This window comes from Leptosomus discolor, unplaced genomic scaffold, assembly GCF_034619465.1.
Source record: "Leptosomus discolor isolate bLepDis1 unplaced genomic scaffold, bLepDis1.hap2 HAP2_SCAFFOLD_148, whole genome shotgun sequence".
In the NCBI taxonomy this organism is placed as follows: Eukaryota; Metazoa; Chordata; class Aves; order Leptosomiformes; family Leptosomidae; genus Leptosomus; species Leptosomus discolor.
Window position 1 is genome coordinate 35,571 of NW_028237890.1, and position 70,154 is coordinate 105,724.

Consider the following 70,154-nt stretch of genomic DNA (forward strand, 5'->3'; position numbering starts at 1 on the left):
GGAGCATTCATTTTAGAACAGGACAGTGCAGAAACACCCCGGTGACACTGCTGAATGAGTTTCTGACCAAAGCCACGACAAAATAAATAGCCTGACCTGTGGTTTTAGATCTCAAGGTCTTCTGGTGGTTTCGATGGCAATTCTTTTCTGCTTTTCCTAGAAATAAAGGAATTCTTTGTCTCTTAAAGGGCTAGAGCCCCAGGGATTTGAATGGCCAGCTTCTCTGTAGAGTTGCACAAGCCTTAGTCTTACTTTCCTTCAATAGGAGGTTTTCAGGTGGTTGTCCCAGCCCCAGCCATCGCTATTAATACTATGCTGTGGCGGTCACCTGTGTGAGAAGTTCCCGTTGGTTTGTGCTTTGCTCTCAATGCACTTTGTGTTTATTTTACTTTTGATATACTCAAGTTAATTGGCCAGGACTTGCAATAATCAGTCAAGTGTTGGCCTTAACTATGCAAAATACTTTTAAAGCACAGATTTTTATTCCTGGTTACAGTCTGTTTATTTCAGTTGTCCCAAGTGTTGGAATGACCACTGGAAGAGTAAGTGTTGACTGAAGAGCAGTCTGATGGTTAGGGTGTGAGAGTTCAGATTTTGGTTTTTCCATCAATTTCTACTGAGGCTTTGGAAAATGCTTCTAATATCGATAAAAATGTCAAATGAAGTAAAGTCCTAATTTATAATTTGGCACAGTGCTGCACTGGTAATCTGATCTGAATGATTTGAATCTACTTTATAGCATTTTCCCTTCTTGGTCTAATTACAAATGAAAAATAGATCCTTTTCTTCATCGTCCTGAACTTTGCTCTCAATACTTCCAGGTTCTTTTGTTCTGGATGCCTGAACAAGTTTGTGTGTGTCAATTCTTTCTTAAACTCATTGTTAGTAACCTCATCGTTATTGTTCAAAGGACTGAATGAAACCTTTCTCTCAAAAGGACCGGGAGCCAGGACAGCAAAATAATAAAATTGTCTAGAACAAAAGTGATGCCATTAGTACTGGAAATAAAATGCAAATACTTCCAAATCTGAAACACGAGAACGGGAATAGTCGTGTTCTGTGATACTGGTGTTCACAGAGAGTTTTCCAGTCTCAAACTAGAGCCTCTAGTTAAGTAGTACTCTGACTGCTTTACAAAACTGAGTGCGTCCTAACAGTCTTTTTTTTTTTTTTTTTTTTTTGAGTGAGAGACAGTTGCAACTTTATAGTTCAACAACCCCGAAACATTTAAACATTTTACTAGTTAGTGATCTTTGTGGACTGTGAGTTCAGTGCAGCGATAACTCTCCAACCGACCTCGGGGACAAAAAACTTGGAGGTATGATTTGTCAGTGTACTTCTGAACTTCTGAACAAGTGCAACTGCTTGATCTGTCTCCTGACACTGGGTGATTAGCATGAAGTTGTTGCACGGCTTCAGAAAGACAGCCTGTCTTTTCAGTTCTTGGAAATGTCAGTGACAGTTTCTGAGGAAGACTTAAGTGCTCTTTTGAGGTGTGTCTTCACTAAGCAATGAGCAGTAGGGCTGTTGCAAAGTGTATCACACCGTTGACGTTAACACCCTGCGTGCTTTCGGATCTGGTCACGTCCAGTGACTTTAGGAAAAGTCATAGCTTGGCATTCAAGTGCATTCCTTACTCAAGCTTGTCATGACGGGGCACGTAAGCTGACATAATGTGCCGGTAAAAGCTCTTAGAGCATCTCACTACAAAAAGTAGAATATACCACTAGAGGCACATGGCTGAACAAAACCAGTGTGGAAGGTGCAGAATCACTGAATGGTGTTTTACAAGGTTCACCTGGGTCTTCAGATTTGGTTGTTAATCTTTGGAGTTCTCCATAGGGTAACCAGCTGCAAGGGTATCTAAACACACGGGCATAAAGCAAAGTCTGTTTTGAAAGAGATCGAGACAATCACTTCTCTGACAATGAACAGGAAAATATATTCAGTAGCTTCTAGTCCTCTCTTTTTTTCTTTTAGGGCTAGCTTCTACTATGCCAGTAGCTGTAGCATGGGAAAACAATGGTTTGGGCAGATTACCATGTGTGTATTCTGCCATCAGCGGAAAAAAAAAGACCTAATTAATGCTTATTTCTGTAAGCCCTTGGGTAAAAAGCAATAGAACCACTACAGAAAACCAACTAGTAGGGAATAAACTGGCTTCAAATGTTTACTTTGTAATAGCTTCATCAAAAGTTATATTCATATGCATAAAATGCATAAAACTACCTCTCATGGCTAATCTATAGTGTTATCCCCAAGTTTTACCTGCTGCTGTGATAAGGAGACTTTGTCCTGTTCACTTACAAAGTGTAGAGTGTCCTGGGAGTTAAACGGATTGTATTTTGTTTAGTTTTATCCCCTCTCCATTGCACCTTCCTTTGGCGACTATTTAGTCCAAAAAGTCTCCAGTGTGCTTTATGGTTTTTGTTTTTTTCCAGATCTGTACTACCCCGGCTTTTGTACAGAAACCCTTAGTCCCCATGGACCTTTGAGTAACGCAGTGAGATGTCTGTGTTTTGTTTGGATGTTGTTATTTCAGGTGTCAGGTTGTACTGAGGAGCTTAATGAAGTCCTGTGGGTATCTTAAATGTGGGAAGTCCTCTGTTCTTTATTAAAGCTCTGTTATTAAATATGGAGCCTTTAAACAGATAACAGCTAAAAAGCGAGGACTTACTTTGATCCGACTAAATGATGATGATGGTGGTTATTTTTTTTTTTTCTCAGTGCATTGGAAATGCAAGTTCTCTTCCATTCTTTAAGCAGTCCTGTTGCTTTTGATGATCCATTCCACTCAAAGGCTTAATACAGTAAGATTTGAAATATTTGTAGTGAACTTGTGTAGCTATTTGATTCCTTTTTCTGAACATGGTGATCAGTAGCCATAAATTTTCACAACCTGAATCAATGAAGTTCTGTTGGTGGAACTTTGTGTGCAGATTTGTGTAATACATGCTGTTCCTTGCCATCTTCAATTTAAGCAGGATTTTGTGTAAAGCCCAACTTCTTAGAATAATAGCAGCAATCCCAGGGGACATAAAAGAAAGTATCTTGGGAACAGAGGTAGACCTGTGTTTTTGATTTTGTTTTCAAATGAGAACCAGTTCTGTAGTTGTAGTTGCCAGGAAACATTCAACACCAAAACCAAGTCAATCCAGTAACACACTGTCTGCTTGAGCTGTCAGAGAGCTTAAAACAATAGCTCTGAGGTATGAACTGACCCATTCTTAAAACTGTGCCAGTAGTGATCATAGAATCATGGAATCATTAGGCTGGAGTAGACCTCTAAGATCATCAAGTCCAACCGTTGACCTAACACCACCATGCGCACTAAACCATGTCTAGAAGCACTACATCAACACGTTTTTGAACACCTCCAAGGCTGGTGACTCCACCACTTCCCTCGGCAGCCTGTCCCAATGCTGGATAACCCTTTCGGTAAAGAAATTTATCCTGATATCCAATCTAAACCTCCCTGGCTCAACATAGAAGAATCATTTTGGTTGGAAAAGACCTTTAAGATCATCAGGTCCAACCGTTATCCTAACACTACCAAGCCCACCACTAAACCAGGACCCTGAGCACCACGTGGGTACGTCTTTGAACACCTCCAGGGATGGTGACTCCACCACCTCCCTGGGCAGCCTGTTCCAATGTCTGACCACTCTTTCAGTAAAGAAAATTTTCCTCATGTCCAATCTAAACCTCCCCTGGCACAACTTGAGGACATTTCCTCTTGTCCTATGGCTTGTCACTTGGGACAAGAGACCGACCCCACCTCACTCCAACCTCCTTTCAGGCAGTTGCAGAGAGCAGTAAGGTCTCCCCTCAGCCTCCTCTTCTCCAGACTAAACCTCCCCAGCTCCCTCAGCTGCTCCCCATCAGACCTGCTCTCCAGAGCCCTCACCAGCTTCGCTGCCCTTCTCTGGACACGCTCCAGCACCTCCGTGTCTGTCTTGTCCTGAGGGGCCCAAAACCGCACCCAGCATTCGAGGGGCGGCCTCACCAGTGCCCAGTACAGGGGCACGATCACCTCCCTGCTCCTGCTGGCCACACCATGGCTGACACAGGCCAGGATGCTGTTGGCCGCCTTGCCCACGTGGGCACACTGCCGGCTCACGTTCAGCTGCCTGTCGACCAGCACCCCCAGGTCCCTCTCTGCCGGGCAGCTTCCCAGCCACTCCTCCCCAGCCTGTAGCGCTGCTGGGGGTTGTTGTGGCCGAAGTGCAGGACCCGGCGCTTGACCTTGTTGCAACTCGTGGAACTGGCCTTGGCCCAGCGATCCAGCCTGTCCAGATCCCTCTGTAGAGCTTCCCTGCCCTCGAGCAGATCGACGCTCCCACCCAACGTGGTGTCATCTGCAAGCTCCCTGCGGGAGCACTCGATCCCCTCATCCAGCTCATCCATCAAGATGTGACACCAGAGCGGTCCCAATGCTGAGCCCTGGGGGACACCCCTTGTGACCGGCCGCCAGCTGGATTGAACTCCCTTCACCACCACTCTCTGTGCTTGGCCATGCAGCCAGTTTTTAGCCCAGCTTGGAGTGATGATCGGAAATGTCCGAGTACTTTACTGTGTCACTGTTCATTGAGATAGAAGGTAGGACTATATCTATATACATCTTGCATTCTGAAAAATGTAGAGCCCAGACAGGCTGATAGAGTCAATAAAATGAGTAAAAGAACAGGTGTAGGTGGATATTAAACTAAACAGCTGCAAAGTCTTAGGTTTGGAATTGCTTTTTCTGAAGTAAGTATTGTAAAACTTTAGACTTACTGCTATAATTATTGTCAATTCAGGATGCTTCAGTTGCAGGGCGTACACATGTTAATTGGTGATGTTTAATAGTATTTATTGCCTTGAAGAAAAACTACCTTCACTTACCTTTTCTTTTGCTTCTTTGTTGTTGGGCTTAAAGTTCACTGTGATTGGATGGCTTGAACACTTGTCAGAATACCTTTGTGTAGAAACTGGAGTCAAATAAAAAAATCCAAAGCCAACTGAAAGACTAGACGAGGTCATAGGCTTTGAGCAGGGAGGTTGGACTAGATGGTCTCCAGAAGTTCCTTCCAACCTCGACTGTTCTGTCAATCTGTTCTGTGACAGAAGAACTGCATTTAATAAACCTGCCTTAACATAGGTTTATCCCAGTAATTTGTATTTCAGACTTTGTTCCTTGTTTTGTTGAAATTTTTTAACTCATTCTGTTTGTGATAAGTAGAGACACGGACAATTTAAAGTGTCAAAATCCAATGCGAATTTTATTATATTAGCAAGTGAACAAGAGCAAAGGCAGCGCTGGGCGGCCGGGGAGTCTGCGCTCCGCCAACGGCTCGCGCCTTCCCGCCTCGTGTAAGCACATTATATACAGTCTCATTTCCTGCATTCGCGATGTCGCAATCAGGGCGATACTCTGCGCATGTTCCTTCTGTTGCTGGGGGGTCTTTCTCTGCCTCCTGGTGGTCGTAAGGATGAAGGCTGAAGGTCTTCCTCGTTGCCCTGTGGGTGAACTTATGCAAGAATGTGATTACTCAACCCCCTCAGCTACGGGTCTTGTTTACTTTGCCGAATGTCCTTCGGTTGAGCTATCAAGCCTTGCGGGCGCATAAATCTTCCATCCATACCTTCCCATACAGGTTTAATGAACAAAACACAATATGCTACCTATTACAATCCCCCCTTTTTCTTTTGTCCATTATTTTGTTCATTGAGCCGTTGTAGCTCTTGAGCACTCAAAATAAGGGTTTCTGCCAAATCGGGCTCATCGGATACCGATTCGTACTTCGCTCGAACAAGCATCAGGTGAGCGGCTTCTAAACGGTTCTTAACTATCGCGATAACTTTATTAAAAATACAAGGTCCAAATGCAAGCGTTAAAGTGAGCAGTATTAATGGTCCCGCCAATGTTGACAATAAAGTAGTAAGCCAAGGAGAATGGTTAAACCATGATTCGTACCAACTTTGTTGGGATTCTCGCTCTCTCCTTTGTTGTTCCAACCCCTTTCTTAGCTCTGCCATTGTGTCCCGTACTATTCCGGTATGATCTGCATACACACAGCACTCTTCCTTTAAAGCTGCACACAATCCCCCTTGCTGCAAGAATAATAAATCCAAGCCGCGTCTATTCTGAAGCACCACTTCTGATAGTGATCTTAGTGATTTTTCCAATGCGTCTATCGATTTTTCTATTCTGCTCAAATCCTCATCCACTGCTACTCTAAGTGACTTAAATTCAGCTTGTTGATTAATAGAGAGGTTATCCCTGTGGTCGCTCCGGTTCCTCCAATTGTAAGGAGGGTGGCTATGGTCAGAGCTGTAAACGGTTCCCTCCTAGCAAGATGGTGCTCGGGGGTGGTTTGATAATTGTAGACAAACTCATTTGAGTGATATGCAATTTTTGGAATTATTGCTACTTGTATGCAATAATCTTTGCTTTTATTAACATTTCGGAGGCTCAAGCAAGGTGTTACTCCGATGCTTGAGCACACCCATTTTGTGTTTGCCGCTGGTATTAACCAATCCGCAGGAGCTTCCTTTGTGAGTGAAATACTTACATTACACAAATGTTGTTTTGTGGGTGGAATTGTCCCAACGCACCGTCCTTTTCCCGTTACTTGTTCCAAGGTGAGACCTTGGACCTGATCCTTTCCTTTTTCTCCATAAACATTGTGCAGGGTTTGTCCCATTTACCTGCCTAGCCTTGGATGTAATTCCTACAGCCTCGTAAAAGGGCGGTTTAATGCTATAACATAGCCAGCAGGAGCTGGTTATTTGCGGGTTAGTCTTATTTAGTATTCGGTAGCTAGCTTGCATCACTTTCCATAGGGTATTTCCTTCTAAGTTTTCTTCTTCTGAGATAGTTATACCAGAGTGAGTATTATTACCAGTAAACTAAGTATCATTGCTTATACCAGAGTGAGTACTATTACCAGTAAACTGGGTATCATTGCTAGTTTCAGTATCATTCGCGGGTCCCAGAGTTTGTTCATGTGTTAGCACGGGATTTGGTCCAATTGGTTCCGGATCATTTGGAATGGTCTCTTTTTTAATTAGTATCAGTCCTCCTCTATCAGTTCCCGGTTCCCAATAACGCATTCCCCAAGTTTTTCCCACAAACCATGTAGGGTTCTGGTCTTGAGAAATATTCATGTATACAAACTGGCAATTTCCAGACAATAGTATACCACCAGAACTATCACGCTGAGGGGGTGCACATCCCACTGGTCCCCATGTTACTGTAATAAACTTGTCATTCCCTCCCCCGGGAGCCCAGTCCGATGCTATGGTTTCACAACCCCAGTATGTGCAATAATAATGTCCTGGTGAATTACAATAGGTCCTTCCTGGATTTGAACTAGGGCAAAAATAAAACCCTTTCAGGTTTAAGCATGGTTGTATTGGCACGAGTTGGCACAATGTGGGAGTAAAACTGGGAGGTCCAGAGACTATTTTTGTCTGTACTACAGCTTGGTCTTCCCATCTAAACAGGGTCCATTTAAAAGGTTCATGCGCGTACGGCTCACAAACAGGGATGCATAATACTACCCAGATTGCCCCTATAAATACGTATCGGGAAAAGTGGTGGTTTTTGTAATATACCAATTGCTTATTCCTACCCCGATTTGATACCCGTCCCCGATTTTTGTCGTTTGCACTCCAGGGCTTCGCCTCTTCGCTACCATCCTTGAGGCAGGATCTCAAGCACTGCTTTACGGTCCCAATCGTTGGGTTCATTCCTCCATAGTCTTTTACTCCTCTGCCTCGCTCGTCGACTCGGTTGCTTCGAGCCACGAGGGGTACCATCTTCTCGGCAGCAGAGGAATTCTTCAGGAGGACTCGTGCTTACTTTAGCCACTTGCCTCAGGATGTATGAACTCCAGTTGGTATCTTTAACTTGGGGTGCGTTGCACTTCACCCCTTTCAGGAACTTCCGGCACTGCCCTCTTACTATTTCAGCGACAAAAGGAATTGGTTCATTCGAATGGTAACAATAATTTTCGGGCCGAATTCCTTTAGCAAATATCTCCCACCATTCCTCTGATTCAAGAATAATCTCTCCCTGTGATTCTTTTAATTTTAATGCCAATTCTGTGAGTTCCCTTTCCCACTCCCAGCAGATCCGGCAGACACTCTTTGGGGTCTTCCGTTTCGGCAATGGGCCCACCACCGTTCCCGACACACCTTACACACAAAGCACACGAATGGGTAACAGTTAATATACCACACTTGATTTCAGCATCTACATGCCCATCTTCAGTCAGAATTGGATTCTCACTATATTCAATTTTAAAGGTGTTCATTCAGGTCCTTTGAAATTTTATTTTTAGGTCCCCGGGTACACTGGTCACTTGCCACTGTTGATTCTTTACGGGTCCTTTGATTCGGCTGGCGTGAGTCCACCCTCTTTCAGCTGTTCGTATGGAGGTTTCTGTAGTAAGTAAAACAGGACAAGGCCCTTCCCACTATGGGGTTAGTAAGGTTTCTTTACTTTCAGGTCCCAGCTGGCTGAGTAAAATATACGGATTTGCCACAACTGGGAACCTTGCAAGTGTTCTTTTGTTAATTTCCCGTAGGTCATGGACTAATCTATAGGACCCATCAGTTTTCTTTACGGGTAAGATGGGTTTACTGAAGGGAGACATGCATGGTTCCAGTAGCCTTGGTTTAATTAATCTTTCAATCTCTGGTTTCAACCCCATCCTGCCTTCTCGTGAGATTGGGTATTGTTTTATTTTTATTGGAATTTCCGGATCCTTGATAGTTACAGTGAAGGGTGGGATATCTAATTTGCCCACTGTCTCCGGAGTGTACCAAACCTCGGGGTTAATTTTTACTTCATCCTCACTCCTAAGGGGACATAATTTTACTTGCAACTCATTATTTTTAACTTCCAAATTAATGCCCAGTGTGATGATCATATCTCGTCCCAATAGGTTATAATCTGCTTCTGGGACCAACAATAGGGATCCCACCCCAAATTTAGATTCCATTTCAAAGAACGTCTTTTATTACTGGAACCCCGAAAGGCTCTCCTTTTGCTCCAATGACTTGCATTGTCTCCGGGGACAAGTGACATCCCCGGGGTAATTCTTGTACTGTGGACCTTTCGGCCCCGGAGTCCACAAGGAACTCGATTTCCTGTTGCTGGGGACTTACTTTAATTTTTATCAAGGGCTCGGTCTTACGTCTAGCCCCCAGCAAATAGAGCCCCTGACACCCCTAATCCTCCTTGAATATTTTCTCATCCTGCAGCCGCTTTCTGCATTCCCTTCTCATATGACCCTTCCTCCCACAATAATAACACCCTACGTCCTTTCTCCTTGTTCCTTCCACCCCGGGTCTTGGGTCCGTTTTGTGAGTCGATCTAATCCCACCTCCACGTTGTCCTTCCCGAGCCACTGCTACCATCACCTTTGCCTGCTTCTTAAACCTCTCGTCTTTCCTTCTGACAAACACCTTCTGTGCCTCCCTCAACAGCCTGTCCAAACCTCTGTTCTGCCAATCATCTATCTTCTCAATTTTTCTTTTACTATCTTCCCATGCGTTTGCTACAAATTGCATTTTCAGCAGGGCCTGCCCCTCCTGAGTGTCTACATTCAGACTGGAATACATTTGGAGACTCTTTCGTAGTCTCTCTAACCATTTAGTGGGCGACTCATCTGCTTCTTGATATTCCTTGAAAGCTTTATTAATTCTTCCTCTCTATTCTTCCTCCCTCGGTAGCCACCCCCCTTTTCTTTTAAAGGGTATAAATTTACCCTAGTGTCGGCCACCATCCACAGACTGGCATATTCACTTTCTTCCAAATTAAATGGTTCCTTTGAGTTAACATAAATGTTTAGCGCCTGACATATCCAATCCTCAAATGATCCAAAACCAGGCCAATACAGATGGTCTCCTCGAATCTGTTTTCCGCCCCAGACCTCTATGCAATAATGGATCATTTTTACCTTATCCTTTCCCTGCCTAGAGGGAAAGTTATCCCAGTGTTTCAACATCAGCCCTAGGGGACTATCGGGCGGTATTTGGGGCAATTTCACATGGGGCCCCTCTCCCATGGGCTCAAAGGGCTTGCTTTTCCTTTGTCCCATCTTCTGAGGCACTCACACACACACACCAACCGCTCCCCTCGTTTGGGGCTCGCTCCCTCGCGGGCTACGAGAAACGCACTACTAGAGGGTCCGCACTCACTTCGCCCTGGCAGGACGTCTCATACACCGTGCCCCAGGATACCCAACCCAAACCGAACGGATTCCCGGCCTATACTCAGGCGTCCTGCGTCTTCGTTCGGAGCTTCGTGCACAAAGATTACAGGGTTACCGGTTCTCCTTTGCTCAGTGTTCAATTTAGGTTCGTCGGTCGAGACAGAAGCGACCTGAGGGCTGCAGGGGCCGCCGGCTGGCGGGGCGCCTCCCCAATGCAGCTGCAGGCCACAATCTAGTCGCGATCCGAGTCACGGCACCAAATTGTGATAGGTAGAGACACGGACAATTTAAAGTGTCAAAATCCAATGCGAATTTTATTATATTAGCAAGCGAACAAGAGCAAAGGCAGCGCTGGGCGGCCGGGGAGTCTGCGCTCCGCCAACGGCTCGCGCCTTCCCGCCTCGTGTAAGCACATTATATACAGTCTCATTTCCTGCATTCGCGATGTCGCAATCAGGGCGATACTCTGTGCATGTTCCTTCTGTTGCTGGGGGGTCTTTCTCTGCCTCCTGGTGGTCGTAAGGATGAAGGCTGAAGGTCTTCCTCGTTGCCCTGTGGGTGAACTTGTGCAAGAATGTGATTACTCAACCCCCTCAGCTGCGGGTCCTGTTTACTTTGCCAGATGTTCTTCGGTTGGGCTATCAAGCCTTGCGGGCACATAAATCTTCCATCCATACCTTCCCATACAGGTTTAATGAACAAAGCACAATATGTTACTTATTACACCGACCATCCACCTTCATGTCTCTGCTGATAACAGCAAAGGAAGAGGTAGATACTGGGGCAATTTGAGAGAGGACCCCCTCCCCAAAAGGAAGGCAATCCTAAATACACCCCAAGCTTTAGGGAGCCAGCCCAGAACAGCAGAAAATAAAGTTAAAATGAACTCTTTCGCATTCCGCCAGCCCCCAGCCGGCAGCACACCGAGCGCCTCGGGGCTCCGGTGGGAAGGGAAGACAAAGAGCGGGATAAAAGAAAATGGATGCGTCCCCGGGGTGCTGGGCAGCGTCCCGGGTGCCTCGTCCCCGCAGCTCCCCCCGCCCGGACTCCAGCCCTCGGCGCCGTTACCTGCTGCCCCGCACCGGGGCTGGCGCCGCCAGGGCGGCCGGGACGCCGCGGGCCCCCCCCGGGCCCGGCGGGCTGAGGTAGTGCGGGCCGAGCGCCCCCCCCACAGCCCCCCCCATCTCCACGAGCCGAGGTGGTGCGGCCCGCGTTCCCCCCCCTCCACGGGCTGAGGTGGTGCGGCCCGGAGCGCTCACGTGACCGGGTGTTGCTGCGTCGCCTGGCAACGGGAACACGGGAACATGGCGCAGACGGCGGCGGGTGAGTGCGGGGCTGGGCCGCGGCCGGGCCTTGAACCGCCCGGCCCTCGGCCGCCCGGCCTCCCCGGCCCCGCGGGTGCCCGTGCCCAGCCCCGCGGCGGCCTGCAGCTGGCGGGCCCCGGGGAGCCGGGCTGGTTCTCACTCTTCCCTCCGCTCTGGTTGCAGGCACAGGCCATCCCCAGCCCAGCAATACGGAGGAGGCCGCCGGTGCCGCAGCAGAGGGCTCTGGGGTGGAATCCGGCTCCGCTGCGCGGGATATCGTCCGAGTTCCGTCGCCTCTTGCTATGGAGGTGATTTCCTTCAGAACGTTCGCGGGGCAGCATGATGTTCCTACGCTCTCCTTGCAGAGTGATGGCTTCGTGGAAGCAGTTTCGATAGGGAGAAGTAAAACAAGGGAGCGGTTGTTGAAGTCTTGCCCTGCCTATTAAAAAAACCAAGTTAAATGTAGTTGTAGTTCTGTGTGTCAGCAGCGTCCTGAAGCATGTGCTTCTCACTCAGCTCCCAGATGGCTGTAGGCATGTTAAACGGGAGGTTGCCCCCATCTCACAGACACACGTACGGGGGCTGTGTTCGAGGTTGGTGGTGATAAGTTTTTTTGGTCTGTTGGTACTGCACGATATTTGAATTTGGCAAATGATGGTACGGGATAAAACGGTGTCTCTTTAAAAAGAAGATAATAGTTTGGCTACGTGTAGCACCAGCTGGAGGACTAAAATCCCTAAGGGCATTTTTTTTAAAAAATAGACGTGAGCCAGAGACACATCTGAAATTAAAAGTGGTGTGTAGAATTTTTGTCAGGATCTTTACCGTCTTCATGCTGCCTGGGTGACTGTTTTTGTGAACGAGATTAAACTTCAAAATTAAACTCCCATGACAAAAAGTAGTTGTTACAGCACCGTAGCATGAGCATTAAACCAAATGCACAACCTGCTGTAACGCTGCTATTCTGCTTTTTGCCTGTGTGTGTGCTAGGCAGTAGAGGCGGAGAATGGGAGCGACAGTGAAGAAGAAGGGTCCGTTCCTCTGCAGGACCAAAAAGAGACATTTCCAGCAGCAGAAAGAGGAGCTACAGAGCTGTTTGTTAGTTCTGCAGAGGTGAGACACTAATAACACACACAATCTTATTCACAGAAGGCATGGCCGGTATTTGTAATTTCAAATTCTCCTGGGGCGGTTTTGTTGCTGCCAACACAAACCCGACCAGAACTGAACAGAGAGAAGCTAACTGGTCAGGCACAAAGTCTACAAAAGCTGTGACAGAGCTGGAGAGGTTCCTCTGTCGTGCTGCATGTGGGTAAAGGTGGTTTTTGAATCGGCAGAGGCACAGCTTTGCCAGTGTATCTGTGGGCTGAGTTTAGAACAAGGCCCTCTTGCCGATTCTGTGTCTGCATCGTTCTTGTCTCGTGATGACAGAAACAAGCAGATTGTCAGGGCAGACTGAAAAGCTGTTTCAGGTGGTGGATTTTACGTTTCAGAAAAAATCCCCTGAGACTTTCTTGGACAAAGTCGAATTAGACAGTTGTCCTCCTGCGTTGGGTGACATGGAGCAGCCAGTAACCGAGAGAGAAAACCCTCCCCTTCCTTCAGGAGCTCCTCAGCAGGTGTCTGCGTGGTCAGCGGAGCGGAACAGCTGCACAGAGTCAGGTATCCTTCAGTCCCTTGCTAACAGTACAACACTCCATACCACCTGTCAAGCACAGTTTCTAGTTTTCTCCCTTTCTCGTCATTGTTAGTCCAACTGGAGGCACAACGCTTTGAAATCTAAGCATTTTCTTTGTCTTTTTCTTCTCTTTTTTTTTTTTTTTTTTTTTCTTGGGGGGTGGGGTCCAGGTGACATTGGAGAACCCATTTCTCTCTGCTCAGAGACTGCCTTTGAGCAGTTGGATCAGCTCACCAGTGAGCATGGTGACCAAAGGCGGGAACAGGCATGCCAGCAGCGTGGAGCTGAGGGGCACGAAATGAGTGGAAGAAGTGAAGAAACCGTAGAAGAAACAGAGCTGGTTGTCTTGGATCTAGAACATGTGAGAAGTCGTCAAATCTTGTCGTTCTTCTTCGCAGACCTGCTGTTTTTATTTGTATGAAATACACAAGGTAGATTGTCAGCAGCGGCTCAGCCATAGGCTGAAACCACGTGTTTAAAACAGGCTTTTGCAGAAGTACTGACTCCTGAGCGTGTCTGCTCCCTCAGGGTTAACCCCAAACGGGAGGCTCAGGAGGGAGCCGTGTAGTGGGTAAATCTGATACTCCTCAGTGCTCCTGAAAGAGAAGTACTGTCAGCAAGAGCGAGCGGATGGGCTCTCAGAGGCAGCTCTTCTGATGTGTTTCTGACTTTCAGATATCCTCAGTAGTGGCTTTCTGCTGTCAACAAATACCCACTGTGTAACTCCTCTCACTCGTTACAGTGAGCGTAGCTAAAGGAAGAATGCAAGGGTCTGTGGCAGAAAATACGCTGTGTTATTTAACAGCGGGGGTAGCAGTAAGGTTTCTTCATAATTTCTTTACACAAGTACGTTGACTTGTATCAATGTCATACTTCTTGACAGCCTCTGATGAGAAGATTCCAGGCTGCCCTGAAGAGTCACCTCACTAAGCAGATGGAAAAAGTGAGCCTAGAGCTTCAGGAACTGGTACGTGGCATTCTTACTTTGCCTTCCCGCAGCAGCCCACCCCTGCCCGAGCTGAAGCCAGGTAACTGGTTTCCTCTTGTGTTTGCAGAGGGCAGCAGCGAAGAAGGGGCAAGCAGAGAGGGAAGAGCTTGGGCTGGTTCTTTACGGAGCGCAGCAGCAGCTGGCCCGCCTGCAGCTGGAACTGGAGAAGAGCCACGACCGCCGTTCTCAGGTGGCCGCAGCACGTCAGCAGCTGGAGGAGGAGCTGGAGGGCCTCAGGCTTACTTACAAGCAAATGTGTCAGAACACACACGATGAACGCCAGAAAGGTGACCGAGGCAGCCCTTGCCAGGTTTCCTGGCTCTAGTACTGTGTGGAGAAAGGGATTTATTTGAATCCAAGTCAAGCATTGGATTGAAAAATACAGTAACATTGATCAGGAATAAGGCACTCGCTGAAACCTTTCACAGGTGTTCCTGGTTGTTTCTAAGACCGTGTGGCTACCTTGTACTTCTGAGAAGGTCTTTAGGACTAAAACTGTTCCGGGCAGATGGGCTGCTCTGTGACTTAGAAGGAGGAAGATCCTGTTGCTCTGTTACGTTTGCCTGTGTCTCTGTAAGGGTGTGACGAGATCGCAAAGGTCGTGGGTCGTGAGGGGCACCCGGGAGCCTGAGAGTGCCATCCGTGTGGGAACCCGTCCCAGCCAAAGAAATGGACTTGACTCATGCTGGTTGTGCTGCAGGCCTGTGGGTAGGGGACAGGAAAACAACTGTGATGGCGAGGGTAGCTCAGCGTAGGATAAACTGCCTAGAAAGGTTTGGCAGGTTGCTGAAAAAAATAGAGAAGCATTCAACAGACTGAGAAAGAGACAGTTCTGTTTTGGGGCAGAGGAGTGGAGTCACAGCCTCCTGAGGCCGCCCCTTCTTTGATCTCCTGGGCTTCTGAGTGCTGGGAAGCAATGAATTGCTTACCAAGATATTAGCTGTGCTTGTGGAGCTGTACTCCAAAGCCGATGCAAATTCACATTTCAGGGGGGCTGATTTGGCTGGTCAGTGTGCGAATTTGGCTTTGGGTGCTTCTGTGTTTCTTTCCCTTTTACCTCTGTTTAAAGTGTGTCTTGCAAACATACTTTTCTGTAAATATTTTTCCCCCTGCCTCCCCAGTCTCTGCAATGCAGACCCAGCTTGAAAACTTGGCCTTGCACCTCTTCTACGTGCAGAACACGGACCATATGCACCATAATATTTTACTAACGAAACGGTCGACAAAGAGGGCTGAGCTGGAGAAGGCCCAAGCTGACGTGGAAAAGAAAAAACAGGTATCAAGTAAAACTCTCTTCTTTCAAATAAATAAATGAATTCAGGTGACAGCTAGCGGCGAGTCTCGGGGGACGTGCTGCCTTGGCAGAAGGAAGGCTGTAGTGAATATACAGACACCATGGAAGGTGCGTGGGGATATTTTCCCCAAATAATTGAAAATGAGAAGAATCCCCCCCACCAAGATAGTGGCATGTACTGAACAGAATTTTTTTATGAGCCTTATAATAGGAAGTAGTAATCAGTAGTGATCACTCTTCACGCAGGCAACGGGGGTGTGGGGGCAGAAAGATATTTAGCAAAGAAGTATCATATGTTGAAGTCTGGAGAATTGCTCTGAGTCCCAAGGAAGAGCGAACTTGGAAGGTGAACTGAGCGGTCGGTGTGCTGGAGCTCCCTCTGCTGCCTCCTGCTTGCAGCAGGACACCAACTAATTACTGTTGATGCAGAATTGCGGGCAAACGGTTGAGATGGAATGGGTTTAGATGGTTTTTAACAAAGGATTTTAAGCCATAAATTATCAAGATTCCCAGCTGCTGGAGAGGTGGCGCAATGTAACCCATGCTGGCAGGGATGAATGCTGCTTCAGATCTGAAGGACCAATTTCCTACTGTGGGTGGAACGATAAAAACCAGCAAAGAAGGTTTTGTTCTCTTGAAAATTGTCACTGCTGCATTCAGGAGTCGTTTGGATAGGAATGGAAGAGTTTCAGTAGGAATCAAAGCTAACTGAATTCATTTTCAGCCCAAGTTATTGCTGTAGAATTTAGTTGGTTAAGCCTGAGATTATGTTACTCATCCTGAGCTGTTTGGCTCTGCCTCTCTAGGATCTTCTGGTAGACCGCTTGACCCGGAAAGCCTACGAGCTGCAGGAACAGATTGCTCTGTTCGAAGCTCAGTTTGTGGCTCAGGCAGAGGACACAAAAGTAACTCGGCAAGCAGCAGATGAGGTAGGAGAATGCTTTTTTTTTGCTTCTGGTTAATATTTCCCTCTGGAAGGACCGACCCCGTTGGCTCATGCTCACGTGGTAGCTACAGTGTAGGACAGAGTTGTACGATCAGTTCCTGTTTGGAGGAATGAAGACTTTTTTGTTTTGGTTTGTTTTGTCTTTCCCTTTGTCCTCAAGAATTGCCTATAAATCACTTCCTCCCCCACCCTCTCTGCATTTTTTTCCTTGCAGACCTATGCTCTGTGGTCGGGGGTGACCATAAACCAGAGGCACGTTAGCTGAAGCTGTTCCTGCCCAGCGTATTATGAACACACACCAAAAACAGGCATTGTAACGTGAATTTGGTTTCCCAGCCTAGTATAGATTTATCCTGTCTACAAATCCTCTCTCCCCCAGGCTTGTATGGAGGTTCAGGCTATTAACACGGAGAAAAAGCGACTGATGAACCACTGGAATAGCAGCTTGGCGGGAATGAAGCAGAGAGATGAGGCCTATATCGGCACCCAAGCGCTGCTGAGGTACGGTATCTGAGAACAGTCCCAGGAGAGACCTCACACGGGTTGGATGGGAGGGATGCTGAAAGGGGCAGTGCGTCTCCAGTTTATTGCTGCGCGTGCAGGATATGTCAAGCAGAACAAGTTTGCTGCTCTGAAGCACGTAGTAAGGTTAAAGGATAGGAAGCACAGTTCTTCGTCACTATTCTGTATCCAAAACACAACTCTCCCCCCAAATGTGTGGGGTTTTTAAAGCTGTTTAGAGTTTTTCTGTTCATATTTTAGTCCTTTAGAAGAGTTCCTTCACCTTTGCAACATCTCTCAATCCAAAGAGCTAGACTTCAAGAGGGATTTTACCTGTCGCTCTCAGTTAGGGTTTTGTGATGCCTTCAGAAATCATCAGGAAAACCGTCCTGTTGTTGCCAAAGGAAGCGCTTATTTGCTCTGGAGTCAGCCTGGCTGATTCCCTGCAATGTGCTTTGATGGTGGCATCCTGGTAAGAGTGGGGGGTGGGGACAGGACTGAAAGCGGGAATTAATTTTCCTACGTACGTTTGCTTTTCAGTCTTCTGTCTCCATCCATCTTCTGATGACTCTGCACTGTCACAGCAGGGTGGCCTTTGTAAAGATCTTCCTCCTTGGTCTGTTGTCGCTGCAGTAGCGTGTTTGAAAAGAGGAATTTGTAGATGACTGTTCAGCGCGTGAGTCTTCCCCTGTGGTGATTTTCCATCCTCTTTGCCTCTCCAGCAAGTACAGACATGACCTCAAGTCCCTAGAAACGGACATCCATGGCTGTAGGAAGTCAATCAGGAAGGAGGAGGAGAAGAATGAGTTGCTTGTCGCCATCCTGAGCCGTTCACAGAACGATGCCAACATGACAAAGAAGCTGATTGCCCAGTGCCTTTCCAGGCAGGAGGCCTTGAAGGTGGAATCTGGCACCTACGCTCGCGTTCTCCACGAGACAGAGCAGGCCCTCAACAGGACCAGGATGGTGAGGAGAGTTACTTGGAAGAAGAACCTTTCAAATCAGACACAGATGTTTAATCCCCTTCCCCAAACAGTTGTAGTGACCCTGTCTCCTGTCTTTCCTGCGTTTAGGATCAAGCTGCTTGTCTGAATCAGTTGCTGTCCATCAGTAAGGACATAGAGAAAGGAACTGATGCCAAAGTGCAGATGGAGAACGAAATCATGGCAAAGCTTCAGGACCAGATGGTGTCCAGCAAAGCCACAAAGCACTTCTCACAGCTGGCTGCAAAGCTCCGTAGGAGAAAAACAGACCTGGTGTGTTATCTCTTCCGTTTGGGAGGGCGGGGGAAGGAAACCGCCCTGAGCGGTGTTTCTCAAGTGTGTTTCGTCCGCGCCTTCGTTCTGCTTTTCAGACCTGAAGTTGAAGGTCTGCTGAGTTTGTGACTTCAGTTTGGTTCTTCCAGTGATCTTAGTGCAGGATTCTGGTGTACGCGAGAGGGTTTGGCCAAAAAGGCCTTGACACATAATGTACTGTTCTTTCTTTACTTAAAAAACAGGACAGAACGATGAATTCTGTGAGTTTTTACCATAAAGTAGTACCAGTTCTTATGTATTGGAGGAAGACAGTGGATATGTAGTACTGCTGTACTCCACATTGAACTAACCTGTATCTCTGTCCGGCATCATGGAATGCGATACAGGCCTGCTCTCGTTCCTGAGTGAGGATTACAGCCCAAGGAGCAATCGAACCAGACCCACAGTTCTTTGTGGCACGATCAGTTGCTCTCTTTGGGAGTGTGTAACTGGAACAGATAGAAAAACTAGAAGATCCAGCGTAGTGTTTGTGGTGTTGAGTTGTGTGGGCTGGCACTAACAAGGCACCCACACCTCTGTATTTCTGCGGGTTACTTCAGCCTGGCCCTGGGATTTTTAAATCGGGGGCATTATCTTGAGCAAGAGGAAGAGTTCCAGGGCTGGCTTCCGTTGTGAGAGAGGGGCCCCCCGCCCCCTTCCCACAGGCACACCAACAAGCGGACACTCGCGTTGTCTCCCATCAGCACCTGCGGTGCACGGCTGGATGTAGCCAGAGAGTCGTGGCCGCTGGCGGCGCGGGGGCAGCAGAAGTCACCCGGCTGCATTCGCGCTGCGCTCAACAGGCACCCGCCTTTCTGGCTGCTGCGGTGGTGGTTCGGTGAGGGACGTGCTTGTCGGGTGTGGTGGAGAATGTCCTGCTCCGGTGAGCCGGGCAGCTGGAGACACCCAGGCAGGGCAGGTAACTGCAGAGGTGATGAGCACGGCCTCTTAAAGGCTTTGGGATGTTTGGGCTCCTTCATGCTCTTCAGCAGCCTTATGGCAGAGGTAAATGTTGGTATCTCCGTCAGGAGATGGAGAAACAAAGGTACAGAGCGGGTAAGTGGCTGGCTCGCAGCTTGTGGCACAGACCTGGGAGGAGAATCTAAATCCCCTGACTCCTGTGCCTCGGGAAGCGGGCGTTCCAAATCAATGGGCTGCTGCTGGTGACAGTAATTTGTTTTCTGTCTGTTGGCGTTCCTAGGAGCTGCATTTTTCCAAGGTTGAGAATGATGTGGCCCAGGTTATTCTGAATGCAACTCATACCAGCTGCAGGCTGACAGTTCTCCAAAACACACTTTGTCAGCTGGACGAGGAAGTAAAAAATACCCGTGACCTGATCAGCTGCAGGGAAAGCGAGATTGCAAGGTGCAGTCTCCTGACCGAGAACAGGCAAGCGGTGCTCAGCCAGTACAACAAGAGGTTGGAGAAGATTCTTGCGCGGCAGGGGGTATGTACATTCCCATTTCAGTCCCAGGCTTGATTTTATTCTTTGTGGTGACCACAGGCGCCCCTGATAAATGTAACTGTGTAAGTGCTGAGTAGTTAAAACTTTCAGGCATCAGTATAGAGGTTTAAAAGCTGCACTAGTTAATGTAAATGTTTACGTCTGTCAAACAGCTCTTAGTGCACGGGGGGGAGGAGCTGGCATGAGGGAATTGTGAAATGAGGGTGTGCCCAGCACAGATTTCTGCAGGGAGTTGTCTGCGCCTGATGAAAACGTTGAATGACATCAATACTCTGGGAGTAACTAGGGTCTCATCAGAAAACCTGCAAATCCTGACAAGGGGCGAATGGAGCAGGCGGGGTGATGTAGATCACTTGGTGCTTGGCCCCATTCAGCTGATAGATACCCAGGTCTGCCCCTGGCACCGTGAGCTGCAAGACCTTTATAGAGCCCAATGCAAGAATGAGTGCTGTGGCAGACTCTTGGACACCCAGGTGTGCCTGTTGTAGGAGCTTAGGAGGCCCCTCTCGCCCCAGAGCCTGAGAGCTGTTCGGGCTTCCCTTGCATTTGTTCCCGTGAGGTCAGGAATGATTGGTCCCATCCAGCTCCTGGGAAATAGAGGCACAAAGGAAGTAACAGTATAGCGGAAGTATTCGGTAGGCATCTCAGCGGCTGGACTGGCCTTCTGCAAAAAGTGCTTCAGCAGCTTCTGCCTGATTAATCCCCAACCTTGCCCTCATCCAGGGTCAAGAACTGGGGCCACTGGAAATGGAGATCACCAAGCTGTCCAAGCAGATAGAAGAATATCACTCTGAGGTGATGACGCTACAAAAGCACTGGCTCAATCAGCAGCAAGAGCTGGTCAAGTTAACATACCAACGGGAGGAACAAGTAGCCTCCCTGGATACGTTAAAGAAACGGATCACAGTAATGCAGCAGAAGAAAGTGCGCAGGGAAAGTAGGTCATTCCCCAACTCTTTTTAAAACGTTCAGCTGTGAATGGAGGAAAAAGGGAGCGAGGGCTTACGGACGGGTGAGCCAGACCTTCACCAGAGAATGCGCCGTGCTCCTACGTCCATGTGAGCAGTAACGCAGGCGGCCCCAGCGCTGCTCTGGGGCTACGAGCCAGGCACCTCTGCTGCTCTGCCTGGCGTTATTCCCTGTCCCGACTGATCCCGCTGCCTTAACGGGCACAACCGAACCGAAGTGGCCGTGTCACGTGCTACACTTCTTAAATAACGTTTGCAAGTAGTTGGTGGGTAAATGTCCCCACCACGATGGCGCTTCCCTTGGCTCAAACCAGCTCTTTTCCACAGCAGTCTCCTTCAAAACCGTATTTGGGTTTTGGGCTTGTGGAAAAACGGTTTGGCTGGGTACGTGGGACGCAGGTGGCTCTGCAGGCAGCGTTGTCTGGTCTGATGGCAGTCTGTCACGCCTTGCCTGTGTTCCACCTGCTGCTTGTGGGAATTTTAAGACTTTTTTTTTTTTTTTTTCTGTTCACCTGTAGATGAAATTCAGCAGGAAACAAAAGAGCAGAAAGACATCGAACGTCACATGAGGAACATGTCCAATGACTTGATAAAGCTGAATGTGTTGATCAACAAGAACAGCAGCAGCTTCGAGGAGCTGCAATATGGCAACACGATCACCGAGAACGAGTTTGTGCGCTCTCTCAAGGTACAGACATCTCATTTCCAGGTCTCAGCCTCCCGTGCAGATCGGAGGCAGACAGTGACCGTGTAAATCTTTCTTAGTCTGACCACGTTGTGTTGTCTGACAATGTTATGCTTCCCAAACCTAGGCAGCAGAAAAAGAGTCGGTTGAGATGCAGGAGAAGCACAGTCAGCTGACTGAGGAGAAGGAAAGACTCCTAAACAGCCTGGTGGAAGCAGAGTAGGTACCAGAGAGGTTCTTGCTTTGTGCCACCCTCTTTGAATGTAGATGTCCATGTCACCTTTCCTCTCTGCTCATCGAACTGAACCAGCAACAGCAAATGTGCTTCTGTCCTTCTCGGAGAAGATGAAAGGAGTTTCATGGATTTTTGGGCGCAGAAGCTGAAAGGTGCTTTAGCTGTCTCTGCAAGCAGCGAGAGCCGTGAGGATGTCGGCTTTAACAGTTCCAGCAGGCTCGTGCTGGACGTTGCTGAGATCTGTATGGGGTGACTCTGCCTGCGCTCTCCTCCGCCAGTCACTCGGAGCGAGCGTGCTGCGCTGGGCAGCTCACTGGGGTCCACCAGCCCCCGGCAGCCTGGGCACGCTTGTTGTTAGTCACCGTGCCACCACCGTGCCACGTTGTGGATGGCGGAGCTCCCTGTCTGGTTCCACGCTGCTCCTGGCTGCCCTTTTACGTGTCCCACGTGCAAACCCTCAGGTTCTGCTGCACCTTCAGCTCCATGTTCAGGACTGAGCTCGGGAGCGTGCTGCCACGCGTGCACAGGGAGCGAGCGTCCTCTCGGGCGCTGACAAAGGTGCCGCTTTCCCTTTCTGTCACTGAAGGCATCAAATCCTGCTGTGGGAGAAGAAGATCCAGCTGACGAGAGAGATGCGTGCGGCGGTGGAGTCTGAGTCAGGGCACGGCGAGCTCCACGCCATGAGAACAGAGATTCACAGGATGCAGGTGAGCCCCGGGGGAGGAGCACTGGGGAGGGGAAGCTGCACACGATGGATTCAGCTTCGGCGTTGCTGAAGGCAGGAGATGAGAAACGGGCTGGGGAAGCAGCATTGCCAGGCCACAGCAATGTTGGAAATCGTACACCCTCCAGCTGGGCCGAATGAAATACATCCAGCGTGCGTGCTCTTTGTGCCTTCCTTGCGCCTGCCGTGTAATGGGCTGCAGCAGAGTCTAGAGACACCTGAGCAATCTATTTAAAACATAATATGTTTGCCACCTTATGCCGTGACCCCAATTTATAAGCAAAGGAATGTTGATGACTAAATATTGCATCATCTTAATCACTGGTTAGGGAAGCCTTCTGTCTTCTGGCAAAGCAACTCTTCCCTTTTGTTCCCAGGTTACTTTACTCTTCTGCTTTTCCTATTGCTAAGGAGTTCCAGTGAAATCTTTTGAAGATTACTTTAGACGAGTTGATAATCCAGCCCTTTGCTTTCCAGATCCACACAGGGCAAGCCGGGTTTGGGTTTAGAGCAAATTTGGCTTGCCAACGCTCACGTGTCACGTATGTCTGGTTTATGTGGAGGGGATGTGCCGCACAGAATCGGTTCGGTGCCGTTTGTGAACATTTGTTACTTTCAGCCTATTTCATATCTTGACACACGGCAGGTCCGCTATGGCCAGCTGATGAAGCAGCAGGAGAAGATGATTCGTGATATGGAGGCATCTGTTTCTCGCAGAGAGGTGATAGCGCTTCGTGGAGAGGGTCAGAACAAAAGAGACAAGAAGCTTGTCCCCAAGAGCGTCTTCCACTGCAAGAAACAGGAGCTGAGAAGGAAGATCAGCAAAGCCCAGAAGGTGAGCGAGCAGAGCAGGGCTGCAGGAGTTCACCGGGGCTGTAAGGAGCACCAGGGTGGGCTGAGCGCAGACACGCGGGGTGTCGGGACACAGACGGGACAGGCTTTGGAGGCTCCTTAAAAAACCCCACAGGAGAGTTCTGGGGAGATGGCTGGGAGTGCAGCTGGACGAAGAACCACACTCTGCCCTTTCCTTCTCTTCCGTTTGCCAGAACATTCAGGACTGCAACGCAACCCTCCTGGAGCTGGAGAGCGCCCAGGCGTCCCTCGGTGCCGCCTTCTTGGAAAAGCAGCGAGAACTGCGCAGGCTGGAGGCTGAGTGCGACGGCCTCGATGCAGACGCAGAAGCTCGTCGGAACAGGAAGCGACGGGTGAGCGGCTCCGCTCCCTGGAGCTCGCGAGCCCGACGGGACCGGCTGCTTTCTCCTGGTGCCGGCTCCCCGTCTCCCTGTCTCGCCACCATCCTGAACTGAGTGTGCTTGGCATTTTAGCGGCACTTTAAGTTAACTGAGCACACCTTGAGGGCTCATGGGGGTCCTGAATTGGGGCTGCAGTTGTACTCTTAGCGAGGCAGCATTCACCTGGAGACATCAGCCTGAAGGACATGGTTTGTGTCTTGAAAATACCCGGTCACAGCTCTCCTCTGTGAGCGCTTTCTGGCTGCTCCTATGTTACAGATTTGAGAGCCAGCTGAAGGTCTTGAATGGCCTCCTGCAAAAGTTGTAAGTTGGTCAAACTCTGTCCTGGCGAGGGTTGCCCTGTGCATGCAGGTATTTCTCTGGTTTATGGAATTCTGTGATGAACATTTTTTTTTTTTTTTTTTTCTATTAGCTGACGTGTAAATGTGGTGCTTAGGGACACGGTTTAATGGTGGACTTGGCAGCGTTAGGTTCGTGGTTGGACTCAATGATCTTAAAGGTCTCTTCCAACCTAACCACTTCTCTGGCTGTACCCGTTAGCAGCTGTTCTGCCGCTACAAGGGGGACTTGATAGCCCTGTCCCTCTTCAGAAGCCCTTCCCTTTCAGAATGTGATGGTTCCAGTACCGGTGACAAAAGTCACCTGCCTTTCTTAGTGCTTTTCTCTCTGCGGCCTGCTGTCAAAGCAATTTCTGTTGTTGCTTTCCTCAGAACCTTTTGGAGATCGTGTCCTACCAGACTCGCCGGAAGCACCTGCAGGCGCTGAAGGAAGGGACGTACACTCCCCTGTGCCGCACGGAGCAAGCCTGGAGAAATGAGCACCAGAAACTGCGCCACCGGCTCCAGACCATCGATGCCATCGTCCAGCAGATCCAGCAGGACCATCCCCAGCACTACCGGACTCTCCAGTGGCTCAGACAGTGCTTGGGCTCCAGGCTGGGCTCGCAGGAAGCCTGACTGCCACCAACCCCATCCATGTAACCCTCAGCTCTTGTTCTGCTGGAGCCTGCAGGCTTTGTAAATAAACAAATATCTAAAAACTAAGTCTGTGTAGCAGGTAGTGGTCACCAAAGCTGTAGCAGTGCAACTGATTTTTGTTTCCTTGGCTGCACAAGGGTGGCTTCCTCCCTCCCCCTGGCCTGGGGCGCTGGGGGCAGCCGCCCCCTTCCCCTCCGGGCCCCCCCTCTCTCACCGCCTTTCCCTGCAGCTCCGGGAGGCGGAAGGCCCCGGCCCCGGCGGGGGAAGGCGCCCGCCCGCTCCCGGGGCCGGTCCCGCCCCGCAGACGCCTCCGTGCCGTGGGGCCGGTCCCGCCGCGCCTGCTGGGAGGCCGGGCCGGGCCGGCGGGGCCATGGCGGGGCCGGGGCTCCCGGCCGCGCTGCTGCTGCTGGCGCTGCTGGGCTCCGCCGCGGCGGGCAGCCCCGGGGCCGCCGGCTGCCAGGTGCCCCCGGGCAAACGCTTCGACTGCGGCCCCGAGCGGCTGCTGTCGCGGGCGGACTGCGAGGAGCGGGGCTGCTGCTACGCACCCGCCGGCTCCGGCTCCAGCCCCGGCTCCGGCTCCAGCCCCGGCCCGCCCTGGTGCTTCTTCCCCAGCGGCTACCGGAGCTACCGGGCGGAGAACCTGACGGCCACCGCCACCGGCTCCGCCACCCGGCTCCGCCGCGTCGCCGCCAGCTTCCTGCCGGGGGCCGTGGGCAGCTGGCGGCTGGACGTGGCGCTGGAGACCCCCACCCGCCTCCGCTTCACGGTGCGAGCCGGCCCCGGGACCGGTGCCCCGGTGCTCCGGCCCCCCCCGCTGACACCCCCCCCCCTCCCTTCTGTCCCCGCAGCTGCGGGACCCGGCCCGGCAGCGGTACGAGGTGCCCCTGGCCACGCCGCGGGCGAGCGGCCGAGCCGCCTCCCTGCTCTACGGGCTGCAGATCAACCAGGATCCCTTCGGCCTCGTCGTCTGCCGGCAGCGCGACGGGCAGGTCCTGTAAGTGCCCGTCCTGCCCCGAGCCTTCCCGAAGGGATTCAGTCTGGAAGCGGGTCCTGGCCCCAACCCCAGCGGTGCGTGGGACGGAGCAGGGATGCGGCAGGGGATGGCGGTGACAGCAGCGGGGTGGCGGTCAGCGGCTGCGGGGGCTTTGCTTTGAGCCCCTCTGCGGTTCGGTGCCTGGGAAGGGAAGCAGGAGTCCCAGAGATCAGTCGAAACCCGGCTGCTGGGCACCGCTGGGGCTGTTTGCCGGAGTCTCCCTTTCTCTCCGGCAGGCTGAACACCACCGTCGCGCCCCTCTTCTTCGCAGACCAGTTCCTGCAGATCTCCACCTCTTTGCCCTCCCATTTCATTTCTGGGCTGGGGGAGCACCAGACGCCGCTGGTCCTCGACACGGCGTGGACCAGGGTCACCCTCTGGAATCGGGATATGGCGCCTGTGGTACGGAGCGGGGCTGAGGGAGAGGGAGGTGGCTCATCTGCGCTTGTGGGGGTGGCCCTGCAACCTCTGACATCTTGTTTGGGGCTGGGGAAAGGCATCGGTGGCTGTGGAGCTCTGGGACCTGGCCTCAGCCCTGGGCAAGCCCGTGGGACCGTTGTCCCCAAGTCAGGCTTTGTCCCCCCTGGGGCTCTTGTTTGGCTCAGAAGCCGCTTTCCCTGACACGGTCCAGGGCTCTTGTTTGGGGCAGAGCTCTCCTGACTCAGGCAGTGTCTGGGGCTGCAAGCCCTGGCTTTGCACCCCGAGCCGTGACGGTGCTTCTGGCCAGTGGCAGGCAGGTGGGTGGGTGGGTGCTGTGCTGGGGCCTCCAACGGAGCCTCACCCGCACTGCGCTGTGCTCTACTCCAGCCCCAGGTCAACCTCTACGGCTCCCACCCTTTCTACCTGGTGATGGAGGACAGCGGTTTGGCTCACGGCGTCTTTCTGCTGAACAGCAACGCGATGGGTGAGTCCCACGGAGGTGCTGGGCATGGGCTTGGCCCACGTCCCCATCCTCAGCTTGTTCCTCCGGCGCTCGTGCTTCGCCAGATGTGCTCCTGCAGCCCAGCCCGGCCCTGACCTGGCGCACGACGGGCGGGATCCTGGACTTCTACGTCTTCCTGGGCCCAGACCCCAAGAGCGTGGTGCGGCAGTACCTGGACGTCATCGATAGGGCCGAGCCGCGGGCGGGGGGCACGGGTGCTCCTGGGATGGCTCTGCCGGGATGCTGCGTGGCCCGTCTGAGGTGAGGGCTGGGGCTGCCCCTGAGGTGAGCGAGGCCCTTGGGTGGGTGACGGGGTGTCTTCTGCCTGCTGGCTGCCCGGGGGTGGTGGGTGGGAGCTCCAAGCCGGAGCTGGGCCGGCTGGGGCATCCCCGGGGGTGACCTGAGGGCTGGGCAGGGGAAGGAGAAGGAGACAGACCCCCCAGCACAGGCACTGGGCACCCCGACTCCCAGAGCCCCCCTGATCCCCCCCAGCCCCGCTCCCCCCCTGCAGCTGCCCTGTCCCCAGCCCCTCCCCTGAGGCCTGTCCCGCAGCCCCAGGCTGCCCCACGGCCTGTCCTGGCAGCGGCGAGCGGGGCCTCGGGCAGGCCCAGGGCTCTGTTAACTCAGGGGCCTTCAGCAGCAGTGCGGGGAAGGAGCGGGGTCTGCAGGAGCGGCTGCAGCAGGAGGGGCTCCGGCCTGGGGCCGGCTGTGACAGTCACGGTTCTTTCCCTCTGCCAGAGGCCGTGCCAGGGGCTCGGTGGTCTGTTCCTGCCCTGGGGATGTCGTCAGCTGCATCCAGCTCAGGCTGAAGCTGAAGAGATGGGCAAAAGGAAAAGCGGCTGGAGAAGGACACGAAGGGGATCCGGCTGCAAGCTGCCCCCAGCTGCAGACAAGAGACAGCCGGCCTCTCGGCGTGAGGAAGGGTCCCTGTGAGTAGTCCTCAGCAGAGCTGGTCACCAACATGCACCGCGGGGTCTGTGTGTGTAACCAAAGCACGGTATAGCCATGGGGGCGGGGTGTGTGTGTGTGTGCGCAGTGAGGCTGTGTATGTAGGAAGCCTCATATTGTAAGAGCTGAGAGAGGCAGAGACAGAAGTGTCTCAACAGTAAAATGCTCCCAGCAGCACCAAGAGCGGGAGCGGCAGTGAGTCCTGGGCCCTTGTGTTATAATCAGATCTGAATTTTGAATTTCATTGATAATTAATTGTTTTGAATAAACAACTAATTTCTTATAGTTAATTATTTCCTGATTCAATTAATTTACATTATGGTAAGGAGTAGACAAAACCTCATTATGCTAAGAGACAGCAGATGCAGGCCTTAGGAAGATGGCCAAAGCTGAAGCTGCTGTGGATTGGGAAACTGTACAGAACACAGAACGAGGAGGGAGGGAGGCAGGTACAAGGGGTGAAATTGTACGTTCTCAGCTAGTTCTCTTATGTGATGAAACCATCGAAACAAAGGAATGTTGCTGTGAAGACTCTCCCGTCCTCCCCATCCTAATTTGTATATCAGAGATTTTGATCAGTAAAATAACCAATGATTAGGTTAGGATAGGACTATTAAGAAAGTTATAGAATAGGGCGGACCAATCATTGTAACTGTCAAAATTAATAGCGGGCATAAGATGCATGCTTATGTTAAAATCTTTAAAGATCCTGACTTTGCAGAAAAAGGGTGTAAGATGTTGAATTTTTGATGTAACTTTGAAGCCCGTCGGGTGGAGCTGTCCCCGTGCTTCCCAGCGCTGCAATAAAGACGTGCCGGCTTATCTGCAGTTGTGTAGATAAATTTGTCGTGATTGCGACCCTCCGTCCACACTTGGGGCCGTGTCACCCCTCTTGTGCTCCGGGTGCCTCCCTGTGCCTGTGCCCTCCCACCTTCCATCACTGGTGTCACTCTTTTGCTTCCCTGTACCTTTCTTCTTCTGTCTGTTCTTGTCCCCTGCTCCCTCTTCGTCCCTCTCTGCTTTCCAAGCCCCTCTCTTGTTCTGCTATTCTACCTGCCCCTTTGGTTTTCCTTGCTCTCCCTCTGTCCTGCTCCCTGCCCCTCTTTTTTCCTTCCTCTGTCTCTGTCCTGCAGCGCATGGCTGGTTTTTCATTCACTGCCTCTTTGTCCCAATCTGCATTCCTCCTTGTTGTTCCCAATCTCTCTGGCTTCTTGCCTGAGATGCTTTTTCTCTCTTGTTTGTAACAGGAGACGCTGTTCTCTAAAAACATAACGGCATTCTTTTGGCAAGCCGCTGAAACGTTGAGAAGATCCCCTCCTGGGAACACTCTGCAATATTCTTCCTGTCTGCAAGTGGCACCTGTTCATCAGAATGGATTCCAGAACCCAAGGGGCAGTTAACCTCCAGAAGTCTTAAACCTTCTGGGGAATCGCACAGACTATTTCTTGCTAAGAAGATGAAGGCTCTGTTGTTCCAGCTGTCCTTAGTGTTTCGAGACAACAAGCACTTGCACTGGTACTTGTTCTTTTCTGATCTGCGGCTCCTGTGAATGTTTCTCCAAGTTCTTGGTTTCCTGTCCGGGTGACTCTCCAGAGGACTGTAAAAATCAGTCTTCGTGGAGACTCTCTGTGCTGCGGAGCTGCCTGTGTCGTTGTTGTCACCCAGCTGCCTACAAACGGCTCCCAACCCCAGACAGTGGGGCGGCATTTCTGATCTGCTGGAAGGGGGTGTCTCCATTTTTAATGTTGTTTCTTTCAGGGAGCACTGTGAGCGTGGCAGATCCTAAGCAGAAATACACTCGATTTGAACAAGTCGGGCAAGGGTAAGTCCAGTCACAGTTACTGCTACAAAATCACGGGCCAGGTATTTTGCTGGTGTGATATCAAGCGTGAAGTCGGGCAAGCTCCAAACGTGTTCAGACCCTGGGCTTAGATTCTCCTGTCTCTCAGTACTGATCAGAATTGGTGCCTGTGGTCAGAAGGCGTCGTCAAAGAGCACTTGATGCTGGCAACGTCTTGTCTGCAGCGAGGGGCAGGACCTGGAAGATCTACTGTCCCTCAAGTTTGTGGCACCCGTTTGCTTGTTTTCTTAGGGGAAATCATTTTTGTGTGTCTCAAAATAATACGGCCACGCTAAAGAAAGGAGAAAAATCTTTATTGCCTGAAAGAGCAACTTAGAACCTGATAGCTGTCAGGTAAATAACACTTCTCAAGAACATTTCTTGCCACTCTTTTGCTTTAAAAAAGTATTTAGTGATCAGGATTATATCTTTTCTGGCAGAGGTAGTGAAAACCAACCATTCAGTAATACATGCAGTGTCAACGCACTGTCCTTTCCTCAGATGGCTGGCACGTGTGTTCAGGGCTCTCAGAATGACTGCATGGTGTTGCCGGAGTTTTGCAGATAGATCCAAAGAAGAGGTCTAAGAAGGCACAGCTAGACTGTGCGTGTGTTACATTCTCTGGAAAAAAAACACACACACCCCCGCAAGAAAAAAAAAAAAAAAAAAAAGAAAAAGGAAAAAACTAAACCTCAACAGAGCAAAACTGGAGAAAAGGGGAAAAGAATGAAATCTATTATTTTCCAGTCTCTGTAGGCACCCTGCCCTTCAGTTTTGGACTGAAAGAATTTAGTATGAACTCTGGAGATTTGCACCAGCCCTTTTTCTTCCTCTTGGACCTAAGTTTTCACTTGGATAGCCTGCATGGCAGGGGGCTTCTGGGCTGCTGCGCTGTGCGCTGCTGGCTGAAGGAGTGGAGGAACCAAGGTGTTTTAGAAACACTACAGGCAGCAGAGAGCTCCTGTCAGGGCTTTCACTTCCAGGGTCTAAACCACTTCTCATGTCTCTGCTGCTCTTTTGTTTCTAGGGCGTCTGGAACTGTCTATACAGCACTCGACATCAGCACGGGACAAGAGGTGGGTGTCAGCAGCCCCAGCAGATTTGGCAGGGGTTCAGCGCTTTCCCCCCTGGTGCGAACAGCGGATGGGCTTTCGGATCGCCCTGCAAAGACTTCCACATGGCTGGGGGCTTGTGGCTGGGGGTGGGGGCAGTGTCCGAACACTGGGCTCCCCCCTGGGCTGCACATTCACTGACGGACACCCACCCCTCATCCTGCCCAGCCGCACGCCCGACGTGCAGCCCCCCAGCGATGTCTCCCCACCCACGCACCATTCCGTGCCCCCCCAGCCGTATGCCCCCCAAGACCCCAACTACGCACCCCTCCATTCCCATTTACCCCCTCAGCCGTGCCCCCCCCATGCCCCTCACCCACTTTGGGCCGAGCTCTCCTGTGCTCCCCAGCCATGTCCCCCCCCCCAGCCATGCCCCCCCCCCCATTTTGGGCGATGCCCCCTGAGCCCCTCCAGCCATGCCCCTGCACCCCTGCTGGCCCCTCCCCCCGTGCTTTGCCCGCACCCCCGGGCTCCGCTCCCCTGCCCGCGCGCCCCCGCCCCGGCCGTGGCCCCGCCCCCCGCCCCTCCCCATTGGCTCCCGCCGCGCCGCTCCCCTGTTAGTTTTCGAATATAAATAGGGGCGGCCGCGGGCGCGCGCCCCCCCCCCTCGCGCACCGGACGGCGGAGCATCGGCGCGGCCCCGCTCCGCTCCGCCGGGGCCGGGAACGGTCGCTCCAACGGGTGTCATTAACGCCTCCCTTCCTTTCCTGCACTCGCCATGGCGGCGCAGGGCGGCCCCGGTGGCCGTGGGCTAGCCGGAGTGGCCAGGAGGCGAGCGGGCATGTCGCCGGTCACCCCGCTGACGCTGGATACGGACAAGCTGGTGGGACTGGGAAGGTGAGTGGAGACGGGGGGGCTGCCCCGCACCGCACCGCACCCCCCTCCCCCCCACGCGTGAATGCTGCCGGCTCAGGGCAGTGCTGAGCGCGGAGGGGGGGGACACCACCCACCGCCCCACCCGAGGGGGGCACCCCGAGGGGTACCGGTGGGTCCCCACGGGCTGATCGCCGCCCCCGCCCTGCCCGCAGCCACTGGGACACCCCGAAGCGGCGGGTGGCGGGGCTGTCCTTGCAGAGGCGCCGGGCCAGCCCGTGCCGGGGGTCGGCAGCCTTGGGCTCCCCCCGCAGCTCCGTCTCCTCCGAGTCCTCGGACGCGGGTGAGCGATGGGTGCTGTTGCCACACCCGCCCCTGCCCCGACCCCCCTCCTCCCCGGGGCTGGGGGTGTGCAGGGGGAGCTGTGCCGGGGGGGTGGGCGTTGGGCAGGGGGTCACTGCATGCGGGGGGGGGGGGGCTGGGAAGGCAGGGGAGGGGGTTGAGGGTGGGGAAGGGTCTTTCTGGGGGTGCACGTGGGTGCCGGGGCCCCCGCTCTGTCTCAGCTCCTGGCCATGCTCTGAGTCAAACTGGGATTTTAAACGGGGATTTCCTCCCCAGCGCTTCCTTCCCTGTGCTGGATGATGGGTGGGAGCCCCCCCACCCGCCCAGCCCTGCACCCCGGGGGGGGGCTCGGCTGTGGACCACCCCAGTGGGGGTCCCTGGGCAGGGTGATGTGGGACATGTTGGCCAGGATGGGTGGTCCCAGGTTCGTCCCTTTGCTATGCTGGGGGACGGGAGAAGCTTTGGGTGAGGGTCCCGCCTGAGCACACAGCAGATCCCACCCTGTGGCCCCCTCCCCAGCGCTAGAAGGGAACACAGCTGGGGTGGGGGGGGCTCCCCTGCACCCTGCCAGCGCCCCACAGGAGCAGGGGGGGACCTGTGCTGGAGCAGGGTCCCGGGGGCACGGCGTGCCTCCCACCCGCCTCCCCCGGTGCTATCCCTGCCCCTTGTTCCCGCAGGAGTGGGGCTGGACTCCCCTACGCAGGAGGACCCCGCGGCACTGGAGGAAGTGTGAGTGTCCCTCGCCCCGCGTCCCCCCACTCCGGGAGGTCTCCACCCTTGCCCACTGTGTCCCCCCGCTCACCCTCCCCGGGCTGCCTGCAGTGCCCACGCTCGGCCTGTCCCAGCCTTGCTGGGGGGCTGTGCTTCCAGCTGTGCCCTCCACCCCAAAATTGATTTTTGGTGGGGGGTGGTGTGAGAAACCACCTCTAGTGGGGGTGTCAGTGCTGGTGCGCGGCCCAGCCCTGCTGCAGGCAGGGGTCTGGCAGCGGGTGCAGGCAGGAAGCCTCTGCGGTGCTGCCGTGCCAAGTCCTCCTCTGGCAGGGACAGCCGGCAGACGGCTCGCTGCCTCACCACGCAGCGGGGTGAGGGTGCTGAGCACCTCCCTGGGCTCCCAGCACCCCCGCCTCAGCCTCCTTGGGGTGCTGCTGCCCAGGCCTCGCAGATTTGGGGTGCAGGGATCAGCTGAGAGCCGAGCTCTGCGGGGCTGAGGGGCTCTGGGTGCCACGCCGGTGGCTTCGCCCACTCCCGGGGCCGTTGGCAGAGCCCCTCTCTGGCAGATGTCGGGTGACTGAGTAACTGGGGGCAGATGGTGATGCTGGGGCAGCCGTGGGGCTGGGTGGGCTGGGCTGCAGGGGACACGCCAGTGCCCCCTTCGTCCTGTCGCAGTGTGCAGCTGCATGGCCATATGGCCGACGGCCAGCATCCCCAGCATCCCCGCTGCCGGATTTACATACAGGTGGAGAGCGGGCGCCACTGCCACCAGCTACATCTGGGCCCCGAGCGGGGTCAGCGGGGTGCCCTGAACCACCCCAGGGTGCTGCTTAACCCCCCAGCCCAGATTGGGGTCCCCCCGTCTGAAACCAGTGATTTCCAGATGGGGTTTTAACCCTTTGTGGGGCTGAAAGCCGCTCAGCTGTTCTCCCCTTGGGGGGGCTGATGACCCCTGTGTGGGGTGGGGGCCTTCTAAGGGCTGCGGCTGCCCATCCCCGGGGCTTCTGGGCTGCTCAGGCTGGGGCACGGGGTGCCATCCCCCCTAACTCTGGCTCCTCTCTTCCCGCAGCTTTGAGACAGCGATCCTAGAATCCAGGAGAGCTCTCAAAGAGTAAGTGAAGGGGCTCTGTCCCTGTGCCCAGACCCGAAAGCCAGGCTGTGCGTCTGCCCTTCCCTGGGGTTTGGATCAAGCTGTTGGTGTTGCTCAGTGGCTGGAGGAATTGCTGCCCTGGGGTCCTTCCAGGGAGGTCTCACCCCACTGTGGGGACCCAGGGGACAAGGGGGTCCATGCCAGCTTCGGGGCAGGGGGGGGTGGGACGCTGCTGGTCCAGGGCATCTTCTCACTCATTCAATCCTTTTCTTTTTGCAGCAATAAGCTCCTTATCCGGAGGATCCACTCACTGCCAGTAAGTCCCGGGGGCTCTACAGGGCTGAGCTGAGGGCGGCTGGATCCTGCTGTGCCCCTGGCTGAGCTGGGAGGAGGAGGAGGAGAAGGAGGAGGATGGAGCTGGGGAGCGCAGGGGCTGTGCAGCACCTCTCACCCCTCCCAACCCGCCCTGCAGCCACAGCTCCTGGGGGCCAGCCCGGTCCTGAAGAACATCTCCCACTGCCGGGAGTTCAACAGCCACGGGGCCAGGGAGCAGAGGGGCCCAAGGAAGCCCGAGGACAAGGTGAGGGGGGACAGCAAGGCTGGGGAGAGGGAGGCAGGACCGGGGAAGGGGCAGGGGGATGCCATGCCCACCCCCCCCCTCCCCCACTGCTGCAGGAGGGGTTTGTCTTCAAGAAGCTGCAGAGGCCAAGTCAGCGCAGCCGGCTGCCCGCCGGCGATGGGGCTGCGGGGAGGGACCCCCTCAGCCAGAGACTCGGCTCTGCACCCGGGCTGCTGGTGAGAGGGGCTGGGGGCGCTGAGAGGGGGGCACCGGGGGTGGGTGGTCCTGCTGCAGGGGCTGCTGAGCCGGGACCTGCTGCTCCAGCCACCCTGTTTGCACTGGAGACCTGTGGGTGTGGGAGCTGGGGGGATTGGGGTCACTGTGTCTGCAAACAGGGCTGGTGTGGGGCTGGCCCCACTCCTGAGCCATGGGCTGTGTCGTGTCCCCTCCCCAGTTCGACACCCCCGAGAAGGAAAACGTCGCCCAGGGCGAGAGCCCCATCATCCTGCACCGGTGCTCCTTGACCTCCTCCATGTCTGAAGAGGAAGATGATGGCTTTGTGGAGATCCTGGATGAGGAGGAGATGAAAGTAGGGAGGGCTCCTCCATCTGTGCAGCTGGATGGACCCTGGGCAGGGGCTCCGTCCCTGCCCAGGGGGGTGCGAAGCAGCAGTGGGACTCGTTCCCTTCATGCTCTCCTCTGTCTCTCCCCTGTGGCCCCCCCAGGTGCCTCCCCAGAAGAGCGATACCGACGGGCCACAGGGGATGGAGAACCTACTGACTGCGCCCCTGGTGGGGAAGGAGGAGGCTGAGCCGGTACGTTGGGTGTCTCGGGGGGTGGATGGGGCCCCAGGCTCCCCCTTCCTGGGGTCTCCAAGGTGGGGTCTGGGGGTGAGGGTCACTGGTTGGCCAGCAGCACACACCCCCCAGGGCTTTGGGCTTGTCCTGGGTGGTGTGCAGCCACTAGAGAGGGACCCTTTTGCCTTTGTTCTCGTGGTGCTGGGGGGGGGGTGTATGTGGGAGGAAAGCCGGACCCTTGGGCACCAACACGGGCTCTCTCCCCACACAGTGTCCGGTGAAGCGCGGCAAGTGCCGGCAGCTCTTCCGTTCGCCCTCGATGCCCAGCAGCGTCACCAGGCCCATCCAGAAGCGGATAGACCGACCCCAGGACCGGGACACCCCCGTCAAGACCAAGCGACGGAGGAGCGTGGCCGGTAGCCCTGGCGAGGAGGCGGCAGCGGCGGAGCTGGTGGGTGATGGGGAATCCTCGGGGTGAGGCGTCCTTGCCCGTCCCTGGTGGGACTGCCCGGTGCCACGGCTCTGCCGGCGCCCTCGCTAACGCCGAGGGGGGTGTCTCTGGTTCATGTCCCCGCAGAAAGCACGGCTGCTGTGCTCCAGGTCCTTCTGCCACGAGGAGATGGAGAACCTGCTGGCCAACGACCATCAGGAGCTCATCGGGGACTTCTCCAAGGTAGGGCTGCTGGGGGTGCTGCAGGCTTGGGGGTGCCGCCTGCACCCCTCTCCTGAAACAAAGGGGGACCTTCAGTGGAGCCCTGCGCTGGTGCCAGAGCCCCAATACAGCTGGTGGCCCTTGTTTGGGACCAAGGGGACTTGGGGCTGAGACTTTCCAGCCTGAAGAGCCTGACCCACTGCTCTTCCAGTGCCGCAGCGCCGTCCCTCTTGGGAGGGAGCAAACGTCGCAGGCGGGGGGTCTTCTGGGCTGGGGGGAGCAGGTGGCAGCCAGGACATCTCCCCGGGGACAGATTCTGACCCAGCACCCGCCTCTCCTCCAGCCTTACCTTCTGCAGACGGTAGAGGGGAAGCACCCGGACCTGAAGTACATTTCTCCCAAAATGGTAAGGGAGCAGTGACATCTTCCCCAAAAAAAACACCCCCACAGGGCTGCCTCCCTGCTCCACCCCCCCCCCCCAGTGACGGGCTCCCCCCACAGATGGTGGCAGTGCTGACGGGGCAGTTCAGCAGCCTCATCGAGAGCTGTGTGATCGTGGACTGCAGGTACCCCTACGAGTACGAGGGAGGCCACATCAAGGTCAGAACCGCCGCTGCGCCCCTCGGGGCTGGGGACAGGGTGGTCATGGGTGGGGGAGACACAAACCTGTCAAACCTCAGAGGGGCTGATGCCCCCTCCCAAAGGTGCTGAGCTCCCTGGAGGGGTTGAGAGCCTCCCCAAAGGTTCTGAGCACCCCCGGAGGTGCTGAGCCCCAGCTGGAAGGAGGAGGGGGGTGATGACATTCCCAACAGATGGGGCAGAAGGGGGGCAGGGTATGGAGGGCCACCCCTCCTCCCCGAGATGAAATGGGAGGAGGGGGGAGCTGAAAGGGGCCCCTCTACCTCGCCAGGGCGCCGTCAACCTGCCGCTGGCGCAGGACGTGGAGGAGTTCCTGCTGAAGAAGCCCATCGTGCCCTTTGACGCCAGCAAGAGGGTGATCGTCATCTTCCACTGCGAGTTCTCCTCCGAGAGGGGGCCCAGGATGTGAGTTTGGGGGTTTGGGGGGGGTGGGGTGGGCGCTGGGTTCTGCCGGACCCCCTGGACATGGCAGGATCCTATCTGGGTGCCAATCCTGTCCCCTGTCCCGCAGGTGCCGGTTCATCAGGGAGAAGGACCGAGCCTGTAACGAGTACCCCCACCTCCACTACCCCGAGCTCTATGTCCTGAAGGGGGGGTACCGGGAGTTCTTCCCCCAGTACCAGGTAAGCCCCCCTACCTTTCACCCCCTGTGTGGGAGGGGGGGCAGTCCCTGGCAGGAGGGTGAGAGTGCTGGGTGGGGGGAAAACACCCTCTCTGCTCCCCAAAACCCTGCCCTGTGAGGGGAAAGGGTCTGGCTCTGAGCATCCTCCCTGAGGGTGGCACTCTAGGGGAAGGGGGTTGTGCTGGGGGTCCTGGAGGGTGCTGGGTTTGCCCCAGGGGGTGGGGAGGGGGGTCTGCGGGTGCTGACAGAGCCGTGGGTGCCCAGATGCACTGCGAGCCCCAGGACTACCGGCCGATGGACCACGAGGACTTCAAGGAGGACCTGCGCAAGTTCCGCCAGAAGAGCCGCAGCGGGGCGGGCGAGCGCAGCAAGCGGGAGCTCTACAGCCGCCTCAAGAACTTCTGAGGGACCCCCGCAGCCCCCTGCCCACCCCCTACCCGGAGCTGCCAGCGCTCACCATTGCCCAGCCCAAAACCTGGTCGCCACCCTGCCCCCCCCCCCCCAGCCCTCCCAGCTCTGTGCTGGGTGCCCTGCCCAGCATCGCCCCCCTCAGCAGCATGGGGCAGGGGGCCATGGTTGTGGGGTTTTACCCCTTTTTTACCCTAGAAGGTGTTTAGTTTTTACCCCAAATGGTGGCTGGAGGCTGTAGCATGTGGGTGGGGAATGCCTAGGGGGGCTCAATCCCTGCCAGGTTGAACCTTCCTCTGGGAGTGGGGGTCAGGCTACCTCCCCTCCCCAGCATCAGGGATGGGGCTCGGGGGCTGTGGGGCAGCCCCCCAAGCCAGTGCCCCCCTTCCCCTTGCACCCTGGGCTGGGTGGGGGGTGGCTTTGCCAGCTTTGGGAAAGCCACGGGGCTGCAGCACATCCCCCCCCCCCCCCCCCCGCCGAGCCCTGGGGCGTGCCATGGAGCTGGGCAGACCCTCTCTGGGAGGCTGGGTGTCCACAGGGAAGGTGGGGACCCCCATCCCTGAGGGCTGCGACCCCCCCGTCAGCAAAGCTTAATTGGCAGAACTGTTACAGAAAAGCGCTTAAACCTCCTTTGCAGCCAGGGGGTGCTGCAGGGGGTGGGGCTTGGGGGTGCCCCTTGTACCGGTCAGTATTTGGGGAGTTCCTTGTTGTTGTGGTGTTTTGCCACCCCGTTGGTTAACTTTGGGGGGGCAGGAGGGGCTTCACCCCCACCCCAGAGTGGCTGCTGCCAAAGCACCACATGCTGGGGAGGGGGGAATGGCCCCTGTGCCCCCATGTCTTGTTTGTTTTTATTGGTTTTTTTAACATTTCTGTTTAATAACTCTGTGAGGAGGGAAAGCCTTGGCTCTGGTCTGTGACTGCGCTGCGAATCTGAGGGGGGTCAGGGGTCCCCCCCCTGCTTTGAGGGTGGGGTTGGGGCGCTTGGGGTAACAGGAGAGCTGTTTAAAGGGGTGATGGCTGCCCTGTGGGGCTGGGGTCACAGCTGGACCGACCCCCTCAGGGCTGTGTGTGGGGCAGGAGGAGGGGTGGGGATGGTGGGGTGACCGTGGGGTCCCACAACTGGGACAATGGTGTGTGGTGGGGGGGCACCCCCAGCTCGGTTGTTGTGCCCCTCATGCTCGCCCTGCCACCTGCTGCCCCCCCCCCCCCGGGTGATCCTGTGTCCCCAGGCCCTGTCACACACACCACCACCACCTCCCCACCCCCGGGGTGATCCTGTGTCCCCCAGGCCTGTGACACCCTGACGTGCGGAAAAGACTTTACAACCCGAAAGGTTACACAGTAGGTGTGTTTATTGCGCGCAGATGCACGGGGGATCGCTCCACCACAAACGTGCATCCCCACCGTGGCCGCTTCTCCAGTATTTACCCAGTTAAAACATCACCTATTTCGAAACGCCTAGACATATTCATGACCTGTCCCCAAAAAGGCCATTCCTTCCTGTCACTTCATTTCCATAATCTCCGCCTCGGGCTCCTCCTCGGGGCGCTTGCGCAGTTCCTCCTGGTGGTCCTGGGCAGGGGTCTTCAGGGATGAAGGCCGTAGGTCTTCCTCGCTGTATACTCCTCCCCTCTCCCCTGGAAGCTCTGATTTGGCTGAGCTTGCAGTCCCAGACCGGTTTCAGCCTGGTCTGTCCCTGTGTGCACACCTGGCTATCTCCTTTTTGTTCTTGTTTAGAGATGGATGTTAGCGAGCCCTCCTTAGCCCTTAGCGCCTCCTGCCTTTGACGCCTTTGAGCCATGAATTAGGTCCTTGTTTCTGTCTTTTCTGTTTCCCTTATCAGCTTCTTTCTCGAGCAGTTTGCAGGGGTTAGTGACTAATTGTCTACTTGCCTGTATGTTAGGTCTGGGAAGCAAGTTTTAATAGTTTTAGCTTTTTCTATGTAGCTCCCTATTAATATTTTCGATATATCTTCGCTTATAAAATATATTTTCCTTATGTCCCTCTATCAATTCCCCCCTTTTCTGTTTAGTTAAGTGAATTCTTTTACTTGGCTATTCTGGTTGGTATAATGCTTCGTACATTGAAGTTATTCTTCTAACTACACGCCAAACCCACATATATAGGGTCCCTACTAGAAATAATAAAATAGCGGTAGCTATCAACAACACTACTATTGGATGCATTAGGACGTTGAAAAAGTCTGGTGGCTGAAGGTGACCACCCAAACAGTGTATCCCACCATTTGTGTTCTCCGTCCTTTTTGACCCTTTTCAAGACCCTACTTACCTCATTTGCCTCATGATGAACAGTTATTAGTTTCCTGTCCATTATTCTTGGCTTCCTCTAATATCCGTATTAAGTCTGGGTGTTTCAACAATCTTTTTCTCACTGCTAAGTCTATCCCTGTAGGTGTGGGTTCTAGTTCAGAAATCAACGTATAGTTTGATCTCGGGATTTGATGAGAAACCACAGGAGCAAAGTAGCTAAAGTCACATCCTGTGATGGTGGTAAAATTACAAATACAGAAATTCGAGTGATTCCTGGTGTCTATTTCTACTCCTTCTACAGACACAAAGCGACATGTTGTTCTTAAACAAGCACAACCTTTTCCTGCATAGACGACAACCGGTTTTGGACTGGCATTCGGGCGAATTTCAAGGTGACAGACCTTTTGGTCGGTATCCAGCAAATGTCTTGTGCACTCATGGTATTGCTTTCGCAGAGAAATCCCTGTTGCTTTCGTACAACGCAGGATTCTAAGTCAACTGTTTGTTCTCTCTCTTTCGGGCCCATGTCCTATGTTCCAAAGGATAAAGCAAATTTTGACCGTGATTTATTCCCATGGCTATTATGGGATGTATTACAGTCACTGATGCATTGTGGATAGTTAACACGAGGGCAGTGACTGTGTGTGTGGTGGGGTTATAGGTAAAGTTTACCACTTCCCAGCAGGACTGGTGCTCTCTTTCCCTATCAGTGGCACTATCCCAAACTATCTTCCGTATCTCCGTGGGGAAGACCCCTTCCTCTCCTTCCCTTACAATAGGTGCAGTTATTGATTGTATCCACAGCTGGGCCTGGATACAGCTCAGGGCCAATGAGATATTACTGTGGAGCCCTCCAATTGCAGCTATAATGATATTATGATCCCTTATGTTTGTCCGTTCCCAGCCGGGTAGAACTTCCGACACCAACCATTGGTGAGCTCCTAGAGCTAATAGGGAGGATTGTGATGGCTGTTGTAATTTGGACAGATCAGCAGTAGAGGCAGCTAATTTGTTCATTATCACTTCTGAATCTGTGGTATTTAGAACCCCAAGTCCTGTCCCTAACACCCCAGCTACATCCCTCGGTATTCGCCTTTGAAAAATACCCATTCTCCTGCGTAGCCAAGTGGTCCACCCTTCATAGGAAGTCCGTAAGAAAGGGGAACACAATGGTTGTATTTCTGAAACCTTAACTTGCATCATCAGTTCCACCCTTTTTAGAGACCACTCTGGGTTAAATAATACTTGTTGCTGACCTGTATCTCTGATGACATACGGACCAATCTCATAAATCTTAGATTCAAGTTTAGTTTGGGTTCGGACTGTTTGAGTGCTAGTATCAGCTGTATAGGTTGTGCAGGGCCCCGCTGTCGTAGACGGTACAGCATCTATCTTCAATTTCAATGGTAATCCTATTTCACCAGGTGCCCAGACCCAGGTTACAAAGACAGGTTGTGTTAGAGTAAAATTATGCCAACAATCCAAGATACTGCAAGGCTTTCTATTTGTTGTGTTTGTTATTATATTGGATACAGCTATCTGGTTTGCCCTTTTGTAGGAAGTTCTGTTAATTCCTCGGCATCCTACGCTTATGTTTTGACCCCGCATTCCCTGCAGTTGAGGCATCATTCTCTGAAGGTCTGTGCTCCAATAATTTTTGGGGTACACTTCATTTTTATGCATAACCATGGTGGCAAGGCTTAAGCTTTTTCTATCAGAGAGCGATCCCATATCCCCAGTATATTCAATATGAGCTTGGGTCCATGGCCATTCTGGGGTGTTACTGTTCGACCCTTGGGTTACGATAACTACAAATACAACAATTTTCCTGACTAAATCTTGGCAGGACGAGTTACTAAACACTTCTGGGTGCAATATACTCATTTCGCTCGGCAAAGCTTTAGTTTCAGTTCATCCTCACCCTGTGTTACTTTCCAAGGAGTTTTAGGAGCTTTCTTCACTCAGGAGTGGTGAATCCAGGCGCTTTGTTCCCTGATCTTGATTGCCGTGAAAGAGGTGAGAAGCACTTGGTATGGTCCTTCCCACTGTGGCTCCACAGTTTTCTCTGTAAGAGACTTAACATACACCTAGTCTCCAGGTTGTATGTTATGCACTGGTCCATCCAAACCCCTGCATCGGGTTCCAAACAGCGGTTTCCCAGTTTTACGAAGCTGTTTCCCTAATGCCACCATATAGGAAGTCATCAATTCTTCACCAGTTTGTGAAGAGGTTCCCTTTTGTACCCCATAGGGTCGCCCATATAGGATTTCAAATGGGCTTAGCCCTTCCTTAGCTCGGGGTCTAGTTCGTATCCATAGCATTGCTAGGGGTAGAGATTGTGGCCAGGCCCAATTGGTTTCTTGTCCTAATGCAACAATCTGTTGTTTAATCTGGTGATTCATTTTCTCCACCTGGCCACTGGATTGTGGCCGGTATGGAGTGTGTAGTTGCCAATCTGTCCCTAGATGGTGGCTTATTTTTGGCACAACTTTGGAGATGAAGTGCGGCCCTCTATCTGAGGACATCACCGCTGGGACTCCAAACCTGGGTATGATTTCTTGTAGCAACACCTTGGTCACCTCTCGAGCTTTAGCTGTTCTGCATGGGAAGGCTTCTGGCCAGCCTGAAAAGGTATCAGTTGGTACAAGCAAGTATTTATACCCCCCTTTTCCAGGAAGTTCTGAGAAATCAATTTGCCAATGTTGTCCCGGACAATTCCCTTTCCCAATTTGGCCCATTTCTGGTTTGGGGACAATTTTTGGATTAGTCTGGAGGCAAAGGTCACGTTGCTGAGTCACTTGTCTGACAGTGATGTATAAATATCGAGCTGTCCCGTGTCTGATAAGGTATTTGTGTAATGCCTCCGCCCCCCAGTGTCCCTTCTTGTGTTCCTCCCGGACCAATGGCCAAACCGTATAAGAGGGGACTATGAGTTTCCCATGTGATGTTACAGCCCACCCGTCCTCATTGTACGTTCCTTCCAAAGCTGTGATTAACTTTTGATCCTCCTTAGTGTATTCTGGCTTACCTTCTAGGGTTATCTGTCCATCTGGGACTAGTGCTCCCTCTACCTTTACTGTTTCTTTAGCTGCCTGTTTTGCCTCTCTGTCCGCCAGTTCATTTCCTCTTTCCAATTCAGTGCTCGCTTTCTGGTGTGCCCTGATGTGCATAATTGCCACTTTTTCAGGAAGTTGGATTGCATTCGAAATTCTTAAAATTTCCTTCACGTGCTTGATAGTCTTTCCTTGGGAGTTCAACAGTCCTTGCTCCTTCCAAATTGCTCCGTGGGCATGTACCACTCCAAAGGCGTATTTAGAATCAGTCCAAATATTCACAGCCTTTCCTTCGGCCCTCTCCAGGGCTCAAGTGAGGGCTATGATCTCAGCCTTTTGTGCTGAAGTGTCAGCCGGTAGTGGTCCAGATTCTATTACCTTTTCAGCAGTGGTGATGGCGTACCCAGAATGTCGTTTTCCGCCCAGGATATAGCTGCTCCCATCTGTGAACCAGTGCTCTGCCCCATCCATGGGGGTATCCTTTAGGTCCATGCGGCTAGAGTACGTGGCCTCAATCGTCTCGAGGCAGTCGTGGTCCACTGGTTCTCCAGCCCTCCCACTAAGAAATGAAGCGGGGTTGACAATGTTAGTGGTCACAATCTCAACATCATCCTGCTCGACCATGATAGCTTGATATTTCAGGAATCTCTGTGGGGAGAGCCAATGTCCCCCTTTCACTTCAAGGACTGTAGACACTGTGTGAGATAGGAAACCAGTCATTTTCTGACCCAGGGTAGACTTCTGAGGTTCCTGGACATTCAGGATGAATGCTGCTACCGCCCTTAGGCAGCCAGGCCACCCTTTGGCAGCAGCGTCCAGTTGTTTGGAGAAGTACGCCACAGCTCGTCTGTATGGTCCCAGGTCTTGTGCCAGTACTCCTAACACTATTCCCTGCTTTTCATGGGAAAACAGGAGAAATGGTCTACTCACATCAGGGAGTCCCAGTGCAGGTGCTGACATCAGGGCCTTCTTCAGCTGATGGAATGCCTGATCTGACTCAGCATCCCATTGGAGGTGACTTTAACTGGATTTTATCAGGGAATACAGTGGTTTGGCCAGCAGGCCATAGTCATGTATCCAGAGCCGGCACCATGCCGTCATTCCCAGGAAGGTCCGCAGTTCTTTTACAGTCTGTGGCCGAGGGGTCTGGCATAGGGCTTCTTTCCGGGCTTGCCCCAAGGACCGTTGCCCTGCACTGATCTCATACCCTAAGTATGTAACCTGCTGCAAAGTCACTTGTGCCTTGTTTCGGGACACTCAGTACCCCTGAAGCCCAAGAAAAGTTAATAAACTTACAGTCCAGGTGACACAGGCTTCTCTGGTTTTAGTTGCAATGAGGATGTCATCCACGTATTGTAGTATTTTTCCTTCTTCCGATGGTGGTTCCCATAATCCCAAATCTTTTGCTAGTTGGTTCCCAAAGATGGTAGGGCTGTTCTTGAAACCTTGTGGCAACACCGTCCTTGTGAGCTGGGTCTTCCGACTGCTCTTAGGGTTTTCCCACTTGAATGCAAAACTCTTCTGACTGGCTTCATGGAGAGGGAGGCAAAAGAAGGCTTTACTTCTAAAACTGTAAACCAAATTAAATCAGGAGTTAAGGTGATTAGCAAGGTATGTGGATTGGCAACCCCGGGGTATAGAACCTCTGTTATTTTGTTAATGGCCCTCAGATCTTGGACTATTCGATAGGACCCATCTGGTTTTCGGACCGGGAGAATGGGGGTATTGAACTCCAATTCACATTCCCTCAATAAGCCCAATTCTAGGAATCGCTCTGTTTTCAGGTGAATCCCTTGCCTGTCTTCTTTCTTTAGTGGGTATTGTTTGATTCTTACCGCTCTCTGTCCATCCTTCAAATTTATTATTATTGGTTGGGTATTCTTGGCACGTCCTGGGGCATCAGTGACCCAAACCCCGGGGCAGACCTGAATAATGATCTCCTCGTCGATTTGTCCTTCTATGGGAATATTCACCAAAGACAAGCTCATTATTTGTACATATTGATCATCATTTACCTCCAGAGTAATCTCACCCTTTTTGAATTTTATCGTGGCCTCCAGCTGTTCCAATAGGTCTTTTCCCAACAGGGAATTCGGTGAATTTGGCATAGACAAAAATTTATGGATGCCTACCTGCTTGCCCAGTTTATATTTTAATGGTTCATAAAAATAAGCTTTGTCACTCTGGCCAGTTGCTCCCTTTACCATGACATAGTCATTTCCTAAAGGCATTAAAGCTTGATTCAAAACTGAGTGTGTTGCCCCCGTATCAACTAGAAACTCCTTTTTTTTTTTGTTGTTGTTGTTTTTCTCCTCATTTCGTTGTAATCAATGGATCCTCTAATCAGTCCATTACATGTGCGATCATTTTTCTTGGGTTATTCCGCCACCTATTGTTCCCCTGACGCTGTCGCTCCGGACATTCCCTTTTCCAGAGACCCGTTTTTTTACATATAGCACATTGATCCCTGCTCAGGGGCGCCGGTCCACGTCTCATCCTGGATTTAGGTTTCCATTCTCTCTCTTCTCTAACTACTGCCACCAATTTGCCTAGACTCTGCTTATAATTGTCCTCTCTGTTGCTAAACACCCTCCAAGCCTCTTCCAATAACACTTCCAAGTTTCGACTATTTGGTGGATGTAATTTTTGTCATTTACGTCTGATATCATTCTGAGATTGTCCTAGAAATAGGGATACCAGATGTTGTATTCCCACTGCTGACCCGGGGTCCAGTGGTGTATGACAACTCATCGTGTCCCTTAGTCTATCCAGAAATTTGGAAGGGGACTCTGAGGGACCTTGTTTCACTGCATATAGCACTGCTCGATTTATAGGTTTTGGAATTGCCTTCTCCATTCCTTTCACTACCCATCCTTGGTCTGCTCGTAATGTGTCCACATCAGCTGATCGATTAGGGTCCCAGTTTGGGTCCTGCAAGGGGAAGTATTCTTTAACATCACCCCTTTTTATCTCATAATATTCTTTTGCCAAATCCCCGGCAGTTTTTATAACCAACTGTGTTTCTGTTTCGGTTAAGCAGTCCAATAACAGTTACCTGTCATTGCAATCGGGGCTGTACTGTTTTATTATAAACTGGAGATTTTGAGTAACGCCTACTGGGTCACTGCGATATTTTTGGGCAGCATCTTTCCATTCCTTCAGCTCGTAACCAGAGAATGGTATTTTGACTTTTCCTGTTTCTCCATCCGGTCCAACTGCGTCCTGGAGAGGAGCTTGGAGAACTGTTTCTGTTATCTGCCTTCCCCGGGTTCGGGAAGATATCGGGCTATCTGGTGGGGAGGAGGGAGGATGTGGAGGGGTACGGACCCTTTCTAAGTCCTCATCTCGCCCTTGTGGCTGCTGAGGGGGCCTAAATAGATCACTTAGATCTTGTTCTGATCCACGGTTAGTTTGACTTCTCTCTGTACACCTTTGGCCAATGCTACAAGCCGAACAGCACCTTTTAATTTATTTTTGTTGTTGTTTTTGTTTTCTTTTTCTAATGCAAGGACAATGGGTTCTCGTGGGGGTACTAATCCGCAGTCCCTTTGCCACTCAGGATTGTCCCGGAGAACAAAGAACATATCAGCGTATGTTACTTCATCCCATTTCCCTTCTCTCCTCAGAAACAACATTAACTGTAAGAGCGTGTTATAGTCTAACGTGCCACCTTCCTTAGGCCATTTTGCCCCATCTTCCAGCTTATAAAGCGGCCACCATTGATTGCAATACTTAATTAACTCTTTCTTCTTTTCTGTGCCCCCTTGTCCTGCTCTGTCTTTCCAATGTGTCAGAACACATCCTAAAGGGGATTTTTCATGAGGTTTACTCTTTCCTCCCCCCATCTTTTGTTTTTCAAACCCGAACCCTTCGCTTATCTTTTCCTTCCTTCTCCGCACAACTCTACTTTCCACGGACCAACATTACTACTTATCAATATCCACGTGTTACACAGACGTATCAAGGATGGGCACGGCACTCCTTATTCATACTTCAAATTATTACACTCGCTTCGCTCTTCTCCGGCCGCCTCAGTCGCCCCAGCTCGGAACCGCGGATAGAGCTCCTCACTCACTTCGTATGTCTCACTCACGCATACACTCAGAATGTCCGGACAGTTTTGATAGTAACGACAGGAATTGTAATTGCAGGAAGCTTCAACTAACATATAAAGCCATTCACAAACGACTCATGTTGATCCCCAGGCAAATCATACAATTACCTCCCCTTTTGTTGCCAGGTGATGGAGTCCACCTACTCATCCAGGGCACGGGCAAACCGACTTTCCTGGACAAGAGTCATAACCAACATCCCCTGGCAAGATTGTGGGGTTTAAGTTTAGTTATTTAGCCTTCCCAGTGAACACCCTTCTAAGCAGCTGCAAATATTGGAAAGATGACATGATCGTGAGAGGCCCGCTTACCCTTCTCCTGCTTCTTATGTACCAGTCATTAGCAGGTCCGTCCTGGCTCCCGATGTTGGGATGCAGCGGCAACCTCGGATTCGCTCGATCTACTGCCAAGATCGCTAGCGGCCGCCCTATCAGTCAGCAAATCCCCCTGTTACCATGCAGGGTACCCTCCTCCCATACGGGGACTATGCTGCACGCCAGATGTCTCTGCTCGATTTACCAGCTGCCCCGGCCACGCGTACGACTTACAGGCCCCTCTCACAAAACATACCATTTGATCCGCGGCTTCAGGAGGTTGTTGTCTGCTCCCGCGGTGAGCGGCTGGCAGCGGAGGCTCCTCCGAGGAAAGTGCTTGGGGTGCGCCCAGGGGCGTCCGCTCCCCAGGCGATCCCACAGCCGAGCAGAGAGCCTTCTGGCTGGCTCGCCAAAACTGACGTAGGGAAAAGACTTTACAACCCGAAAGGTTACACAGTAGGTGTGTTTATTGCACGCAGATGCACGGGGGATCGCTCCACCACAAACGTGCATCCCCACTGTGGCCGCTTCTCCAGTATTTATCCAGTTAAAACATCACCTATTTCGAAACGCCTAGACATATTCATGACCTGTCCCCAAAAAGGCCATTCCTTCCTGTCACTTCATTTCCATAATCTCCGCCTCGGGCTCCTCCTCGGGGCGCTTGCGCAGTTCCTCCTGGTGGTCCTGGGCAGGGGTCTTCAGGGATGAAGGCCGTAGGTCTTCCTCGCTGTATACTCCTCCCCTCTCCCCTGGAAGCTCTGATTTGGCTGAGCTTGCAGTCCCAGATCGGTTTCAGCCTGGTCTGTCCCTGTGTGCACACCTGGCTATCTCCTTTTTGTTCTTGTTTAGAGATGGATGTTAGCGAGCCCTCCTTAGCCCTTAGCTCCTCCTGCCTTTGACGCCTTTGAGCCATGAATTAGGTCCTTGTTTCTGTCTTTTCTGTTTCCCTTATCAGCTTCTTTCTTGAGCAGTTTGCAGGGGTTAGTGACTAATTGCCTACTTGCATGCGTGTTAGTTCTGGGATGCAAGTTTTAATAGTTTTAGCTTTGTTTTTCTATGTAGCTCCCTATTAATATTTTCGATGTATCTTTGGTTATACAATATATTTTCTATGTGGCCCCCTATCACCAGCTGTCTTTTCCATGAGGTAATTTAGCTGTGCTTGTTCATCTCAGTGCCCTTGTTTTCTTCTTTCAGCTACCTGGTCGGTGATGAGCTCCGGGCGGTGACGGAATACATGGCCGGAGGCGCTTTAACCGAAGATGTTACCCAGTTTTGTATGGAGGAAGGGCAGATGGCAGCTGTCTGTAGGGAGGTGAGGGATCCCGCGTGTGCTTCCTCTTCCTTGGACGGGATGGTACTGGTGAACAGGTGGCAAGAACAGGAGGGATTTCATCTTGAGAGCTTTGTTTCTGCCTTGCTTTATGATATGGAGAAGAAAGGGCACCTTAAGTGAACTGCCTGACAGTGTCACTGCACTTTCTGTACTCTGTGATTACACTCTTAAACACCGTTATTGCATTACATTTTTTTACTTTTTTTTTTTTTTTTTAGTTTGACTCTTCTCAACTTTTCCTCTTTAAACACGTGCCTGGAGCATGTCTGTACTGCATTCCTTGCCTGTAAAAGCAAACATGCTGGTGGCAGAATTTTAAAAGAACAGCAAGGCAAAGGAGAGACTCATTTGTCAGAGTCTCAGCTTAAAAGGATAGCATTCCACCCAAAATGGTGTTTGCTCCTGAAAAATGACTAAGGTGCTATTTCCAAATCTGCTGTAGAGCCTGACAATAAAGTCTTTGTCCTGCAACCTCCCACCCAACAGTGATCTACTTCACACCGAAGGAAGGGACTTTCTCATTTCTGGCAAACAATACTTTGTCATATGGATGGACATAGCACACTGATTTGGCAGCAGCCATCCTGCCTGTGCTTTCAGGGGCTAGTCTGTGACAGTAATGGACATTTCTCTTCCCAAACCTGATATGCCTTCGTTTGGAAAGTTGTTACTTTAATAGTGTTGAAGCAGCAAGCTATTCCTCTTGACAGTGCAATATTCAGGCATTGCTCACAATTCATCTGGAAATTCAATGTTTTAGAGGCGTTTCATTTTTGAGTGGTGAAATCTGGTCATTAATTTTTACCCTCATGTTTCCTTTTTACCTATCAGTGCCTGCAAGCCCTGGATTTCCTTCATTCAAAGCAAGTGATTCACAGGGACATCAAAAGCGACAACATTCTGCTTGCAGTGGATGGGACTGTCAAATTGGGTAGGTATTCTTGGTCAGCCACAGCCTTCCCAGACTGTGGCATGGGGCTGCTTTTGACTGACAGCCAGTTCCCCAGAAGGGATTCCTGTGGTAGTGCGCTGACCACTGCTGCCAGCTCCGAGCACAGTTCCAACCCACAGAGAGGCACAGAAAGGAGAAAGGTGTGAAGAGTGTCTTGGGTTTGTGTGTGGCCCTCCCAGAGGGAGGGAGTTACAGTCTAACGGTTCAAGTCAACAAAAGCCACTGCAGGGAACTTGAGGGGTGGGTTTTAAGTGGCCAATTCAACAATATTTCCGTGGCTACAGCACTGAGCAAACAGAGCACGGCCGCTTTTCCAGATAGATTCCACACCGTGTTCTCGGGCATAGAGTGGGGATTTCTTTTGCTCGCTTTCCTAATTCGAGCTGCCTTTAACACCACTTGTTTTCCTCCTCAGCTGATTTTGGCGTCTGTGCTCGGCTCAGCCCTGAGCAGAGTCGACGGAGCACAGTGGTCGGGTCTCCATACTGGCTGGCACTAGAAGTGGTGACGAAAGAAGCCTACGGCCCCAAGGTGGACATCTGGACCCTTGGGGTCGTGGCAATAGAGATGGCAGAAGGACAGCCTCCTTTTATTGATGAAGATCCTCTCAGGGTAGGGTGTACATAAAATCAGATACCGGTGTCTTTCAAATCTATCCCGTTAATCCCCCGTGAGGCAAAACCCCAGCCGCATCAGCTGGAACCAGTTCCCCCATGGCCCGCTTCTAAAGCTGTCACTGCAGCACAGCAGCATCTCCTGTAGCTTTGGTGACGTCAAGGGGAAGACTTCCAAAGAGACGTGACTTGTAGCCAGGTCAGAGATGTGCCATCTCTGCCTTCAACTGGGCTTGAAATACCTTGTATGCTTTTTGAAATCTCTTTGAGCTGTATCTCTGAGTGACAGCGATTTTTCAGCGGCAAGTTTCTCCAGTTGGGGAATTTTTCTGAAAAGCATTCCAGCTGTGTCTGCAGGCAGAGAAGTCTTTTCAAACTCGGATCAGTGCCGATGGCTCACCTGAGCCTTTCAGGTAAGCAGTGTCGCTGCTTGTAGAAATGCCATAATTACTCATTAGCAAATGACTTTCTAAAAATGGGTTTTAGCACAGAAACTTGGAGTAAACAAATGTATTTTTAATGTTTTGAGGTTTTCCGTTTCATCCTCATTCCTTAAAATGAAATGACCAGCTCTTATCCCAAATGAGTGTGTGATAGTGAAGGCGTGTATACCACGATAAAACCTCATGACTGGTAGCTGGAACAAAGTTAGGTGCTGCACAGTTAATTCCTGATTGGGATGCAGGAATGTATGAGGAAATTAATTGTGACCGTGTGTATAGATAGATCGTTTGTGTTGAGGCTGGAATTGAAATAGAGCATGACGTGTAGCTTTTCCCATAGCAATAAGGCTGTGCTCTCTCTGGTCTATGGCACCCAGACTGTGTGCTGCAGGCCGAGAGAAGAAAGAGCAGAAGGGTCAGGACATACCCCCAGGCAGGCTACTTAAGAAAGGAATACAACAACTACACCAGTGTCAGTCCTCCGCTCTGCTTGAACAAAGATTCCTGAGTTTTCTTGGAAGGCTTGTTTTGGTTTGGTAGGTGCCCGGGGTTGTTGGTTCCAGTGCACACAGGAGGAGCGGTGTGCACTGTGCCACCTCCTGAGGGGGGAGAAGAAGTAAAGAGGTTTGGGTTCAGCCTGATGCTGAGTCAGCTGAGTGCACCGCAGCTGGCAGGGTGGCAGTAGGCCTGTGTCCCTGGTTTGCAGGCTGAAAATTCCCAGCTTCCTTAACCTCAAAGGTTGCTTAGGGCTCCTGGAGAAGCCTCGGGTCAACTGTGAGGCAGGGAACTGGATTTTTTCTCTCTGATCAAATTCACATTCAGCCATTCCTGCCCTTGCCCAGATTATTTGAGATGCTCTTTTTCTCCCTACATGCCTCGTCTGCTGTGGGAGTTGAGATCAGCTTGAGCACTCAGAGCTTCACGGTGTCTTCAGGTGCCTGAGTAAAACTGCAGGAGGTTAAAATCAGGCACCTGGAGTTGGTCCCGTCTGTGTTCACTTCCTGGGCTCTTGGGCAGGGGCTGTTGCCCCTGAGCTGGGAACAGTGAACAGCTTGTGATGGACCGCCTGAAGTTCCCCAGTTCCCAGCTGGTTTTATGAAAGTGAATCAGCCCCAACAGGGACAGGATCCTTCTGCTCTTGTGTGTGGAATCACAGAGTGCAGCGAGAGCTCTCAGCTGCATCCAAACAGGAGAGCTGATAAGCAAGACCTGTGTTTGCAGGTCAGGTTTTTAGCTGATGGCACACAGTAGCTGTTGGGTTTAATAGTCACATTTAGACCCCATCCAGGGAGTTCTGCGAAGCCTGGAAACCAAAGGATGTTCTTTCACATTTTCGTGAATGCTTGTTTTAACAGTGCAAGGCACGCAGCAGCTTCCGTTCCTGACAGGAGTTGAAATACCTACATGTACTCTAAGGGCATTAAAGGATCATTGATCAAAGAGTTAACACCAGTCTGAATGTAGATATGATTGTTGTTTTCCACGTGTAGAGTAAATGCATCCCCTGTTGCTCACGTTCTTTCCAGCCGATGCAGAACTCACAGGAATGAACCATTTTCCAGCCAAGAGTGGCCTGGATATTTCTGTGACAGTGTTTGTTTTCTCTCACTGGGATTTCCTTCCACCAGGCATATGCCTGGGGCCTGAGGGACAAATATTGGTGCGATAAACGTCCTTTGAAACGCTGGTTGGACCTCCCCAGTTTCAGTTTTAAAAATACCCAACAAACCAAACCCTAGGCATTCCTGTTTCACAGCCAGGCGAATGTAGCCGGAATAAAATTCCCAAGGCTGGCATGGGTGCTGTGTTCCTTTACCGCAGGAGAAGGGACGTCCCTGGGGCAGCACCATTTAACCGCAGTGAGGACAGGCCCTCCGGCTCACCGCTGTGCCCGGTGCCTGAGGTCAGCTGCAGAGGGACGGGACAGGACTGATTTTGTGACACTTCTCTTGTGGGAAGAGAAACTTCCTTTTATTGTTTTTCCTCTAGGATAGTTCATTTGCCTTTTTAGGCCTGGAAATTTTCCTCTACCTTTAAGAGGATAAGAGCAAAGTCCCTTTGGCCACCGTCTCTTTAAACGCCAGTAGCGCAGAGCTGTTCTTGTCATGGCGGACATTTGTATGGAAGACTCCTAGGCCTATTTCTATTATTATTGCTGTATATTTGGGACATATTCTGCAAGTTTAGGTTCAAACAGTTCAAAACATTTGTCTTGCCGTTCTGAAGAACGTCTTACAAAAGCAGAATGAACTCATCTGTCCAGCTTCGCAGCGTGTTAGACCTTGATTCCAAGTGAACTGCCCCGGATAATGCTCGCCCCATGTTTTGCAAAATTACGTTCTAATTCCTTGGCCTGAGGTCTGTCAGGAAGACTTGCTGATCTGGAATTTGGAGACTGCTGAAAGACAGAGTTGCGGGTGGCTCCTGTCTGCCCAGTTATGTGTTTTCTTCATAATATAGTTGTGCACGCAGCTAACGTGTCTGTGTTGAAAATGAGGTTCCAAATGTTTCTGTTTAGCCAAGGAATAAGCTGATGGATCTACTTTTTTATCCTCTAGTTACCATTTTTATCTAGAACAGAGGGAAAATCTGGACTACCTTTGTTTTAAGGAAGCTGTACTTTAGGGAGCAGTGAGCACTGCAGGGATGCATTTTATGTCCGAATCCTTTGAAATAATACAGCTGGACCAAGTTCACTCTTTAAAATAGCCAGGAAAGCTGGTGTCGATGCACAGAGAAGCCAAATGTGCTTTTGCTGATGGAGTTCCTCCTAACTAGGTCAGCCACTGCAATCAGCTGTCGAGGCAAGATCACGTTGATGTTGGAGTAGCTGTGGCTGCATCAGAGGTTTTTTGTAGGTAGAGAAAAATCATCTCTAACCCTCTGCCAGGGAGGAAACTGGCACTGGAGGCTGGACCTTAAAAAATGGGCTCTCTGTGAGCAGTTCTGGGTAAGAAAGAAACAGGTGGAGTCTTGTGTTTCTTGTTACTCTAGGCGATGGATCTGATAGCGACCAACGGGACACCAGAGCTGCAGAACCCCGAGCAACTGTCCGCTGAGTTTCGGGCCTTTTGGAGCTGCTGCCTGGAGGTGGACGTGGGCAGGCGAGGGTCTGCCCAGGACCTTCTGCAGGTAAAACGCGAAGCGGCTGCAGGTGAAAGAGCTGCGCTGTGTCCTGGTTTTGTCATCAGCTGAACTCGAAGGCATCAGATGGAGCCCCCTCGTGTTAGGCTCCACTCTGGGTGCTTTTCAGCTGAAAAATCAGTGGAATCCTACAGTGGTTTGGGCTGGAAGGGACCATTAGAGGCCATCCAGTCCAGCCCCCCTGCAGTGAGCAGGGACATCTTTAGCTGCATCAGGTTGCTCAGAGCCGCATCCAGCCTGATCTTGGATGTCTCCAGGGATGGGGCTTCTGCCACCTCTCTGGGCAGCCTGTGCCTGTGTTTCACCACCCTCAGCGTAAAAAATTTCTTCCTTATATCTAGTCCGAATCTGGCCTCTTTAGTTTAAAACCGTTACCCCTTGTCCTATTGCAACAGGCCCTGCTAAAAAGTCTGTCCCCATCTTTCTTCTAGGCCCCCTTTCAGCACTGGAAGGGTGCTAGAAGGTCTTCCCGGAGCCTTCTCTTCTCCAGGCTGAACAACCCCAACTCGCTCAGCTTGTGCTCACAGGGGAGGTGTTCCATCCCTCTGGTCATTTTCGTGGCCCTCTTTTGTGTTTTGGTAGGAAGTTCAGGTTTACAGGGTGGCAAAATAACTGCAGTGGAACGATAGCAGGCGCAGAGGCCTGAGATGGCGTTGGGGACTGGTGTATGCCGAGAGATGAGCAGGGAGGAACGCAGTGAAGTCAGTCCCAGCCAAGCGGACAGAGGTTTGGCGGTGGGAAGGAAGGGGCTGCGGGTGCTCCCTGTGAGCATCAGAGGGGCCCCGGCTTGTCCCTCCTGCCCCACTTGTAGAGGTTTCTGCCAGCGAAACGGGGATGGATGAGCAGGACTTGTCACAGCTCCTTCTGTTGCCTGGCATAGTCGAGTAGATGAAAACTGCTGCAGGTTTGGTGCTAGGTTTTGTGGCAGATAGGGGGTGGCACCGTGTGCCCCTTGGCTGTCCCTGCTGTGAAGGTGCCAGCCAGCTCAGAAGGGGCAGGACATGGGGTGGTAGACACTGCTGTCCCTGCAACCCAGATCTGAGTGCATCAGCGCTCTGTCACTTGTCTCCCTGCTCTTCTCTCGACCTCAGTGGCCTTCAGAAGAACACGTGGGCCTAAATATTGCTGGGATAAACATGTCCTAGAGGTACTGGAGCTCCTTGAGGTGTGGCATGTGCCCCTCATCTTTTCTGAGCACTAAAAGAGCCCGTGTCTGTAGCAAACAGGAACCTAAGTGAGCATTTTGAGGTTCCTGAGAGGAACAAGGCCCTGGGACAGCAAGCAGCATTCCCAGAGCACTGGCGGGGCAAAATTGCCAGCAAGCTGAAGACACCTTGATAAATGGATTAATCGAATGACGGGCCATGTTGGCCTGGGATAGCAAGGGACTGGAATTGCAGACGCAGGTGCAGGTGGTCCCCTAAGTCCCATGGCCAAGGCCATCAGAGGCAGCGAGACTGCTGCGGGCAGTACGTCGGCGGCTGCGCTGGAGACAACAAGACCTTGTTCTTGCAGCTGACACTTGCCGCTGGCAGCGATGAAATTGCTCGCCCTCCTCGTCCTGCTGGCCGTGTGCCGGCCTGCGCACGGCATGTGAGACAGCTGTGGGTAAGTGGGCCGAGGCTCTGGGAGGGAGCTCGGGCAGCCCTTGACGGGCTTCACTGGAGGGGGCCCGCGCGGCCCCTGTGGCCACTCCACAGCTTCCCAAACTCCCTGTGGGAGCCTCAGCTCCTTGCCAGCACCCAGGCTGCTGGCACAACCCGTCTACGGGGCTACAGCGGACAGAGGGCTGGAGCCACAGCCACGGGGTTCCCTGGCCCTGCCGTCCGTGCAGCCCCTCGGGGGGAGGGAAGACGGCTGACCTTCAGCCTCAACAGCAGCACAGCCGTCCAGCAGCACACTCATGAGTTTCTTCTTACACCAGGACCTGCGGGCTCCGGCCCATGGCGGCTAGCTACGGCATGTCGCGCGTCGTGGGTGGCTCGGGTGCCCAGCCAGGGGCCTGGCCCTGGATCGTCAGCATCCAGAGCCCCTGGGGCCACGTGTGCGGAGGGTCCCTCATCAGCCCGCAGTGGGTCCTCACAGCAGCCCACTGCTTCAACGCGGCCAGGTAAGGAGGAGCAGGGAAGGGGGCTATCCCCACAGCACCAGCAGGTGCCCCGTCCGCAGCCCCACGAGCTCCTGCCATCCCGCTGCCTTGCAGTATGCCCGGTGCCAGGGCACTGGCGAGCCCAGCTGAGAGACTGCTCCGCAGAAGGCTGGGCTCGTGCCACCGCTTCCTAGCAGCCTCCAGCTCCACGTTCCTGGTGCCCAAGGCATGCTAGGGCAGTGGCACCCTCCGCAGCGCTGCTTTCCTCCCTGCCTTGGGAAGCAGAAGGCAGGGAACCGCGGGGCTGCTGCAGCACGTGGCTCCGCTCCCTCTGAGGCCTCTCTGCATCTGCCTTCCAGGTACCTCACCATGTGGCGTGTGGTGATCGGGGCCACCCACTTGGCTCAGCTGGGCCCTGAGACCCAAGTGCGCGGTATTTATCGGCTGATACTTCACGAACACTACAATAACGTCACGGAGAGGAACGACATCGCCTTGCTGGAACTGGACCAGCCTGTCCAGTGCGGCTACTACGTACAGCTGGCCTGCGTGCCCGACGCCTCACTGAGAGTGTCAGAGCTGACGAGCTGCTACGTCAGCGGTTGGGGTGCCACCATGGCAAGATGTGAGTTCCCAAAGAGTATTCGTGTGCCGAGGGTAAGCTCGGCACGCTGGGGAGGCGGGCTGAGCTTCTGGGCAGCGGCGAAAACCAGAGTCGGGCTGCGGGGACGTACGGCCACGGAGAGATGGGCCCGAGCCATTAGCCAAAGCGAGAGGGAAGGGCAAGCCCGGCACAAGGCCTCTGCAGGGGCAAAGGCGGGCCCTAGGGAAGGGCTTCGCCCACACAGGGGAGGAGAAGTGGGAACAGAAGGGCTGCTGGCTGCTAACTCCTTCCTGTGCTCACAGCTGGAGGATCGACCGCTGTCCTGCAGGAGGCCCAGGTCCACCTCATCGATGTCAAGGTCTGCAACAGCAGCCGCTGGTACAGAGGGGCCGTCCACCCCCACAACCTCTGTGCCGGCTATCCGCAGGGCGGCATCGACACCTGCCAGGTAGGAGCGTGCTCCGCGCCAGCCCCCAGCAGCACAGGCAGCCCTGTCGCCAGCGCCCAAACATCCCCCGGCGCGTGTTGCGCCTGCCGAGTCGCCCTCCTGCCGCTGGGTCCCCACCACTGTCGGGGCTTGCCTTCCCTTCCCCGTCTGCAGGCCCTTGCCCAGCACCCCTCTTGTCCCAGAGCCCCGGCACTCTGCCCAGAAAGGCCACCCAGTGCTCTTGCCCCAGCGCAGAGGTCTGCATCCCAGTCCTGGAACGTCCCCCTTCCACACCTCCAGGATCAGCGGGCAGAGAGGAGAGAGCGCCCTACCTTGCAGGCCCACCACCCCCTCCCAGACAAGGTCCTGCAGGCTCCAGCACCTGAGCAGAGCCTTGCTGGGCACTGGGTACAGCTCTGGCAGGTGCCAGGAGAGAGAAGGAGCCAGCCACAGTGCTGACAGGGGCCACCCAACACCACCAGAACCCTCTGACTCTCCTCCGCTCCGCTGCAGGGTGACAGCGGTGGTCCTCTGGTCTGTCAAGACAAGCACGCCGACTACTTCTGGCTCGTGGGGGTGACCAGCTGGGGGATAGGCTGCGCGAGAGCCAGGCGGCCCGGAGTCTACACCTCCACGCAGCACTTTTACGACTGGATCCTGGTACAGATGGGACTGCACCCAGCAGTCCGGGCTGCTCCAACGGCACGGGCATGGAGTCATTTTCTCACCGCCTCCACCCCCGTGCAGAGGCCAAGGCCGATCCCAACACAGTCGGGCACGTTTAGCTCCTGCCCATTCCCACTCCAGAAGCTGGTGGAGTTCTTTACTCGGGTGCAGGAGCTCCTGCAGGAGCTAAGGGGGAAAAAGGCTTGAGCAGCAAGAGGAAGAGGATCCAGTGCAGGCTGCAGAGTAGCACCACCCTTTCCTCCTGGGGCAATGCCTGCTGAGATCCAAAGGCAGCCTCAGTGCCAGTGGCCTGCTCGGTCCTGCCCACGCTCCTCTCAGGGCACACACAACTGCTGCTCTTGACTTAGTTCTTGAAATAAAGTTGACCATTTTCACAGCTAACCATGCTTCAGTCCAGTCCCCTGTGCAAGGCAAGGACTCCACGCCCAGCTCCTGCAGAACAAGGCTGCAGGCAGACAAGTCGGTCACACGGGCAAAGAGTCACTCCAAAAGCTGAAACCGTGCCCAGTCTGAGACGAGGGTGCTCAGAGCCACTGTGGGGTGGAGAAGACTGGCTAGAGGGAGGCTAGCAAGAGGAGAGGAGGAAATGATGTGACACGCAGCCAGCGTTGGGGGTATGCCTTAAGGCACGCAAGCTGAAGATTAGGGCCTGCTGGGAGCCTTCGCTTACTGAAGACACCGTGGGAAACGCCTGAGCATGCCAAGAGCTATTGCTGCCTGTAGCAAAGCGAGTGCGAAGCTGACGGGAGTCAGAGTGCCATGAGGAAGAGCCGGATTTCACAGGTAGTTAAGGGGGATTGGTGTGGGAGGTGGCCACACTTGACAGATAACTGAAGGAAGAGCTGGGGTGGTTTTGGGGAGAGAAGTCTGGCAGGGACAGCAGTACCCAGGAAAAAACTGCATCGGTAATGCCGTGGAAGTCCGAGGTGACCCAGCTAACAGCGCCTGAAACACCAAACCTGTGGATGGCTGTGGCAAACCTGGGAGCAAGGGGGAAAAAATACCCGCGGGGAGGTCCCTTGCTTGGGAGGAGACAGGGGCAGAGAAAGAGGGGAGTCAAGGCATTTGAGGGGCATGTATAGGCATGGAAAAAGGAGGGGAGGGGGGATCAAGGAGCCAACCCCACAGAGGCAAACTGCTGGTTGGTGTGCTTGTTTGACTGAGCCCTGCAGGTGATCACCGCAGTGCGTCCTACCTCCTCTTGGAGAGCGATTCCCACTCCTTCGTGTGCGGCCCCACTCTGCACCCAGGGCACGGGTGGGTCCAGAGGGCTGGCGGCCAGCAAGGGCAGAAGGGAACACAGGCCACGGTGACCCAGCGGTGGGCAAGAGCGAGTGTCTCGGGCCAGCTACTGTTCAGAGCGCTGTGTGTTTGTGCAATTCACTAGGGAAACCAGAAGCTGGACTAGCTCACGAGCAAAGGAGAGAGACCCTTGCAGTCGTGCAGATGGCCTGTGGTTGCAGCCCACCCGGTTTGTTGAGCTGCCCGGTGGTGCCGATCCTGGGGAAGGCTCAAGAAACGGCGGCTGCCTGTACCTGCAGGCGGGCAGTGGAGTGTGCACAGCGGGAGCCAGCGGTGGTTTGTGCGGCTGTTGAACGGGTTTGGGCTTTCAATGTGCCCAGCCCGGTACGCCTGGTTCCTTTCTCCTTGCAGGTTGTATTCAGAGCTGTAATGCTATTTTTTAAAAAAAGCAAAAGCAAAAGCAACCAGCAAACAAAAAAAAAGGTGGGCAATTCCACCCTGCAACGGGTTGTCTCCCCCAGGCCCTGGCCACCCTGCCAGGCGACATTCACCACCACCAGCAGGGTGCAGGAGCGGGCCCGGGGCAGGGCTTTCACAGGCCACCCCTATTTTGAGGCTCCTGGCCGTGCAGTTCCTGGGCAGTGCTCAAGCAATGGCAGCAGTGCCCACAGCCGGTATTTTTGATCTTTCTCCCTTTCTCCCAGGCTCTGGCTCCCTGGTTTCCAGCTGTTCTCTTTCTGCCTTAAAGCCTGTTGTGCTGCTTCTCTTCCCCTTCCTCACTCTGGCTCCTTGTCCCCATCTTTTTTAGCCTCCTCCCTGCCTGCCCCGGCCCCTCGTGCTCCCCCTGCTCCCCCACCCCGGCGGCCACCGTTGCTCGGTCCCTCTCTGCCGCCCTGCCCCACACTCCCCCTGCCGCTGGCCCTCAGGCTCTGGGGGATGTTTCCCGCCCTGCTCTTGGCTTGGGGGAGGGGCCATGGGGCCCGCGGGGGCGGGGCAGGGCCGGGGGAAGTGTCCCCGGAGGGGCAGGCAGCAGGAAGAGGCCCCGGGGCATGCTGGGAGCTGTAGTCCTGGGGCAGGGGCTGCCGGGCGGCCATGCTGGTGCCGGGAGGTGCAGGCTCTGCTCCAGCCATGGCCCGTCTGAGGTGAGGGCTGGGGCTGCCCCTGAGGTGAGCGAGGCCCTTGCACGGGGGAGGGGGTGTCTTCTGCCTGCTGGCTGCCCGGGGGTGATGGGTGGGAGCTCCAAGCCGGAGCCAGGCCGGCTGGGGCAGCCCCAGGGTGACCCAAGAGCTGGGCAGGGGAAGGAGAAGGGAGACAGACCCCCCATCACAGGCACGGGGCACCCCGACTCTCAGATCCCCCCCGAGCCCCCCCAGCCCCGCTCCCCCCCTGCAGCTGCCCCGTCCCCAGCCCCTCCCCTGAGGCCTGTCCCGCAGCCCCAGGCTGCCCCACGGCCTGTCCTGGCAGCGGCGAGCGGGGCCTCGGGCAGGCCCAGGGCTCTGTTAACCCAGGGGCCTTCAGCAGCAGTGCGGGGAAGGAGCGGGGTCTGCAGGAGCGGCTGCAGCAGGAGGGGCTCCGGCCTGGGGCCTGCTGTGACAGTCACGGTTCTTTCCTCTGCCAGAGGCTGTGCCAGGGCTCGGTGGTCTGTTCCTGCCCTGGGGATGTAGTCAGCTGCATCCAGCTCAGGCTGAAGCTGAGGAGATGGGCAAAAGGAAAAGCAGCTGGAGAAGGACACGAAGGGGATCCGGCTGCGAGCTGCCCCCAGCTGCAGACAAGAGACAGCCGGCCTCTCCGCGTGAGGAAGGGTCCCTGTGAGTAGTCCTGAGCAGAGCTGGTCACCAACATGCACCGCGGGGTCTGTGTGCGTAACCAAAGCACGGTATAGCTGTGGGGGCGGGGTGTGTGTGTGTGTGCGCAGTGAGGCTGTGTATGTAGGAAGCCTCATATTGTAAGAGCTGAGAGAGGCGGAGACAGAAATGTCTCAACAGTAAAATCCTCCCAGCAGCACCAAGAGCGGGAGCGGCAGTGAGTCCTGGGCCCTTGTGTTATAATCAGATCTGAATTTTGAATTTCATTGGTAATTAATTGTTTTGAATAAACAACTAATTTCTTATAGTTAATTATTTCCTGATTCAATTAATTTACATTATGGTAAGGAGTAGACAAAACCTCACTTATGCTAAGAGACAGCAGATGCAGGCCTTAGGAAGATGGCCAAAGCTGAAGGTGATGTGGATTGGGAAACTGTACAGAACACAGAACGAGGAGGGAGGGAGGCAGGTACAAGGGGTGAAATTGTACGTTCTCAGCTAGTTCTCTTATGTGATGAAACCATCGAAACAAAGGAATGTTGCTGTGAAGACTCTCCTGTCCTCCCCATCCTAATTTGTATATCAGAGAATTTGATCAGTAAAATAACCAATGATTAGATTAGGATAGGACTATTAAGAAAGTTATAGAATAGGGCGGACCAATCATTGTAACTGTCAAAATTAATAGCGGGCATAAGATGCATGCTTATGTTAAAATCTGTTAAAGATCCTGACTTTGCAGAAAAAGGGTATAAGATGTTGAATTTTTGATGTAACTTTGAAGCCCGTCGGGTGGAGCTGTCCCCGTGCTTCCCAGCGCTGCAATAAAGACGTGCCGGCTTATCTGCAGTTGTGTAGATAAATTTGTTGTGATTGCGACCCTCCGTCCACACTTGGGGCCGTGTCACCCCTCTTGTGCTCCGGGTGCCTCCCTGTGCCTGTGCCCTCCCACCTTCCATCACTGGCGTCACTCTTTTGCTTCCCTGTACCTTTCTTCTTCTGTCTGTTCTTGTCCCCTGCTCCCTCTTCGTCCCTCTCTGCTTTCCAAGCCCCTCTCTTGTTCTGCTATTCTACCTGCCCCTTTGGTTTTCCTTGCTCTCCCTCTGTCCTGCTCCCTGCCCCTCTTTTTTCCTTCCTCTGTCTCTGTCCTGCAGCGCATGGCTGGTTTTTCATTCACTGCCTCTTTGTCCCAATCTGCATTCCTCCTTGATGTTCCCAATCTCTCTGGCTTCTTGCCTGAGATGCTTTTTCTCTCTTGTTTGTAACAGGAGACGCTGTTCTCTAAAAACATAACGGCATTCTTTTGGCAAGCCGCTGAAACGCTGAGAAGATCCCCTCCTGGGAACACTGTGCAATATTCTTCCTGTCTGCAAGTGGCACCTGTTCATCAGAATGGATTCCAGAACCCAAGGGGCAGTTAACCTCCAGAAGTCTTAAACCTTCTGGGGAATCGCACAGACTATTTCTTGCTAAGAAGATGAAGGCTCTGTTGTTCCAGCTGTCCTTAGTGTTTCGAGACAACAAGCACTTGCACTGGTACTTGTTCTTTTCTGATCTGCGGCTCCTGTGAATGTTTCTCCAAGTTCTTGGTTTCCTGTCCAGGTGACTCTCCAGAGGACTGTAAAAATCAGTCTTTGTGGAGACTCTGTGCTGCGGAGCTGCCTGTATCGTTGTTGTCACCCAGCTGCCTACAAACGGCTCCCAACCCCAGACAGTGGGGCGGCATTTCTGATCTGCTGGAAGGGGGTGTCTCCATTTTTAATGTTGTTTCTTTCAGGGAGCACTGTGAGCGTGGCAGATCCTAAGCAGAAATACACTCGATTTGAACAAGTCGGGCAAGGGTAAGTCCAGTCACAGCTACTTACACAAAAGCACGCGCCAGGTATTTTGCTGGTGTGATATCAAGCGTGAAGCCGGGCAAGCTCCAAACGTGTTCAGACCCTGGGCTTAGATTCTGCTGTCTCTCAGTACTGATCAGAATTGGTGCCTGTGGTCAGAAGGCGTCGTCAAAGAGCACTTGATGCTGGCAACGTCTTGTCTGCAGCGAGGGGCAGGACCTGGAAGATCTACTGTCCCTCAAGTTTGTGGCACCCGTTTGCTTGTTTTCTTAGGGGAAATCATTTTTGTGTGTCTCAAAATAATACGGCCACGCTAAAGAAAGGAGAAAAATCTTTATTGCCTGAAAGAGCAACTTAGAACCTGATAGCTGTCAGATAAATAACACTTCTCAAGAACATTTCTTTCCAATCTTTTGCTTTAAAAAAGTATTTAGTGATCAGGATTATAACGGCATAGTTTAGAAACTGCAACCAGAGATTAAATATTCAGCTCTCTTTTCTGGCAGAGGTAGTGAAAAACAACCATTCAGTAATACATGCAGTGTCGATGCACTGTCCTTTCCTCAGATGGCTGGCACGTGTGTTCAGGGCTCTCAGAACGACTGCGTGGTGTTGCCTGAGTTTTGCAGATAGATCCAAAGAAGAGATCTGAGAAGGCACAGCTAGACTGTGTGCGTGTTACATTCTCCGGAAAAAACCCACACAAACACACTGCAGGAAAAAAAAAAGGGACAAAATAAAACCCAACAGCACAAAACTGGAGAAAAAGGGAAAAGAATGAAATCTATTATTTTCCAGTCTGTATATGCACCCCGCCTTTCAGTTTTGGACTGAAAGAATTTAGTATGAACTCTGGAGATTTGCACCAGCCCTTTTTCTTCCTGTTGGACCTAAGTTTTCACTTGGATAGCCTGCATGGCAGGGGGCTGGTGGACTGCTGCGCTGTGCACTGCTGGTTGAAGGAGTGGAGGAACCAAGGTGTTTTAGAAACACTACAGGCAGCAGAGAGCTCCTGTCAGGGCTTTCACTTCCAGGGTCTAAACCACTTCCCATGTCTCTGCTGCTCTTTTGTTTCTAGGGCGTCTGGAACTGTCTATACAGCACTCGACATCAGCACGGGACAAGAGGTGGGTGTCAACAGCCCCAGCAGATTTGGCAGGGGTTCAGCGATTTCTGCCCCGGTGCGAACAGCGGATGGGCTTTCGGATCGCCAGGAGATCTTTACTGCAAAGGCTGTTCCTCTGAAGCGCAGGCTGGCGTCAGCCTGCAATGTACCTCGTCTGCTGTCTTCAGCTTTTCAGGGACAGCTCTTTAAGGGCACCATGGTTCTGTGCCTCAGGAACTGAACGCTTCCTGTGGCTATCCGCTTTCCAGCAGCCATTGCACCGAGGGGTTGATTAATGCCTGAAAAGGTGCCTGCGAATTCCTGGGGGGAGGTCCTGGTCCCCCTGGCATCAGGAAGAGCCTTGGTGCTTTCTGTGCTTGGGCTGATGCTTCACCCATCGCTTCCAAGGCCCATCGTAAGAGAACTGGTTTTTTACTTACTGTGTCTTGAGGACAGGTTGGTGCTCTCCACAGTGCTGTTGGTCCCCGGCTGCTACCATGTTACATCATCCCTGACTGGGCATTTGAATGGAGAGAAATCTGTAAAGAAATCGCAGCAAGCCTTTGGGCCTGCTAAAAACTATAGTTTTTACTGCCAATGTGAATGTGTTGGTTTAGAAATTGTTACATCTCTGTTCCCCACTGTGCATGAAGTTGTGCTCTTACAGAGAATGTTGGTCTCGATATACAATTTAACTCTGTACATTTACAGCATGTAAAACTGCCTGTGGACCTGGCCATAGATTGGTTAGTAATACAGATCGTAAAATCTGAAGATCTGTCACAGTGAGAGGCCTCGGGAGAACCCCAGGGGTGGTCACAGATTCCCCTGTTGCTGTGAGGAATAAATAGCTTCGTTACGTCACTTAATTTTGGACACACTTTGTCCTTATTAACAACCAGCAAGAACGCAAGGAGGGCACTTTCTCCTTTCAGAGAAGGCCACACTAGCTCTGTCTTAGTTACTGAATATATTGATGCATCCACTCGCTGCTGAAGGCTGCCGTCGTTCAGTCCCAATTTACCTTAACCACAGCTTCAGGCAGTAATACTGTTTAGCATTTTTTCCATCAGGTGTTTCATCTCCAAAGTGTGATGCAAGACCTAATGAAGGAGAGATCGTGTTTAGGACTCAGTTTTGTGCTTTAGTCATCCTGAAGCTGGTTGACACACACCTGACAGATGAGAAGACGTATCTCAAGACCAAAGCTCTCTCCAAAAGAATACAGCCGTGTTTAGGTCCAGTGTCGGTGACAGCCTGTTACAGCCCGTGGAGTGGTTGCAGTGAAGTGGGGGCCGGGGGGTTGAGAAGCAGCTCTTGAAGGAGAGTTAACACTGACAGTCCCTGTAGTGGCCCCTTTAAAGTGGCATCTTAACGTTTTTGAATATGGGCAAACACTGCCTGAAAATCTGGCTGGAAAACCAGGCCCGAGAGTGGAGGGGTGCTCTCTTTTGGGCCATGTCAAGAGCAGGACTGGGCAGAGGGGGAGGCTGGCCAGACTACGGGGGAGCAAGAGGCAGACTTGAAATAGCCCCGGGGCGTCGTCTCCCCAGCGGGCGCGTGTCGGGTAGGGGGGCTCTTCTGGGGTGGGTTTGTAGGAGCCCTTGGCCGGAGCTGAGCTGGAAGGCAGGGAGGGAAGCAGGGCTGAGCCCAGAGGGACGGGGCTGGCAGAAGCGGGCTCACGAGGAGGCCAGGACGAAAAGCTCGAGCAGGGCCCATGGCTGCCTGGGGGAAGGTGGCACTGGGTGCAGGAGCCAGGCTGAGGCAGAGGCAGGCTGGCTACAGCGGTTCAGAGCAAAAGTGGTCATATTAGTGATAATTAGACAAGGTGGTGTCTTAGAGAATCCCTTTGCTCTTTGGGGCTACAGCTTCAGCTTTCTGATTTATCATTCCTGGCTGTCAACAGATACATCTGAATCTCACGGGTAGTGTCTCATCCACCTGCAGTGCTGCACTTTACAGCTGCTCTGAGACAGAGGTCTGCAAGGGATCTAAAAGCCCTAAGCTCTGCTTATGACCCTGGGTGTATCCATAAAATACTGATGAATGGATTATTGTTTTTTAACCCAGAAAATAATTGCAAATCTAAACTGTGCTAAAGAATGGCATTCAGAGTTGCAAAATAAAAATTCAAGGCATTAGGAAGTGCTAGGGTCGTACTTTTTGTGTAACCTTAGTAATCTTTTTAGTACAGCATTTGCCACGTAACGTGCATTTGTGTTTTGTTTCAGTTATGCAGTCAAGAACACCAGCAATTGCTGAAATAATGATCAAAAATCACGATTGCTAAAGCATTACCAGCTGGTTTTATGTTTTCACAGAAATAAAATCACTTCCTGCTTGAAAGCGTGCATGAATAATAATACCGTGATACACTAAGGCCATTTGAAAAGAACCTAGATAGACCTAAAAATGGTAGACCATTTTGACAGATTTACAAGGCAAAATGTATTTGGCCATGTGTCCTGCAAGCAGCACCCAAGCTAGCAAAGAAATAGGGCGTTGTAGTGTGAGTTACTGACCTCTTACGTCTAATAACAAGACAGCTTGGCAGAGCTCTGCTATGTCATTCCAAACCCACTCCCTTCGTGTTCATTCTGATCTCATACCACAGACTGCTCAAATGAATGGTTTTTAATGTCATTTCAGGTGGCCATAAAACAAATGAATCTCCAACAACAGCACAAAAAGGAACGAGCTCTTAACGAAAGCCTGGTGATGAGGGAAAATAGGAATCCAAATATTGTTAACTGTTTAGACAGGTAAGTAGTTCTGGTACTATCACATGAATGTTCATTTACGTACTGCAAGCCAAAGATTAAAAAACTTCTGGTCTCTGGCAGAAGATTGACCTCTTCATTATTTATCTACTCATATACAATTTCTGGGAGAAGATTGTGTTTTGTCTGCGTTAATCTTTTCTGGCATATATAGTTTGAAGACTGTTTTTAAAAATGTGCATCAGCCATGTCTTACTAAAACAACAGCCCATGAGTTCACTACCTCTGTGTTGTTTTGTTGTTGTTTTTGTTGTTGGGGTTTTTTTGTTCCTTTTTTTTTTAAATTGATCATATTTTCTCTGTCTTATGATAAGTGCTGATAAGTCCTCATAGAAATTATTTCCGTTGGGCTGTTCCCACTATTTTCCATTACTGTGGATGCCAGGAAGACTAGGTTCTTGTTTCCAGAAACACATCATTTGCCAGTTTTAAATTTTTTTTTCCTCTCTCTGTGTGTTTTTTATGTAAGGTTTTCCAAACTGTGGACCAATTTCTGTCCTCAGTGGTACACACCCTCCTACCATGGATGTCTATGAAAGTTGTGTTGCCTTGTTTCTGGAGTTAATCCTGGAATCTTTGCGTTAAGATGATGAACCAGATGATGTGCTATGTCCTGGTTCCAGATTTATCTTTGCTGTTGGTAAACTGCATTTTTCACTTGCTTGCCATCTAAGACATGTAATTTTTCACTCGCATGCCTTTCTCATTTAGGCTGCACAGATTCTAAGTCCTGTATAGCCTAGAAGGAACGTCTAGTCATTTTATTCTGTCTTCGTTTGAAAATGACCAGGAAACAAAAGCCACCAGCAGTCTTTTCCATGAGGTAATTTAGCTGTGCCTGTTCATCTCAGTGCCCTTGTTTTCTTCTTTCAGCCACCTGGTCGGTGATGAGCTCCAGGTGGTGATGGAATACATGGCTGGTGGCTGTTTAAGAGATGTTGTTACCCAGTTTTGTATGGATGAAGAGCAGATGGCAGCTGTCTGCAGGGAGGTGAGGGATCCCGTGTGTGCTTCCTCTTCCTTGGACAGGATGGTACTGGTGAACAGGTGGTAAGAACATGAGGGATTTCATCTTGAGAGCTTTGTTTCTGCGTTGCTTTATGATATGGAGAAGAAAGGGCACCTTAAGTGAACTGCCTGCCAGTATCGCTGCACTTACTGTCCTCTGTCATTACACTCTGAAACACTGTTACTGTGTTATCTTTTCTTTTTTTTTTTTTCTTTTTTTACTCTTCTCAGCTCTACCTCTTTAAACACGTGCCTGGAGCATGTCTGTACTGCATTCCTCGCCTGTAAAAGCAAACATGCTGGTGGCAGATTTTTAAAAGAACAGCAAAGAAAAATAGAGACTTATTTGTCAGAGTCCTCAGCTTAAAAGGATAGCATTCGACCCAAAATGGCATTTGCTTCTGAAAAATGACTAAGGTGCTATTTCCAAACCTGCTATAGAGCCTGACAATAAAATCTTTGTCCTGCAACCTCCCACCCAACAGTGATCCACTTCAAACCGAAGGAAGGGACTTTCTCATTTTTGGCAAAACATAGTTTGTCATACGGATGGAGATAGCACACTGATTGGGCAGCAGCCATCCTGCCTGTGCTTTCAGGGGCTAGTCTGTGACAGTAATGGACATTTCTCTTTCCAAACCTGATAAGCCTTTATTTGGAAAGTTATTACTTTAATAGTAAGTTGAAGCACCAAGCTATTCCTCTGGACAGCGCAATATTTGGGCGTTACTCACAATTAATCTAGAAATTAAATCTTTTAGAGGCATTTCCTTTCTTGTGTGGTGAAATCAGGTCATTAATTTTTACCCTCATGTTTGTTTTTTACGTATCAGTGCCTTCAAGCCCTGGATTTCCTTCATTTAAAGCAAGTGATTCACAGGGACATCAAAAGCAACAGCATTCTACTTGGCATGGACAGGTCTGTCAAATTGGGTGGGTATTCCTGGTCAGGCACAGCCTTCCCAGGCTGTGGCACGGGGCTGCTTTTGACTGATGGCCAGTTCCCCAAAAGGGATGCCTGTGGCAGTGCGCTGACCACTGCTGCCAGCTCCGAGGACAGTTCCAACATGCAGAGAGGCACAGAAAGGAAAAAGGTGTCAAGAGTGGCTTTGGTTTGTGTGTGGCCCTTCCAGAGGGAGGCAGTTACAGTCTAACGGTTCAAGTCAATAAAAGCCACTGCAGAAAACTTGAGGGGTGTTATTAAGTGGCCAAATCAGTATTTCCGTGGCTACAGCACTGAGTAAACAGAGCATGGCAGCTTTTCCAGATAGATTCCACACCGTGTTCTCAGGTATAGAGTGGGGATTTCTTTTGCTCGCCTTCCTAATTCAAGCTGCCTTTAACACCACTTGTTTTTCTCCTCAGCTGATTTTGGCTTCTGTGCTCGGATCATCCCTGAGCAGAGTCGACGGAGCACAATGCTCAGGACTCCATACTGGATGGCACCAGAAGTGATGAGAAAAGAAGCCTATGGCCCCAAGGTGGACATCTGGTCGCCTGGGGTCATGGCTATAGAGATGGTGGATGGAGAACCTCCTTACTTTAGTGAAGATCCTCTCAGGGTAAGGTGCACATAAAATCAGATACCAGTGTCTTTCAAATCTATCCCGTGTTTAGTCCCCCATGAGACAAAACCCGAGCCGCATCAGCTGGAACTAGTTCCCCCATGGGCCACTTCTAAAGCTGTCAGGGAGCGCAGCAGCATCTCCTGTAGCTTTGGTGACGTCAAGGGGAGAACCTCCAAAGAGCAGTGACTTGTATCCAGTTCAGAAACATGCCATTTCTGCCTTCAACGGGGCTTGAAATACCTCGTATGTTTTTTGAACTCTCTTTGAGCTGTATCTCTGAGTGACAGCGATTTTTCAGCGGCAAGTTTCTCCAGTTGGGGACTTTTTCTGAAAAGCATTCCAGCTGTGTCTGCAGGCAGAGAAGTCTTTTCAAACGGGTCAGTGCCGATGGCTTACCTGAGCCTTTCAGGAGGTGTCACTGCTTATAGAAATGCCATAATTATTCATTAGCAAATAACTTCCTGAAAATGTGTTTTAGCACAGAAACTTGTAGTAAATGAATGTATTTTTAATGATTTGAAGTTTTCAGCTTCATCCTCATTTCTTAACATGAAATGACCAGCTCTTATCCCAAATGGGTGTGTAATAGTGGAGGAATGTATATAAAGATAAAACCTCATGACTGGTAGCTGGAACAAACTTAGATGCTGCACAGTTAATTCCTGATAGGGATGCAGGAATTTATGAGGAAATTAATTGTGACCCATGTGTATAGACACAGAATTTTTGTTAAGGCTGGAATTAAAATAGAGCATGATGCGTAGCTTTTCTCACAGCAGTAAGACTGCACTCTCCCTACTCTACAGCACCCAGAGTGCGTGCTGCAGGCTGAGAGAAGAAACAGCAGAAGGATCAGGACATACCCCCTGGCAGGCTACTTAAGAAAGGAATACAACAGCTACACCAGTGTCAATCCTCCACTCTGAACAAAGGTTCCTGAGTTTTCTTGGAAGACTTCTTTTGGTTTGGTAGGTGCCCCAAGGTTTTTCGTTCCAGTGCAGACAGAAGGAGCAGCGTGCGCTGTGCCACCTCGTGAGGGGGGAGAAGAAGCAAACAGGTTTGGGTTCAGCCTGATGCTGAGTCAGCTGAGTGCACTGCAGCTGTCAGGGTGGCAGTAGGCCTGTGTCCCTGGTTTGGAGGCTGAAAATTCCAAGCTTCATTAACCTGAACTGTTAATTAGGGCTCCTCGAGAAGCTTCAGGTCGACTGTGAGGAAGGGAACTGGATTTCTTATCTCTGATCAAATTCACATTCAGCGATTCCTGCCCTTGCCCAGATTATTTGAGATGCTCTTTTTCTTCATACATGCCTCGTCTGCTGCGGGAGTTGAGATCAGCTTGAGCACTTGGAGCTTCAAGGCATCTTCAGGTGTCTGAGTCAACCTGCAGGAGGTTAAAATCAGGCACCTGGAGTTGGTCCCGTCTGTGTTCACTTCCTGGGCTCTTGGGCAGAGGCTGTTGCCCCTGAGCTGGGAACAGTGAACAGCTTGTGATGGACCGCCTGAAGTTCCTCAGTTCCCAGCTGGTTTTATGAAGGTGAATCATCCCCAGCAGGGACAGGATCCCTCTGCTGTTGTGTGTGGAATCACAGAGTGCAGTGAGAGCTCTCAGCTGCATCCAGACAGGAGAGCTGATAAGCAAGGCCTGTGTTTGCAGGTCAGGTTTTAGCTTATGGCACACAGTAGGTGTTGGGTTTAATAGTCACATTTAGACCCCATCCAGGGAGTTCTGCGAAGCCTGGAAACCAAAGGAT

The 70,154-nt window shown here is 52.2% G+C and overlaps 1 protein-coding gene across 1 annotated transcript; it reads left to right on the forward strand.

The window, feature by feature from the left end:
• The first annotated feature begins 11,509 nt into the window (after positions 1-11,509).
• Positions 11,510-24,584, forward strand: LOC147412474 (coiled-coil domain-containing protein 40-like). Its single transcript, XM_086481340.1, has 19 exons — positions 11,510-11,528; positions 11,693-11,817; positions 13,003-13,171; positions 13,358-13,548; positions 14,071-14,154; positions 14,243-14,462; positions 15,297-15,451; positions 16,276-16,398; positions 16,795-16,916; positions 17,639-17,882; positions 17,990-18,172; positions 19,413-19,658; positions 20,400-20,613; positions 21,163-21,332; positions 21,457-21,548; positions 22,151-22,271; positions 22,935-23,123; positions 23,335-23,493; positions 24,252-24,584. Exons 1-19 carry the CDS (start codon positions 11,510-11,512, stop codon positions 24,495-24,497), a joined length of 3,072 nt encoding a protein of 1,023 aa, XP_086337466.1. The 3' UTR covers positions 24,498-24,584.
• The last annotated feature ends 45,570 nt before the right edge of the window (positions 24,585-70,154 follow it).

Bases quoted from the DNA above. Each gene is read 5' to 3' on its own strand.
- LOC147412474 (XM_086481340.1), top strand. The intron at 13,172-13,357 runs GTATCCTTCAGT...GGTGGGGTCCAG, and splicing joins GAACAGCTGCACAGAGTCAG to GTGACATTGGAGAACCCATT. The intron at 15,452-16,275 runs GTATCAAGTAAA...CTGCCTCTCTAG, and splicing joins ACGTGGAAAAGAAAAAACAG to GATCTTCTGGTAGACCGCTT.